At 40.6% G+C, this 72,089-nt stretch overlaps 1 protein-coding gene and 1 long non-coding RNA gene across 2 annotated transcripts; both read right to left on the bottom strand.

Annotated features, from left to right (window-relative positions):
• Positions 1 to 47,627: 47,627 nt before the first annotated feature.
• On the bottom strand, positions 47,628 to 49,627 carry LOC109896464 (uncharacterized). The gene is made up of 2 exons (XR_004211068.1): positions 49,300 to 49,627; positions 47,628 to 49,070 (listed from the first exon to the last, which is right to left on the bottom strand). It is a non-coding gene; the product is annotated as an uncharacterized LOC109896464 (long non-coding RNA).
• A 1,203-nt stretch (positions 49,628 to 50,830) lies between these two features.
• LOC109896463 (homeobox protein HMX1-like) lies at positions 50,831 to 53,111 on the bottom strand. The gene is made up of 2 exons (XM_020490726.2): positions 52,484 to 53,111; positions 50,831 to 51,754 (listed from the first exon to the last, which is right to left on the bottom strand). Exons 1-2 carry the CDS (start codon positions 52,782 to 52,784, stop codon positions 51,144 to 51,146), a joined length of 912 nt encoding a protein of 303 aa, XP_020346315.1. The 5' UTR covers positions 52,785 to 53,111; the 3' UTR covers positions 50,831 to 51,143.
• Positions 53,112 to 72,089: the final 18,978 nt, after the last annotated feature.

Raw genomic sequence — 72,089 nt, 5'->3', positions numbered from 1 at the left:
AGAAAACGTGCACATGCACTTACAATAAACAATTCTGCACAAAGACATGAGGGGCAACAGAGGGTTAAATACACAACATGTAATGAGGGAATTGAGACCAGGTGTGTGGGAAGACAAGACAAAACAAAAGGAAAATTAAAGTGGATTGATGATGGCTAGAAGACCAGCGACCGCCGCCCGAACAAGGAGAGGAACCGACTTCGGCGGAAGTCGTGACATGGCGACCTGTCATTCAGGGCAGGTGGGGCAGAACCCCACATTTTTGCGGGGCTTGCCTGTTTTGCATGTTATTTTGACATTAATACATTTCACATATCAGTTTGAAAACATTGTAAATATATATATATATATATATATATCATTGAGTTATAAAGCCGCGTACAAACATGGTCTCTTTTTTGTTTTCTTGCGTAATGCAGCTCCAAAATGCAGGTGTTTCAGCCTAGCTCAGTACTTTCTGTGGCGGTGGGACAAGCCAGCAGAAAATACGGAGTTTTGCGCCATGATTGGCTCAGTGTTTTGTCACTTATAGGGACACTACGTCACCGCCAAGTCTAAGGGTAGAGCTCTACAATTCTAGCCCCTTGAGTGCTGCCATAGAGTTACATTAGAAGTGCCCATCCAAGAAGGCTCAAGGTCATTGGCCACAGATAAAATTACATCAAATCACGTTATATCTACAGTAGCTTTGATTGGATTGATTATGTCAACATCATACTTTCAAACTCTTAGCTAGCAGTCATCAATATGAATCAAATCCTATTTAATCATTGTCATATGAAAAGAAATAATGAAGAGAAGTTATAGATTAAACGTACGGAGCTCATCAGCCATTGGACAGAAACATTACACAACAATTTGGAAATTGCAAATTCAACAATGAGTGGTTTGGAAGGAATCAGTGGCTAACTGCAAGCATTGCAAATCATTCATTAGCCTGCTATTCAGTGGAATGGCTGTGTGGTCCCAAGTCTAAGATTAAGGGTCTCTTTTCCTATTTTAAAATGATAAACATTCAACATTGGCCATGCTGTCAATGAAGCATGACTTGTGACGCGCTGAAAACAACTGTTAACATGGAACTGCAAAATCTGACTTTAGTGAGTTCAAGACAACTGGGAACTTGGGAAAATACGTTTTGAACTTTCCTCCAACTAGGGCAAATCGGGTAAATAGGGCATCTTTTAAGAGCTACGGCCTAAATATCACTGATGTCATCATGATTCAACCTTTTTTTTCTCTGAGTTCCCAGTTGTCTTGAAAGCACCATAAATCCAGAGAATGCCAGACATTGATGACAAAATTAGATGACAAAATGGTGGTGCACATGGTGGTGGTACACATGTAGCCTATAACCTGTTTTTGAGAAATGTAATTATTTAATATTGTAAGAGCTTTCATTGTGTGCATATATGACCCCTTTATTTATACTATGGTTCTGACTTGATGTACAAGGAGAACACTGTAAGAACGGCCCTGTCGCTGTACATTTCAAAAGTGCTGAACAAATAGTTATATTGACTACGTCCGTCCTAGTTCGCTCATTAATGTCTTAATCGAAATTACGGATTGCCTCTTATCCGCTTGTCGTCCACTTATGCCATAGTTTGTACATCTCAATTGTCAGTAGAAAACACATTTGTTTAAGCAAGTCAGCCATATCAGCTATGTTTTGAGTAAATTAGGCAGTAAATGAGGCTGAATGAACTGTTTTAAATCGCCACTGGTTGGTGCGAATATAGTATGACATTGGATGAAGCGCAATGTTAAATTAATATCTCCCTACCATCGTATCTAAGCCAATATGACACTAATATTGATGAAAATTCGCAAATCAACTTGGAGGTACACAACACACTCCCCACCTCTCGTCATGAGAACCGAGAACCACATACCAGATTTTAACAGGGTCATTAGCATTAGCGGGAAAAAAGTATAATATGGGCCGACCTAACTCAATATCTAGGTGTCGGAATAAAAACAAGACTACAGCATCCATAAAGTGACCATTAGACTTATCACCTTTCAGAAAGAATTAGTTTGTAGGGGTAACAGTTTTGATTAAATATATAATTTATCGCTCTCACATGCTCATTCTGTCCGACGATGTGCTTCCTTTTGTACCATTCCTGACAACACTGAGATATAGGTACAGTCGTGGCCAGAAATATTGTCACCCTTTTTTCAAATAATGCACCAGAAAACGGTTGAAATGAAAACATATTTTGGTATCCACACATGTATGTCTTCGATGTGCAGTTGAAATAAAAAAAATAAAAATCTGAATAATTTACTAAATCTTAGCTAATTCCACAAAGAAATCCTAAAATGGCCCAGACAATATTATTGGCACCTTCTAGAAGTAGTTAGAAACAATTAGATTTCAAGCAGGTGATTCTCATTTACTTTGGAATTGAACTCACCTGTGGTAAGTTGAAGGTGCGTGCAGTATAACAATCATGTATTCAACCAGTTTGAATAGAGAAAAGGACTCGTTCTATTTTGTGTCACAGTGTGTACTGCAATGAGCATGGACAAAATAAAGAAACCCAGAGAACTATCTGAGGAGGCCAGACACAAGATTGTAGCCAAGCATGGACAATCTCAAGGCTACAAGTTCATCTCCCGAGATCTTGATGTCCTTGTTTCCACCGTACATAATGTTATCAAGAAGTTTAAGGCCCATGCTGTAGTCAACTTCAATGGACATGACCGCAAGAGAAAACCTGATGGAAGATTGCAGCGAAGGATTGTTCGAATGATGAAGAAAGCACCTCGGTCAACTGCCACACAGATTCATGCTGACCTTCAGACCCAAGGTATGACAGTTTCAACTCCACCATCCATCGCCAACTCAATGAAAGGGGGTTATACGATAGGAGATCCAGGAGGACCCCACTGCAGAGTCAGAGACATAAAAAAAACAGACTGCAATTTGCCAAAACACACCTGAGCATGCCAAAATCCTTCTGGGAGAATGTCCTGTGGACAGATGAGCTTTTTGGTAAAGCACACCATCTCTATGTTTACAGAAAACAAAATGAAGCTTTCAACGAAAAGGACACCTTCCCTACAGTCAAACATGGAGGGTTTAGTTTTGGGGTTGCTTTGCTGCCTCTGGCACCAGGTGCCTTGAACGTGTGCATTGCATCATGAAATCAGGTGAATACCAAGGTATTTTGGAGCGCAATGTCGGACCCAGTGTCAGAAATCTGGGTCTCCGTTGAAGATCATGGGTCTGGTTCAAGACAAAACGCTGGACTGTTCTGAAGTAGCCAGCAATGAGTCCAGATCTAAATCCCATTGAAAACTTGTGTTGAAATCTGAAAACTGAAATCTGAAAACGACTGTAGGTAGCTAGCTAACAGCCATGGAAGAGGGTGAAAGGATTAGCTAGCACTTCCAGCTGTCAGATAAGGAAAAGTAGGCCACTCTGGATTGGGCAGGTACCTTTCTGGATAAGGCAGGTACCTTTGTGAGAGGACATTATGACAACTATTCCCCAGTTCCAGTCCCTAGTGAGAAAAACTGAGGACAGAGAGATATAGAAACATAATATTCAGGGCTGTCTAACTTGATTATAATGCAGCCTGCTTCTTTGTGATGATTTTTCTGTCCTCAGAGAAACAAGGTCTGCAGATGAAGAGGTCCCAAAGAATGTCCCAAGAGAGTAAAATAACATTGTTGTATGCCGTGGATTATATGTGTACCTATGTTAAATTTTGCGAAAAAAAGACCATTTCAAATCAAATCTTATTTGTCACATACACATGGTTGGCAGATGTTAATGCGGGTGTAGCGAAATGCTTGTGCTTCTAGTTCCGACCATGCAGTAATATATAACAAGTATCTAACAAGTAAAAGTCACACAATGTATAAACCGATTACAACTGGAGCATGCCAACCCCACTGAGTGTGTACGCTTCTGTTCCAGCCCAGTACTAACACATCTGATTCAGTGTATCAAAACAAATGAGTTAGTAATCAAGTGTGCTATTGCTTGGCTGCAACAGAAGTCTGCCCACCAGTAGATCAGTGATCAGTGGAGCGAGATTGGACACCTCTGGTATTTTTTTGTTTGTTGTTCACCTGAAATGATGTTTTATTAATAATAGCCTACTTGTTACTAACATTTGGAACTTTTACATATGTGTTAACTTACTAGTACACTTTGAACTGTTATAAAAGTGTTGATTCTTTGAAGTGAAGTGTTTAAACTTAACTTAACTATTATTCAAGATGAACTAGTGTTGATGTTTATTATTCACAGATCACAATCCTGCAATAAAGAGGGTAAGGGAATCTGTGTCTAATTTGTCTGTGTTGTATTCTCAAATGAACATTACCTTTTTGTTCAGTCATAAGCTCTCCAATTAGTTTTATTTGATTGTCACTATTTTTATAGGATATCAGCCATGTAAACCCATTTTGCAGCTGATAATGGCATGCAACGCCAATGTAGCCATAGACCTACAGCAGTGGTTCCCAACTCCAGTACTCCAGTACCCCCAACAGCCCAACTCCAGTACCCCCAACAGCCCAACTCCAGTCCTCCAGTACCCCCAACAGCACACTTTTGTTGTAGCCCAGACAAACATACCTGATTCAACTCATTGAGGGCCTCATGATTAGTTGACCATTTGAATCAGGTGTGTTTTTTTGGGGCTACAGTACAATTGTACTGTTGGGGGAACTCGAGGAACGAAATTGGGAATCACTGGCCTACATACAGTATGATGGCATCAGCCATAGAAGACCAGCGATGCCGAACGTCTGAGCTGGACAGGTGGGGAAGCCAAAGCGAAGGCTGGTGTGACAGTGTTTAAATTGTAAAGAAAGAAAATAGTTGGTCATTTTTATTCAATGGAGCAAGGCAAAGCAGAGATGACAAAATACTTTTCATTTCACCCATAAAACATTATAGCCTATTATTAAAGTATAGTATGCTTACAATATCATAAACAATACTCTTTAACACGTTCCAAATGACATTTTATATATTCATATGGTTTAAGGGGGCACTTTCTTCATGACGACTAGGTGAAGGTGCTCTACTCAAATGGCACAACATAATCATTCATAATACAGTGCATTCTGAAAGTATTCAGATCCCTTGACTTTTTTTATGTTACAGCCTTATTCTAAAATGGATTAAATACATTTTAAAAACTCAATCACACAATACCCCATAATGACAAAGCGAAAACAGGTTTTTAGTAAGTTTTGCAAATTTATAAAAAATTTAAAATACCTTATTTCCGTAAGTATTTAGACCTTTTGCTATGAGACTCGAAATTGTGCTCAGGTGCATCCTGTTTCCATTAATAATCCTTGAGATTTTTCTACAACTTGATTGGAGTCCACCTATGGTAAATTCAATTATTTGGACATGATTTGGAAAGGCACACACCAGCATGTCAGAACAAAACCCAAGCCATGAGGTTGAAGGAATTGTCCGTAGCGCTCCAAGACAGGATTGTGTCGAGGCACAGATCTGAGGAAGGGTACCGAAACATTTCTGCAGCACTGAAGGTCCCCAAGAACACAGTTGCCTCCATCGTTCTTCAATTTAAGAAGTTTGGAACCATCAAGACTCTTTCTAGAGCTGGCCTTCCAGCCGAACTGAGAAATCGGGGGAGAAGAACCGTGGTCAGGGAGGTGACCAATAACCTGATGGTCATTCTGACAGAGCTCCAGAGTTCTAATATGGAGATGGGAGAAACTTCCAGAAGAACAACGTTCTCTGCAGCACTCCCCCAACCAGACCTTTATGGTAGAGTGGCCAGACGGAAGCCACTCCTCAGTAAAAGGCACATGACAGCCCGCTTGGAGTTTACCAAAAGGCACCTAAAGGATTCTCTGGTCTGATGAAACCAAGTTTGAACTCTTTGGCCTGAATGCTGAGCGTGAAGGGGAAAAGGTGAAGGGTTCTGAATACCTTCTGAATGCACTGTAAATATATAATTTTAATAGCAGGACACTGTCAAGTCCATTATTACACTCAAGAGTATGAATTAGGCTGTTTGAGAAGTTTTTAATCTTAAGCAACCTGTATACACATTGTTTGAAGTGCAATAGACCAACATAGTTACTCTAGTAGGTCAAAGCTGTGTGCTGGAAAACCTTGGTAGAGCATGGGTGGAGTAGAGGCATTGTGGTGCTGGAAAACCTTGGTAGAGCATGGGTGGAGTAGGCATTGTGGTGCTGGAAAACCTTGGTAGAGCATGGGTGGAGTAGGCATTGTGGTGCTGGAAAACCTTGGTAGAGCATGGGTGGAGTAGGCATTGTGGTGCTGGAAAACCTTGGTAGAGCATGGGTGGAGTAGAGGCATTGTGGTGCTGTAAAACCTTGGTAGAGCAGGGGTGGAGTAGAGGCATTGTGGTGCTGTAAAACCTTGGTAGAGCAGGGGTGGAGTAGAGGCATTGTGGTGCTGTAAAACCTTGGTAGAGCATGGGTGGAGTAGAGGCATTGTGGTGCTGGAAAACCTTGGTAGAGCAGGGGTGGAGTAGAGGCATTGTGGTGCTGGAAAACCTTGGTAGAGCAGGGGTGGAGTAGAGGCATTGTGGTGCTGGAAAACCTTGGTAGAGCATGGGTGGAGTAGAGGCATTGTGGTGCTCATGTGAGTTTCCTTTCTTTTTCTGGCTTCAGACCAATGCCTACTTCTCACTTAAAACATTGTTTTTAATTTATATGGTTTTTACACAGTGAGGTGAATATGCAACATTATTATACAACATAACACAGCAATATTTAAAAGTAAATGTACACAATAATGCAACAGTAATAATGTAGTTATTAGTATTTATTTCATGCTATAGCTGATTTCCAGAGGGAGGCGAAAAACCAGAAACCCATTTAATCCAGTATGGCATAAACTGGAAAATACTTCCCCGATTTATTTTAACAAGGCAATCGAGCAAGCTCCTGGAAAATACACAAATCTTCAACATATACCCATTAACTATTTACGTGAAAATGTACTTTAAAGTTAACTGAAGAAAGGCATAGTACTAAATGAACCCTAAACAAAAGTGAATTAACACAACATATAACATCTACAACCAAACTTACATTCTTCAGACAGCACATTCTGTACAAACTATTCAGGGATGGCCACAATTTCTCTTGAAGAGCTACAGGGTTATGCAGGTTTTTTGTTCATGCCCAGTTCTACCACACCTGATTCTACTACTCAAGATCTCGATGAACAGATGAGGTTTTGCTTAACAGCTGAGTAGTAGAATCAGATGGGGTATTGCTGGGCTTAAACAAAACAAAAAACCTGCATAACTCCTGATAACAAATGCCAAATGCCTGTAACAAATGCCAAACTGCTGAGAAACATCTGTAAAATACAAAGTCATTAGACAAGTACAAAACCCTTTAAAAAAATGATAAACATATTTACAAATCTGAAATTGGATAGGTGCTCTAAATCCCTGAAAACAAAACTTCAGCTACAAATGTTCTAAGTAATGCTGTACACAGCTGTCTAACTCCAGTAAAATAGCACACGTCCTCATTTACAAATGGCAGTATAAATATGAAAAAGGTGGGAGTACTGACATATTTGGAAAACAACATACATTTTCAGTATTGATAGTGTGCAATGTACCATGTGTACTGCGTGCATTTTAAATCGGCATAAGCTGTTTGTTAGCTCCACATGGGCCAGCCTGACAAATTTCCTAGCTTCTCAAATGCTGGAAAGTGGTGCCAGAAAATAAGAAACGTGAAACTGACAAGGAGAAACATTTGCAGGATGGTTTGCTGCAATCTAAGAGTCAGATTTTTTCCATTTAAAGTAAAACGGATCAAACATAATTTCTGACTGGATGACAGCTAACGTTGCCGTGATGTGTTACTAGCATAGACTAATGCTTTTGTCTTTTGCAATGCTCATTATCAGTCGCTCACCACTGGTCTGTTTGCGTATTAGTTGGCTGTCTGGGCGGGTGAAACTGACATACTAGCCTACTATGGACTGTATTTAACTTACCTGTAAAGGCTCAGCTAGGTCGTCGTATCTTCTTCAATAAGATGATTCTGGCCTGTAAAAAATTAATCTGATAGACGTACTAGGCCTACATATATGCCTAGACAGGTTAGCTGCTAGCTAGTAGCCTACACCAAATCAATTTAGATCTGCTAATTATTTCAACTGAACTATATCAGACAAATCTGAGTAATCTGAAAATACAATGTTAAAAAAGTGTAAATATAACCAAAATGTTCTTGTATGGTGGAAATGAGAGATAAGAAGGGAGTGAGTGAAAGTCTGACAGGAGATCCTCTCAGAGCAAAGATAACACCGCACAACCAAGCACATAGAAATACAACAGGTAGAACAGATTAGACTTGGTTCTTCAATGGGAATGTTGTCTAGATTTTTTTTAAACATACAGAAACTTGTTTATTGTCCTTGCAAAAGTCTAAATTGTACATTTAAAGCTGCCCTGGAACGGGAGGAAGAAAGTAATCTGTGTATGATATTTTTCAATTGGAATGCAGTTCTATTTATTCCACATCTATACTAACGTCAGCATGAAAACTGTGTGGCTTTTGGGGAATTCGTGGATCCAATGGTTGGAGAAGCATGCCAGGGCGGTCGGAAAGCATCACAACCTCTCCCTTGACTACTGTCACATTAGGTGGCTTGGAGAGCGAGGAATGAAGTGGGGCAAACTGCTCCATGTTCTGCGCCAGCAGAGTGCCTGTGCTGCTACTCCCCCTGACATCATAGTCCTCCACCTCGGTCAAAACGACTTGGCACACACAAAGGGGACAGCCCTGGTGAGTCAGATGCACACTGATTTGGAGTTAGTCATCCAAATGTTCCCCGGGACAACGGTGGTCTACTCTGACATTGTGCAGCAGAGGAGTTGGATGTTCCAGTGGGATGAGAACATCAACAAGCGCATAGAGATACCAGCTGGTTGACAGAGCGCCAGGCTGTTTGCATTTCTCCTTGACAGGCGCATGCCCACAATCCGCCACCCTGCAGTGTGTCCCTGGGCAGTACCGTACAGATGGCGTGCATCTCACGGATGAGTGAAATGACCTCTTCCTTGAGTCTGAGAGCTGGTCTCTCCACCATCCTAGCAAGATGCAAGCAGTAGTACACAACACCACACTCACTGTCACTTGCCTGCCTCTCCACAAACCCAAAGGCTCTTCTAATAAATGTAAATAAATGTGTGTGTGACGGGAGGGAGGGAGGGAGGGGGCTGTCAAAACTATGAATTAAAGAATGGTCCAAATGTCTCCATTACATTATGAAACCTGTTCTTAACACATTGACTTTGACAGACCATTTAAATGGACAGTCTGGAAGCGTTCGTTCCAAAATGATTTTTAAAAATTCACTCAGTACTGATTACACATTTATTCCTCTTGCTTGGTAAAAATACAATGGTCTAAAACACTTGATTTGTTGAGAACAGACTAATTTCATCATGTAGCTAACCAAGTTAGCAAGCATAAAACATTTTTTGATTGCACATAGCAGGTCAAGCCAACAATAAATGATTATAATATTGTAAAATACTTGAAAGTACTACTTAAATACTTTTTGGGGGTATCTGTACTTTACTTTACTATTTATATTTTAGATAGCTATTACTTATACATTCCTAAAGAAAATGATGTACTTTTTACTCCATACATTTCCCGGACACCCAAAACTAGTCATTACACTTTGAATGCTTAGCAGGACAGGAAAATGGTCTAATACACAAACTCATGGGAACATCCCTGATCATCCCTGTAGTATCTGGGATCTACATCTGTTTATATTACTTACTGTGCTATTACTAAGCAGTAATGCATTACGGCAGTGTTACGTTACTACACCTAATAGGAAATGCACATGCGCACTGGGGTGCCGCGAACTGTAGAGCACGAGGGGTTTTGACTAAACGAAAACTAACTGTACTCCCGTCTCCGGCCTGGTAATTTCTGCACAACACAAATATTACAATCACTACTGCCTGTGATCTGGTGGCCTCACTAAACACATGCTTCGTTTGTAAATTATGTCTGAGTGTTGGAGCGTGCCCCTGGCTATCCGTTAAAAAAAGAAAAGGAATTAGAAATTATTTATACTTTTACTTTTGATACTTAAGTATATTTTAGTAATTACATTTACTTTTGATATTTAAGTATATTTAAAACCAAATACTTTCAGACATTTACTGTAGTAGGATTTACTGGGTGACTCACTTTTACTTGAGTAATTTTCTATTAAGGTATATTTTACTCAAGTATGACAATTGGGTACTTTTTCCACAATTGGTTTTACCTGGATGCACCATGTGCAGCATCTGCACCCCCTGACTATTTTTTATGTGTGGATGGCGACCTCAGATTTTCTGGAACACACTGAAAAGTAACTCGACACTGTATTGATCAGTCAGCACAAATGTGGATTAAAAATAACGACAAGGCAGGAGAGGGAGCCGGAAATTAATTTAAACATGTTTGAAAATGCAATGCTGTCAGTCGAGTCTGGTAAATTGTCTGATGTTAGCATGCAACAACTGATGTTCTGTTTACATGTGTGTTTGGGGTTCAACATAGCTAGTTTATTGTTTCTTAACAAAGTAATTTGTTTTCCCGGCTATAGTTTGTCTTGGGGCCTTGCTTGTTCTTAGTCGAGGAAATGTAGCATAGCTAACTGCTGTATTTGTCCTGCCGGAAATATGTCTACCTCGTCTTACTTTAGCTTGGTCTGTGCAATACAAATGCAATACAAATGAATGTGAACAGTGTGGCAGTTTCCCAAAGTTTAGTCATTTTAAACTTAGCGTAAATAACATTAGCACGCTGTGTTTTGTGTAAGAAAGTATGATATATTGTGGTGCATGAACTGGCCATACGCGTTAGCTAACGTTACAGTCTTACGCTGGCTAATGTCATCTAGCTAGCTAACGTTAACTGGCTATCATAGCAGCCAAGGAGGTTCGCTAGCTTATTCATGCATATTTGTTTGTTCTCTGATTACATGCAAGTGTCTGTCAGCAGTTTAAACATGACCTATCAAAATATAGCTAGCAAGCTTTCCTCGCTTGTTGGTTAGCAAACTAGTCAACGTTAGCACTCATCTGACTGATATAACCTTATATTAGCTAGCTAGCTAATCAAAACAAAACCACATTCATTGGCTAGCTACCTATATTTGCTTGTTCGTTAGCTAGCTTACTTTCAGCTTACTGGTCTTAGCTAACTACAGAGGCTAGCTGCTGAACTTTGGACAAGCAAGCTAATGTTAGCTAGATAACGTTAGCTAGCTACCTAGCTAATCAAAATATATGTTTTTATTAATTGATTAACCTTAGCTTGAATACCACCATATAAAGGGCTTGCAGTTGATGTACGATGCCTTCTGGTGGCTATGTTGGAAGACCACCGCATTCATTCTTCCGACAACAACAGCCAAGTAGCTACCCCAAACGGCATGATAACAGTGCCAAGGTCATCTTCTGTCGAGTATTTGGCTGTTCTAACAAGACAGGAAAGACAACTGGAAAAAATATGTGCTTGCAGATTCCCTGCAATCATGAAACCCCATTTGTGACACCAATGAGATGACTCAAGAACTGTCAGGAAAGCGAAGTAACCTTTTTGCCCGTTAAGACCTGAACCCAGAAAGCTGTCAGTAACGGGTCTGCTACGATCATTTCATCACTGGTAAGTCAAGTCGGTTCAATTTTGAGTTTAGTTTAGCTGTTATGCTAACCAGGTGTTAACAACAACACTAAGTTAGCCTAAATTAGCTAGCTAGATACCAGAGGTGGGACCAAGTCATTGTTTTACAAGTCACAAGTAAGTCTCAAGTCCTAAACTTTGAGATTTGAGTCCTTAACAAGTCATAATGTGCTCTTCACCAAATGTAATACCATTTCATATTTTTAACAAGAGTAATGGTATTACATTAACGCAAATCATGAATGCTTTTAAAAATATCTATATATTTATTACTTTCCAAATAAACGTTATATTTCCATGTAAATACATGGGTAGCCATGAGAAAGACCCCCCCCCCCCCCCCCCCCCCCCGAATAGTGATCGACTATCGAGGATGGCGATGTAGGCTTGTACGCAATCGCCCAACCTTAACACACACACACACACTCTGTGTGGTTACAGTAGGCTAACGTATGTCAATGGTTTTAGGAACAGCAGTAACATCAGGCAGGATTTAGGCTACCAACTGCCTAGCCAGTTGTAGCTCAATCTTGGGTGCAATGAGCACGTTCCCGCACTGACTGACTGTGTGGAGGCTCTTTGATTTAATGTTACGTTAGCCTACATGTTACACCAGTAAAGTAATAAAATACACTGCTCAAAAAAATAAAGGGAACACTTAAACAACACAATGTAACTCCAAGTCAATCACACTTCTGTGAAATCAAACTGTCCACTTAGGAAGCAACACTGATTGACAATATATTTCACATGCTGTTGTGCAAATGGAATAGACAACAGGTGGAAATGATAAAGGAGTGGTTCTGCAGGTGGTGACCACAGACCACTTCTCAGTTCCTATGCTTCCTGGCTGATGTTTTGGTCACTTTTGAATGCTGGCGGTGCTTTCACTCTAGTGGTAGCATGAGACGGAGTCTACAACCCACACAAGTGGCTCAGGTAGTGCAGCTCATCCAGGATGACACATCAATGCGAGCTGTGGCAAGAAGGTTTGCTGTGTCTGTCAGCGTAGTGTCCAGAGCATGGAGGCGCTACCAGGAAACAGGCCAGTACATCAGGAGACGTGGAGGAGGGCAACAACCCAGCAGCAGGACCGCTACCTCCGCCTTTGTGCAAGGAGGAGCACTGCCAGAGCCCTGCAAAATGACCTCCAGCAGGCCACGAATGTGCATGTGTCTGCTCAAACGGTCAGAAAAAGACTCCATGAGGCTGGTATGAGGGACCGACGTCCACAGGTGCGGTTGGTGCCAGAGAACACCAAGATTGGCAAATTCGCCATTGGCGCCCTGTGCTCTTCACAGATGGAAGCAGGTTCACACTGAGCACATGTGACAGACGTGACAGAGTCTGGAGACGCCGTGGAGAACATTCTGCTGCCTGCAACATCCTCCAGCATGACCGGTTTGGCGGTGGATCAGTCATGGTGTGGGGTGGCATTTCTTTGGGGGGCCGCACAGCGCTCCATGTGCTCGCCAGAGGGTAGCCTGACTGCCATTAGGTACCGAGATGAGATCCTCAGACCCCTTGTGAGACCATATGCTGGTGCGGTTGGCCCTGGGTTCCTCCTAATGCAAGACAATGCTAGACCTCGTGGCTGGAGTGTGTCAGCAGTTCCTGCAAGAGGAAGGCATTAATGCTATGGACTGGGCCGCCCGTTCCCCAGACCTGAATCCAATTGAGCACATCTGGGACATCATGTCTCGCTCCATCCACCAACACCACGTTGCACCACAGACTGTCCAGGAGTTGGCGGATGCTTTAGTCCAGGTCTGGGAGGAGATCCCTCAGGAGACCATCCGCCACTTCATCAGGAGCATGCCCAGGTGTTGTAGGGAGGTCATACAGGCACGTGGAGGCCACACACACTACTGAGCCTCATTTTGACTTGTTTTAAGGACATTACATCAAAGTTGGATCCGCCTGTAGTGTGGTTTTCCACTTTAATTTTGAGTGTGACTCCAAATCCAGACCTCCACGGGTTGATAAATTTGATTTCCATTGATCATTTTTGTGTGATTTTGTTGTCGGCACATTCAACTATGTAAAGAAAAAAGTATTTAATAAGAATATTTCATTCATTCAGATCTAGGATGTGTTATTTTAGTGTTCCCTTTATTTTTTTGAGCAGTGTATATAACTGTCGGCTATATTAGCCACAACTTACCGTTCTTTGCAGCTTCAAATGTCGAACAAAGTTGGAAATTGTTGCGCCTCCTTCTGTAATTTTCATCCCACATATTTTGCAAGTTGCAATCCGTTTTTTGTTGATACAGCGTCGCCTTTATAGCCCTAAATAATAATTTGGGGTGTAATCTTTCCAAGTGCTCCATCTGAATTCTCCCATCTATGTTCATCTGCACTGCCACGCACAACTTTTAATCAGCTGGCACAATTTTATTGGCTGCTGCCCGATTCAAACTGTAATCCGTTAAATGAAGAGTTGATGCGCTGCACACTTTTTTTTAATAGCATAATTTTTTATATTTGGGCTGGGGGGGGGGTATCGAAGCAGGTCGAGTCACAAGGCTCAAGTCAAGTCACGAGTCATTGGTGTTAAAGTCAAAGGTGAGTTGCAAATCATCATATTTGTGATTCGAGTCTGACTCAAGTCCAAGTCATGTGACTTGGACTTGAGATGAGAGATGCCTGTAATTTTCATCATAGGTACACTTCAACTATGACATACAAAATGAGAAGAAAAAAATCCCATTGTAGGATTTTTTATGAATTTATTTGCAAATTATGATGGAAAATAAGTATTTGGTCAATAACAAAAGTTTATCTCACAAGGTTTTCTGTACGTCTTCACAAGGTTTTCACACACTGTTGCTGGTATTTTGGCCCATTCCTCCATGCAGATCTCCTCTAGAGCAGTGATGTTTTGGGGCTGTTGCTGGGCAACACAGACTTTCAACTCCCTCCAAAGATTTTCTATGGGGTTGAGATCTGGGGACTGGCTAGGCCACTCCAGGACCTTGAAATGCTTCTTACGAAGCCACTCCTTCGTTGCCCGGACGCTGTGTTTGGGATCAATGTCATGCTGAAAGACCCAGCCACGTTTCATCTTCAATGCCCTTGCTGATGGAAGGAGGTTTTCACTCAAAATCTCACGATACATGGCCCCATTCATTCTTTCCTTTACACGGATCAGTCATCCTGGTCCCTTTGCAGAAAAACAGCCCAAAAGCATGATGTTTCCACCCCCATGCTTCACAGTACTCAGCATTCTTTGTCCTCCAAACACGACGAGTTGAGTTTTTACCAAAAAGTTATATTTTGGTTTCATCTGACCATATGACATTCTCCCTATCTTCTTCTGGATCATCCAAATGCTCTCTAGTAAACTTCAGACGGGCCTGGACATGTACTGGCTTAAGCAGAGGGACACGTCTGGCATTGCAGGATTTGAGTCCCTGGCGGCGTAGTGTGTTACTGATGGTAGGCTTTGTTACTTTGGTCCCAGCTCTCTGCAGGTCATTCACTAGGTCCCCCCGTGTGGTTCTGGGATTTTTGCTCACCGTTCTTGTGATCATTTTGACTCCACGGCGTGAGATCTTGCGTGGAGCCCCAGATCTAGGGAGATTATCTGTGGTCTTGTATGTATTCCATTTCCTAATAATTGCTCCCACAGTTGATTTCTTCAAACCAAGCTGCTTACCTATTGCAGATTCAGTCTTCCCAGCCTGGTGCAGGTCTACAATGTTGTTTCTGGTGTCCTTTGACAGCTCTTTGGTCTTGGCCAGAGTGGAGTTTGGAGTGTGACTGTTTGAGGTTGTGGACAGGTGTCTTTTATACTGATAACAAGTTCAAACAGGTGCCATTAATACAGGTAACGAGTGGAGGACAGAGGAGCCTCTTAAAGAAGAAGTTACAGGTCTGTGAGAGCCAGAAATCTTGTTTGTTTGTAGGTGACCAAATACTTATTTTCCACCATAATTTGCAAATAAATTCATTAAAAATCCTACAATGTGATTTTCTGGATTTTTTTTCTCTCATTTTGTCTGTCATAGTTGAAGTGATGATGAAAATTACAGGCCTCTCTCATCTTTTTAAGTGGGAGAACTTGCACAATTGGTGTCTGACTAAATACTTTTTTGCCCCACTATATATATTTATCATTAAGCTGTATATATTTTTAGATATAAGCGTATTGTAAATGTGTATTATTGTAGCGTCACCATCGTTATTACAAAGGAAATACAAACATAACTTTAAGCTACATATTAATCGACAGAGGATCAATGGGAAGTTTATTACATCACACAGCATCTGATAGAACGACCATTTTCGCAAAACAAGTGTTTCTGAGCTTATGTCAATATTACACAGGTAAGCTAACATTTACAGAAATCAGGAATGCAGCCAGGCTCTATAGACCTCTATATATGAGTGGCTGTGTCCAACACACCACAACCTGGTGTTATGTTGGGTACCTAGTGAGTGACCAAAGAAATGTTACCATCAATGATATGTATTGCTAAATAAAAATGTTTAAGGAAATATAGGCAGGCATCACATTATTACAAGACTAAATAGCTTGTTCAATCAAGCATGATGGTGTTGTAAGTATAAAAGCAAAGCTTGCTTTCATATAATAAAAAAAGAAGCTTGGAACAGTAGTGGAAGGGGATTAGCGTGGTGTGTGAAGAATCCAATACTTTAACTTGTATTCTGTACAAATCACATTATTGTGGGAGCACCTCATCTAAGGGTATAAATTAGGCTGTTTGAGAATGTTTGAATCCTAAGCAACCTGCATACTGTACACATTGAAGTACAATAGACCAACATACTGTAGCTACTGTAGTAGGTCAAAGCTGTGTGCTGGAAAACCTTGATAGAGCATGGGTGGAGTAGAGGCATTGTGGTGCTGGAAAACCTTGATAGAGCATGGGTGGAGTAGAGGCATTGTGGTGCTGGAAAACCTTGATAGAGCATGGGTGGAGTAGGCATTCTGGTGCTCGTGAACTTCCTTTATTTTTCGGCTTCAGACCAAAGCCTACTTCTCACTTAAAATATAGTTAAAAATAATAATATATGAGGTCTGAGGAACCACTTTGAAATGTTATGATTCCTTGTAGCTATTTGATGTTCTCTATGAATAGAAAAATAAAATGCTAGTTTTGTTGGTTTGTTCTACTGTGCTACTTAGTGTGAGGAAGGACTTAAAAAAGTAAGGACTTAAAAAAAAAGTCATGACATTACTAATCATGTTTATAATTGACTCCTGAACACACCGGAGGTGAGGTGAACGTGGTCATTGTTGGGCGCCAGCCTGCTTGGCCACATGGTTTTGTTTTGCCTGCAGTTGTGGGATCTCTAGATGACTTGATTAATTATTCATGTATTCAAGTGCAATATTTATTTGTATCACACTAGTGTTACACTATACTGAACTGTAATGAATTTATATCCCAGCAGTCGTGTGTCATTATACTTACATTTCCATTTCAAAATGAAGTTAAAACACTTTTTAGATGACTGTACTATGCTACTTACTTGTTTTACGTAACATATCATAATACATCATTATAATTCATTACATTCCAAAACAGATTATATGCTTTAAGGTTTCAAAATAAGAATACTTACTCACTGGGAATGTAATGGAACGAATCATTTCCCCTCTTGTCATCATCAATCATAATTACTTAATAATTTCATCACCTTGGATCAATTTGTGCTATTGAGATCAAACAGTAGTGTTAATGGGGTCCCAGGTCTCCCCAAAGGTAATGTATTTCATGTGGGGTGACCTGTTTCAGTAGCTGTGCAAACCTCTACCATTGCCTTCATCGTGCAAGCTAACTAGTTATTTCCCCTTTGGTTTGACACTGAAATACCAACAAATTGTTTATGAAGTATTGTGTAAATACATAATTAAATCCTATACTGGACATTATTAGTCAGTCCTTTAGATGACAATGGCCATTGGCAATTTGCCTACAAGTCCACTTTATGTACATTAGCATTAATTATCTAAATCCATTTTTTACCACTACAAATAAGCCTTGGGGGTGTTTTCTAAAAACCCTAGTTAGCTATTTACCCTTTGTACTTAATGGAGGGATCTGCTTTCTAAGTAGGAATGTTATTCTTTATTGCTAATGACAAGTGAAAGGGGTCCTTAAAGTAATCAGTGCCAGAGAGTCTTAAAGGGCAATTCCACCACTTTTCAATGCCATTGTTTGCATATGTGAACAAGGGGCATTTCGAAATTTTGTAGAAAATAAACTAAGTAAAACAAGTTCTACCCGATGACATCATCAAATGTTAAAACATTGTAAAAACAGAGATTTTTTTAAACAGTACAAGATTCGCTGTGACGTGGGGAGCCATAAAATAACCTACCTCTGGCTAGAAACTCTTCACAGGCTTTGAAAATCACTGTTTTTCTTGATGTTGTTTTTTATACACTGTAATGTCAAAGAGAAGCATCTGTTCTTCTTATCTTTTTAAACACAGATCATAGAAATTCGCTGTTTTCACATATTGTATGTAGACACTGGTATGGTGCTGGAGATAATCAGTATGAGGTTGAAAAGTGGCGGAATTGCCCTTTAAGATAAACTAGGTCTTCAAAGCTTTCCCCCACACTGTAATTATTACTAATTGTCACTGCAGGCAGAGTTCTGGGAAAGAGTGTCTTGCTGCTCTCTTAAAGGCTTGCAGAATAGCACTGATGGTGGTCAGTTCCCACAATCCAACAGCTCACATCAAAGAGAACACAAAAGGAAGTTGGTTCTTTGAGGACAGGAAATGGAAAAGTGGTGTAGGTATAGCCAGCGGGGCTGATGATCAGTTTGAATTAAACACGAACTTGAGGCCTGTAACAATTCTTTATCTACACTGAACAAAAATATAAACGCAACATGTAAAGTGTTGGTCCCATGTTTCATGAGCTGAAATAAAAGATCCTAGAAATGTTCCATACACACAAAAAGCTTATTTCTCTAAAATGTTGAGCACAAATTTGTTTACATCCCAGTTAGTGGGCATTTATCCTTTGCCAAGATAATCCATCCACCTGATAGGTGTGGCATATCAAGAAGCTGATTAAATGGCATGATCATTACACAGGGGCACCTTGTGCTGGGGCACAATAAAAGGCCACTCTAAAATATGCAGTTTTGTCACACAACACCAGGCCACAGATGTCTCCAGTTTTGAGTGAGCATGCAATTGGCATGCTGACTGCAGCAATGTCCACCAGAGCTGTTTCCAGATAATTGTATGTTCATTTCTCTACCATAAGCTGCCTCCAATGTCATTTACATTTATTTAAAAAAAATTGACCCCTTTTTCTCCCCAATTTTGTGGTATCCAATTGTTAGTAGCTACTATCTTGTCGCTACAACTCCCGTACGGGCTCGGGAGAGACGAAGGTTGAAAGACACACATCCTCCGATACACAACCCAACCAAGCCGCACTGCTTCTTAACACAGCGCGCATCCAACCCGGAAGCCAACCACACCAATGTGTCGGAGGAAACACTGTGCACCTGGCAACCTTGGTTAGCGTGCACTGCGCCCGGCCCACCACAGGAGTCGCTGGTGTGCGATGAGACAAGGATATCCCTACTGGCCAAACCCTCCCTAACCCGGACGACGCGAGGCAAATTGTGCGTCGCCCCACAGACCTCCCGGTCACGGCCGGTTATGACAGAGCGCGAACCCAGAGTCTCTGGTGGCTGCAGTACAGCGCCCTTAACCACTGCGCCACCCGGGAGGCCCTGAATGTCGTTTAAGAGAATTTGGCAGTACGTCCAACCAGCCTCACAAGCGCAGAACCTTCTTCATCTGCGAGATCGTCTGAGGATGGGGGTGATGCTGAGGAATATTTCTGTCTGTAATAAAGCCCTTTTATGGGGAAAAAACGAATTCTGTTGTCTGGACCTGGCTCCCTAGTGGGTGGGCCTGGCTGCCAAGTGGGTGGGCCTATGCCTTTCCAGGCTCACCCATGGCTACACCTATGCCCAGTCATGTGAAATCCATAGATTAGGGCCAAATTAATTTTTGTTCAATTGACTGATTGTCTTATATGAACTGTAACTCATTAAAATCTTTGAAATTGTTGCATGTTGAGGTTATGTTTTTGTTTAGTATAGATTGCAAGCGATAACAACATTTGGAGGTACTGTACAATTACTTGTGTTTGAATAGGGGTATTCCGGGCATTGAGTTTAAATTTGAGGATATTCAGCCAATCATTACACATTCAACTTCTTGTAAACTAACAAAAGTGGGAGTATTAGAAAAGGATCAAATGGAATTACCATGTTCATGCCTAAGAGACGTAATGTTATAGTGTTGAGGAATATGAAAGAGATGAAAAGGGCATTGGCGCCCATTCACTACGTCACATAATATGTTTGTGGTTAGCCTAGCGAGAGATGCTTGTTTCAGACCCTATATACTATAGTTTAAGCAGCATGTCAGTTTAAACTAATGTGAGTTGAAATTTTGCTGGGACTGCTGGGAAAGCTAATGCCTTTGGGAGTCGTATCCTGTGGCTATGTGGCTAAAATCAAACCCAGATAGCCATGAGGAAGACCAGAGCTGCAACAATGCCAGTAGAGGAAGAAGGGTGCCTCATAATGAAATCCTTTTGAAAGTCCAGCTTTGATCATAAGGCTTGGTAATTCGCCATTACGTTACCTACACATCGTTTGTTGTTGATATCGGTGCCCATGAGGATGTCTACCATAAATAATTGATCATATATCTTCTTCTGTAGGTGCTTTGTTAGGTTTATTATTACCGTACTCCTTTGAGTGTACTCCTCCTATGCCCCAAACCAAATCTTAATTGTGACAGTAATATTTAATAATTTATAATATATTTTTTTTCTTTCACTCAAATAGAGTGAGAATCAAACACCTATGGGCCATTTGAAGTGAAATGTCAGCACCAAATCAGTGTTAACTAATGTTAACTTGCGATTGACATTTTTGAAGACAGTTACACATAGTGCCTCCGGCATGTCTTATGACAAAGGAGGTGTTGCTGTGGAAACTATACGTTTCCAGCTGACCAGTCAGACTCTGAATTTATAGGATTCTTTAACTGGGAAATGTGTTTTGAAATGAAGTGAGATCAGGTAACTGATGCTTTTGACAGTATCGGTCTTAGTCTGCTGCTGGAAAAACATATGTGTTATGACTTTACACCCCCTGCTATATTGTGGATAAAGAGTTACTTGTCTAACAGAACACAGAGGGTGTTCTTTAATGGAATCCTCTCCAACATAATCCAGGTAGAATCAGGAATTCCCCAGGGTAGCTGTTTAGGCCCCTTACTTATTTCAATCTGTGTATGTATGCGGATGACTCACCACTATACACGTCAGCTACTACAGCAACTGAAATGACTGCAACACTTAACAAAGAGCTGCAGTTAGTTTCAGAATGGGTGGAAAGGATTAAGTTAGTCCTAAATATTTCCAAAACTAAAAGCATTGTATTTGGGGCAAATCATTCACTAAACCCTAACCCTCAACTACATCTCGTAATGAATAATGTGGAAATTGAGCAAGTTGAGGTGACCTAAACTGCTTGGAGTAACTCTATATTGTTAACTGTCATGGTCTAAACATATTTATACAACAGTAGCTAAGATAGTGAGAACTCTGTCCATAATAAAGCACTGCTCTGCCTTCTTAACAACTCTATCAACAAGGCAGGGCCTACAGGCCCTAGTTTTGTCGCACCTAGACTACTGTTCAGTAGTGTGGTCAGGTGCCACAAACAGGGAAAATTGCAGTTGGCTCAGAACAAGGCAGCACAGCTGGCCCTTAAAAGTACACAGAGAGCTAACATCAATTATATGCATGTCAATCTCTCATGGCTCAAAGTGAAAAAGAGATTGATGTCATCACTTTCTTTTTGTAAGAAGTGTTGACAATCTGAATGTACCGAGCTGTCTGTTTTAAACTACTAGCACACAGCTCGGACACCCATGCATACCCCATAAGACATGCCACCAGAGGTCTCTTCAGAATTCCCAAGTCCAGAACAGACTATGGGAGGCGCACAGTACTACATAGAGCCATGACTATATAGAACTCTATTTCACATCAGGTAACTGATGCAAGCAGTAGAATCATGTTTAAAAACAGGTAAAAATACACCTTGTGAAACAGCAGGGACTATGAAGAGACACACACAGGTGCAGACACACGCATATGTATACATTGTAATATTGTTGTATGGTGGTATTATACATTTTGTATTGTAGATACACTACCGTTCAAAGGTTTGGGTTCACTTAGAAATGTCCTTGTTTTTGAAAAAAATAAATACACATTTTCCATAAAAATAACATCATATTGATCAGAAATACAGTGTAGACATTGTTAATGTTGTAAAGTACTATTGTAACTGGAAATAGTTGATTTTCTTATGGAATATCTACATAGGCGTACAGAGGCCCATTATCAGAAACTGTGTTCCAATGGCACGTGTTAGCTGCTCCAAGTTAAAACATTTAAAAGGCTAATTGATCATTAGAAAACCCTTTTGCAATTATGTTAGCACAGCTGAAAACTGTTGTCCTGATTAAAGAAGCAATACAACTGGCCTTCTTTAGACTAATTGAGTATCTGGAGCATCAGCATTTGTAGGTTCGATTACAGGATCAAAATGGCCAGAAACAAAGAACTTTCTTCTGAAACTCGTTCTGAGAAGTGAAGGCTAATCCATGCGAGAAATTGCCACGAAACTGAAGATCTTGTACAACACTGTGTACTACTCCCTTCACAGAACAGTGCAAACTGGCTCTAAACAGAATAGAAAGAGGAGTGTGAGGCCCCGTTGCACTACTGAGCAAGAGGACAAGTACATTAGAGTGTCTAGTTTGAGAAACAGATACCTCACAAGTCCTCAACTGTCAGCTTCATTAAATAGTACCCGCAAAACACCAGTCTCAACGTCAACAGTGAAGAGGCGACTCAGGGATGCTGGCCTTCTAGGCAGAGTTCCTCTCTCCAGTGTCTGTGTTCTTTTGCCCATCTTAATATTATCTTTTTATTGGCCAGTCTGAGATATTGCTTTTCCTTTGCAACTCTGCCTAGAAGGCCACAATCTCGGAGTCACCTCTTCACTGTTGACGTTGAGATTGATGTTTTGCGGGTACTATTTAATGAAGCTGCCAGTTGAGGACTTGTGAGGCTTCTGTTTCTCAAACTAGACACTAATGTACTTGTCCTCTTGCTCAGTTGTGCTTTTGAACGGTAGTGTATGTAGTGGTGTAATAATGTTATATGAAGTACTGTTTTATATTTGGTTTTATATATAATGTAAGTGCTTTAATGTGTTGGACCCCAGGAAGAGTAGCTCCTGCCTTGGCAGCAGCTAATGGGGATCCCTAATAAATACTAATACAAATGACACTTCAGTTATGTCTGTTAATACAGACATAACTGAATTAGTATTCTATATTCATTATGCAACAGGTAATGTTTGTTGTTTTACTATAGGCTAACTAAACCATTTTTGGGATATTTCGCTGTAAAGGGATTGCCGTTAATTTGATAGTAGCCAGGCAGCTTGTTGGCAAGTAAAGTTCTGTATTTCATAGTACAGTACACTTACACTGTAATATATATAAGGTATCAAAGCAAGTACTGTGTAAAGACACAAAGTACAATACTAAAATGTACTGTATATACAGTAAAAAAGTTAATGCTACAACAATCAATGAATTAATGGATTCATTAAATTCATTGAGGAGAGGGGTTTGTGTTTCACAGTATTTTACTGCAATTAAAAAATGCAAAATGTAAATGTATGTTATATTGATGGGGCACTATAACGAAATACGAGTTAAATTGGGACAGTGTTCTCACTCACGGATGCAACAAATATAGCCTTGTGCAAAGCATGACTCAAAATATGTTAATTCAAAATACAGCAATTCTTTCCCCGCCCACAACATTTTCCACAATGCACCATATTTTACAGTATGCTGCAAAAAAACATTTCTGAGTATTTTACTGTTGATAATCCAAAACATTTGCATATAAATTACTGTTTTCCGTTACAGTGTTTGATATACCAGTTTAGGCGACATGTTGACAATAAACATGAGTAGTCTTTCTGTGATATCTACTGTATGTGTTGACTATTATACAGGAGGAGACAAAAAAAGATGTACGACATTCCTCTGAAATCCTTAATAATGTTACATCACTCTGTTTTTACACCCATTTTCTTCCACTCCCATACCCGAATAACTGGTGCAAATAACCAGTGTGTAGGCAACTAATGAGGCCTGAGACATTTTATTTTCCTGCTACTGCTGTCTACAAAATATTTCTGTTGAGCGTAATCGTGCTACGCTATCTGGCACAGACACTCTCTGGCGGCAGCGAGGCAAAACCTGCAGCACAGAACTGCTCCACTTAATGCAGCGTGATGTGAGAGGAGCAGACAGGCGAGAGTGGAGGGCCCTCTAGTCATGCAAAATGCAAAAGAAATACGACTTTATTACAGCCCCCTAATGGTGACACAGCAATCTGTTAAAGCACTTCGGCAAATCTCAAAACATTCAATATGAAGAAACAAATTGTGTCTTGAGGGTGGCATTGGGTGCGTTACGATTTGATGTGACCTTGAGTAACTACTGGTTTGATTGCCTGATTGAGGACAATTGCTCTTAGACAGCTACAGTATATTATGTGTTTGTTGTGCACAGTATGTATGTGTAAAAAATGACAGGGATAACCTACATAATGTGAAAAACTCATATTCTCAACCTTACAATTTGAGGCAAATATTTGTGTATTTAACCTCTACTACTGACATCTGTATTATTCAAAATCCACAATGATGGAAATGGTAGTGTGTCTGACTTTTTAAAGCTTTTTACTAACCAAGGGGAAAAGTTATTGCTCGTGATACTTTAACACACGTCCCCCAAAAGTAGGCAACCTACTTTCAAAGACTTCTTTGTGCATTTATTAACATCTTACACTAAGTAATACATGTCAACCTGCCAAAATCAAGTGCAGTATAAATGGATAATGGAGCGAAAAGATGAGAAACCACTCAACTTCAAAGATTTGTACTAAATGTACTCATTTGTAATGTACTTTGGGGAACGCTTGAAATATACATTAGACTCTCCATCTTGGGATTTACGTTAGTTCAGAGCTCCTCGTTTTAGCCCTGAAAGTACAAACATGAACTCATCAAACTGCTTGTGATCTCTTTTTTACTGACCCTGTTTCTCAAAGCTAAAGTTCTGGAAAGGCCGAGGATTGGTTTAATAAGTTATTATCAACTGTTCAGGGGCACCATACAAATCGTACAAATATGGTCAACGGTCCAATACATATTTAATGGAGAAAGTTTCATAGGGTTCTATTCATGGAATTAAGAGATAAATAAAATAAACACAAATGTCATGTTCTCTTTTATAGGCCCCTGAAATTATTGTGGGAAATAATGGATGGTTGAAAGCATCCTATGGTCCAGTTGCATCTGTGATTGGATACAAGAGGAGCTACTGACACACCGAGTGAACACTAAAAGTTGTGTTGTATATCATTGGAACAAAATTATATTCTATCACTTAACCCTAGCCTTTGTAGAGAATAAACAATTGCCAAAACTAAAGGGAAGTTTCCTTTGTCCCTGGTGGCCCTTTGTTTCACCCAGAAAATGTTTTTTCTCCAGTCTTATGATTCACAGAGCATAGAACAGAATGACATTTTGTAATTGACTGTTGGAATGAGAAAATTATATTGTAATATAGGCAGAAAGGGTGTATTAAACACACACATTGAGAGGTAAAAATATATATATTTAAGGCAGTATATCAGAATACTGTGACATACATCAATTGAATTATGTAATATGTGAACTAAACAAGAGATATCAGTTGGTTGGCATTTTCATTTGGTCTATTATATCTATACTGAACAGAAATATAAACACAACATGTCATTTTTTTGCAGTTCATTTTTAGGAAATCTGTCAATTGAAATAAATTCATTAGGCCCTAATCTATGATTTCACAAGACTGGGCAGAGGCGCAGCCATGGGTGGGCCAAAGGAGGACATAGGCCCACCCACTTGGGAGCCAGGTCCACAAACTGGGGAGTTGGAGGTGGCTTATGGTAGAGAATTGAAGATTCAATTCTCTGCAACAGCTCTGGTGGACATTCCTGCAGTCAGCATGCCAATTGCACACTCTCTCAAAACATCTGTAGCATTGTGTTGAGTGACAAAACTGCACATTTCTGAGTGGCCTTTTATTGTCCCCCAGCACAAGGTGCACCTGAGTAATGATTATGCTGTTTAATCAGCTTATTTTCTGCCAACACCTGTCAGGTGGATGGATTATCTTGGCAAAAGAGAAATGCTCACTAACAGGGATGTAAACAAAACATTTGTACAAAACATTTGAGAAAAATAAGCTTTTTGTGAATACGGAACATTTCTGGGATCTTTTATTTCAGCTCATGAAACATGGGACCAACACTTTACATGTTGCGTTTATATTTTTGTTCAGTATATATTTCTATATATCTATGGAGAAATAGTGTGCTACTTTGTCTATATGACATACTACAGTGTTTGCCCCTGGCTGTGCAGGGAGTACAGAGAATCTTCAAGGCAAGCTCTTGTGAACAACCTATATTTAGCGTTCTGGTAAATTTTCTGTATCGTTAAAATAATTATGTTCCTTTACATTTCTAAAATGGCTACTGGCCCAAAGCCTAATGTTCATGAACATTATGTTATTCCAACTCCTGTTTCTGGGTACTACTCTGAAAGTCTGGCCTCATTTCATGTCTCATTTATTGATAAAGCTGGGTCAAATTGAAAAGTTTCACCGAAAATATTAAATCATTCTATATATCTGTTGCTATCGTTATCCTGTGTTTTAACATGTACAAATGACTATCATTTGTTGATGGCCCATGTAACGGTGAACTTTGAGCTTTTTGGAACATCATTCAGCCCCGTGTGTCGATGACTAATGTTGATAGTCATGTTAATAGTGGCATGACTAGGTGACGACAGATTGGATGATCGTCTCCCGAGCTTCTCTCCCCAGTGTTGATTATGATGATAGCCCAACCTCAGACTGCTGTCATGCTGTGTTTACTTCCGAGATTAAATGTAGTGTGAGGAGGTTCTTGGTGCCTTCCTGCAGTGACTGACTACAGTTCTTTGGTAAGTTTGCCCCGAGCCAGAGATTTAAGTACGTTTGGGAATAGGAAGCGACAAGTGACATTATCACACTCAACCCTTACAAAAGGTGTACATAACATATCAATTATAATGCATAATACATTCCAAATTTAGCCGATACATTAATGTTCACATTATATAATATAATGCCTGCATAGTGTGTAAAACGATAAAGTAATTGTGGGCACAGTAAGTCAATTAATTGAGTAATATCTAAGCCAGGGGTGTCAAACATACGGTCTCCGAGCAGGAACCAATATGGCCCACGAACCCAATATACTTTAGAATGACTAAAACCAAATGGAAACTGTGTAGTTATGATAATGGACCTACTGTACATTCATACCGTTTCTTGACTACTCAGCTTGCTAATAATCCATTAAATTAAAGCTAGACAGTCAGGGAGCATCAAAAATTCCCAAAGCGATGGATAGAGGACTATTTTTAGCAAATAACCAATTTCAGTACCGCCCTCCAGACCCTTGGGGCAAAATTAGTTTGACAACCCTGATCTAAGCATAGGTTACGGCCAGCTCATAGGACCCTTGTACAATGTGGCGTCTAGTTCTGTCGCACCATCTGCATGTGTGTATTAGTCGAAGCCATTGGATTTGTTTCAGATGAGTGGTTCCAACCGGAATAGCTGAAGTGTTACAAATTCTGTTTCCCTTGGATTCCAGCGAGGGCCAAAGGACTGGTGAACGGTTCACAGCCCTGGCACAGAGGCACCATTACGTTGACGGCGATTTGAGGAGGAGCACAGCTTTGTGAACGGTTATCGGTGGGCAGAGTGGAATGGCACATTGTTCATTAGTTAATTCATCATTGATGCAGATTCATACACAAAGGGTTCCAAAGGGTTCTTTGGCTGTCCCTATAGGAAAACCCTTTTTGGTTCCAGGTAGTTATCCTATGGGGACAGCCGAATAAGTCTTTTAGGTTCTAGATAGTACCTTTTTTTCTACGAGTGTAGGGACAAGAGGTGCATATAGTGCCTTCGGGAAGTATTCAGACCCCTTGACTTTTTCCACATTGTTACGTTACAGCCTTATTCTAAAATTGATTTAACAGTGCTTTTTTCTTCATCAAGCTACACACAATACCCCCGTAATGACTAGGCAAAAACGGTTTTTTAGAAATGTTTGCAAATAACTTAAATATAATTTATACATAAGTATTCAGACCTTTTACTTTGTTGCAGCACCTTTGGCAGCGATTACAGCCTTGATTCTTCTTGGGTATGACGCTACAAGCTTGGCACACCTGTATTTGGGGAGTTTCTCCCATTTTTCTATGCAGATCCTCTCAAGCTCTGTCAGGTTGTATGGGGAGTGAAGCTGCACAGCTATTTTCAGGTCTCTCCAGAGATGTTCGATTGGGTTCAAGTCCAGACTCTGGCGGGGCCTCTCAAAAACTTTTCAAATTCAACAAAAAATTATAATAATTGTACCAAACGGACCAATTTGTAGCTGGATTCTTCACCGATCTTTTATACCTATGTTGTTCGGACATCAAGTTCTGTGAGGTGGAAGAAATTCCTTTGTTCTCTATCAGGAGGTGTCAATCAATTCACTTATCACCAAAAGCACTCACAAACTTTTACAGATGCACAATCAAGAGCATCCTGTCGGGCTGTATCACTGCCTGGTACGGCAACTGCTCCGCCCACAACCCTAAGGCTCTCCAGAGGGTAGTGAGGTCTGCACAACGCATCACCGGGGGCAAACTACCTGCCCTCCAGGACACCTACACTACCCGATGACACAGGAAGGCCATAAAGACCATCAAGGACAACAACCACCTGAGCCACTGCCTGTTCACCCCGCTATCATCCAGAAGGTGAGGTCAGTACAGGTGCATCAAAGCAGGGACCAAGAGACTGAGAAACAGCTTCTATCTCAAGGCCATCAGACTTAAACAGCCACCACTAACATTGAGTGGCTGCTGCCATACATGTAAAAAATGTATCACTAGCCACATTAAACAATGGCACTTAATATAATGTTTACATACCCTACATTACTCATCTCATATGTATATACTGTGCTCGATACCATCTACTGCATCTTGCCTGTGCCGTTCTGTACCATCACTCATTCATATATCTTTATGTACATATTCTTCATCCCTTTACAGTTGTGTGTATAAGGTAGCTGTTGTGAAATTGTTAGGTTAGATTACTCGTTGGTTATTACTGCATTGTCGGAACTAGAAGCACAATCATTTCGCTACACTCACATTAACATCTTCTAACCATGTGTATGTGACAAATAAAATGTGATTTTTGATTTGATTTGATTTATTTTAAATTCACGCTGTCTCTATACTTTGGACATGAGGAGATAATCTCCTCCAGTAATTTACGATCTCTCTCTGACCACAGCAGGCTATGTGTAGGAGACAGGGAGAGGGGGATGGGGCTTGCTGTACCCAAAGAGGGCAACGTCATGACACCTGTGACTGACGATGTACACTGAGTGTACAAAACATTAAGAACCCATCCCCTTTAGACTGACCAAGTAAAGGCTATGACCCTTTATTGATGTCGCTAGTTAAATTCACTTCAATCAGATGAAGGGGAGGAGACAGGTTAAAGAAGGATTTGTAATCCTTGAGATAATTGAGACATGGCTTGTGTATGTGTGCCATTCAGAGGGTGAATGGGTAAGACAAAATATTTAAGTGCCTTTGAATGGGGTATGGGAGTAGGTACCAGGCGCACCAGTTTGTGTCAAGAACTGCTGCTGGGTTTTTCACGCTGAACAGTTTCCCGTGTGTATCAAGAATGGTCCACTGCCCAAAGGACATCCAGCCAGCTTAACACAACTATAGGAAACATTGGAGTCAACATGGGCCAGCATCCCTGTGGAACACTTTCGACACCTTGTAGAGTCCATGCCCTGACGAATTGAGGCTGTTTTGAGGGCAAGGGGGGGTGCCACTCAATGTTAGGATGAGTTGCACCCAATGTTTTGTACACTTAGTGTATATTCCTCAATGTTGATGGATGAGTCCTGTGTGGATGAATCTTTGAACATATTCCAATCAGTATTCTCAAAACAATCCTGCAGCATTGAGTCTGCCTCCTCTGTCCAGTGCCTCACTATTCTCTGTGTTGGTGGCTTCCTCTTGAGTTGCTGCTTGTTGGCGGGGAGTAGGAACAGAGATTCATGATCTGATTGGACGAAGTGGGGCGGGGGTGGCTTTGTACATGTCATGGATGTTTGTGTATACATGGTCAAGCACGGTGGGTCCTCTTGTAGGGCAGGATACATGTTGGTGATATTTTGGTAAAATCGGCTTGGTTAGTCACAATAGAGACTGTTTTCAGGTGAGAGGAATCTTGCTGGCTAATAATCTTGTACAGTTCGCTGAGTGCCACCATGGTGTTTGCTTGTTGCAGTATGTACACAGCTGGGATAATAACACTTGTGAACTCCCTCTGTATATAGTGGGGTGGGTCATTTTGGAGCAGGAGCTCCAAGTACTAAAATAAAAGGGTTTTAAAGTAAGAAATGATCATTGATGTTCATTCATGCAGACAATAACAGTGTTGTACAGTATCACAATGTCATGGCATGTTATTCTAGTCTCATAGACGGTTGTGTTTGATGCTCAGATGTGTAGGTGGGATGCCAAGTGAATCCAATTAAGAGTTTAATTTGGCCAGTATTTGTGTTCACTGTGGCACCAAACAGCACCAGGGAATGCAGGGGAGGAGGCCAGTCCTATCCCCTAATTACTGTATTTTACTCAATACAGTATGTAGCTCGCAGGGCACAACTGCAGTCCCACTAAGATCACGTCAAACCCTCTATGTCAGCTAGCTAGCAGAGCTGAACCATACTTCAACTATGAACACATCACACCGCTGGCAACATTGTCCAGCTCCATCAAACTCAGTGAGCCAAGTAACTGTAATCTTCCAATAGACGAGACGCAGCAATTAATCTAAAAAGGAGTTTAGTATGATGCATTTTCTTTAATGAAAGTGTTCTTATTTAATGAACCACAGTCCCCTTTTGATCAGAGAGAAAAGAGAGGGGCTCACAAGAAAGATAAGAAACAGATATGTCTACAAACACACACATGTACACACATGTACACACACACACACACACACTCACACACACCCACAGTGCACACACACACACACACACAAACAGTGCACACACACAGATACACAGACACACACACACGTGCGCGCACACACACCCACACACACACACACACACACACAGTGCACACACACAAACACAGAGACATGAGCGTGCGCACGAGCCCACACACACACACTGCACACGCACAGTGCACACACGCAGACTTGGTGCCTCCTGGTGACATGCTATAGTCATAGTAGCCTCCTAGCAGCTCCAGTCGATAGACTTCCATTAGGAGGGGATAAGCTGTCAAAGCAACCCATGACCTCCTCTCGCCCCCTTGGAGGCCGCTGGCCTCTGCTGTCCGTATCAATATGAATTTTAGCCCTGCGCCTGTCACCCACAATTCCTTGTGGCCATTAGTCTCCAGTATCTGTTTCCCTCAACTTGTATTATGGATTTCTGTTGGTCTTTTGTCCAAAGTATGAACGATGATCTTAAAACAGGGACAATTTGATGTGTTGAATGGATTTATTTATTTTGTATATTCTACTCTTTTAATCATTTTTAGGGCTTTGTAACTCTGCATATTTGCATTATATTATCGCCTTTTTGTAATTGCCTTAATAACAGCTATATATTAAAGCATGCTAAACAGATGTGTCCAATAGTTTGATGAGATGTGACAGACATGGCCAGATGACAGGGCTTTTTGGAAGTTGGTGTGAAGGGACCCTAAAGGTCAAGGTATTTCATCGCAGTGGACTAGATGAAGAGAGATGTTGTCATCGACATGGCAGAATGTCACTGCAAATCACAATGTGGTTATTATCTCATGAGATGCTGGGAAATCCCCACATGGTATGGTATATATCTTTGTATTGAATAACAAAATAGTCTAAAAGCGTTGTGACAATGGACATATTGTAAAACAGTGTTTTTGTAAAACAGCGGGAACTGCTATATTCACTCTTTTCCAGTTCTATTTAAAAAAATAATAATAATTTGAGGATGCTAGAAAAAATTATGGTGAGCGATATCTCATTACTTATGCATCTTTGAATCAAATATGGTGTTTTGCTGGCGCTCCTTGTCTGTCATTGACATAGTGGACCAGTGCCAGAGACAGGACGGTTGAATGACCTTTGACTTTATTTTCATGTCCCAGGCACTCTGCAAGGCATTTTTTTCCTCAGATAGGGACACTAATCCCTTAGCCCCCATTCAATTTACAGAGGCACTGTGTCAACAGGCCACTAAAGTTGACTGAATGAATGGATCAATAAGCCATCTGAAAGCCTATGGGAGGACAAAGATTCCCCTAGTCGCTATTGGCTTACTGGTCATAATGAATGGGCTGTTGTTTATGTTGTAAAGTGCAGTGTCATTAACTCCTTTGAAAAATAGCCCCTCTTCCGACCTTACCACTATGGAGACGCTCCTTGGGCCTTGAATATAGAAACATCGGCTAAAACAAATTGCCACCTTGAACACATACTGTATATATACCGTAATAGCCTTGGTTTCATGCATGTTAACATTAGAAGCCTCCTCCCTAAGTTTGTTCTATTCACTGCTTTAGCACACTCTGCCAACCCGGATGTTCTAGCTGTGTCTGTATCCTGGCTTAGGAAGACCACCAAAAATTCAGACATTTTAATCCCAAACTACAACATTTTCAGACCAGATAGAACTGCCAAAGGGGGCGGTGTTGCAATCTACTGCAAAGATAGCCTGCAGAGTTCTGTCCTACTATCCAGGTCTGTACCCAAACAATTTTAACTTCTACTTTTAAAAATCCACCTCTCTAAAAACAAGTCTCTCACCGTTGCCGCCTGCTATAGACCACCCTCTGCCCCCAGCTGTGCTCTGGACACCATATGTGAACTGATTGCCCCCCATCTATCTTCAGAGTTCGTGCTGCTAGGCGACCTAAACTGGAACATGCTTAACACCCCAGCCATCCTACAATCTAAACTTGATGCCCTCAATCTCACACAAATTATCAATGAACCTACCAGGTACCTCCCCAAAGCCTTAAACACGGGCACCCTCATAGATATCATCCTAACCAACTTCCCCTCTAAATACACCTCTGCTGTCTTCAACCAAGATCTCAGCGATCACTGCCTCATTGCCTGCATCCGTAATGGGTCAGCGGTCAAACGACCTCCACTCATCACTGTAAAACGCTCCCTGAAACACTTCTGCGAGCAGGCCTTTCTAATCGACCTGGCCGGGGTATCGTGGAAGGATATTGATCTCATCCCGTCAGTAGAAGATGCCTGGATATTTTTTTTAAATGCCTTCCTAACCATCTTAAATAAACATGCCACATTCAAGAAATTTAGAACCAGGAACAGATATAGCCCTTGGTTCTCCCCAGACCTGACTGCCCTTAACCAACACAAAAACATCCTATGGCGTTCTGCATTAGCATCGAACAGCCCCCGTGATATGCAGCTGTTCAGGGAAGCTAGAAACCATTATACACAGGCAGTTAGAAAAGCCAAGGCTAGCTTTTTCAAGCAGAAATTTGCTTCCTGCAACACTAACTCAAAAAAGTTCTGGGACACTGTAAAGTCCATGGAGAATAAGAACACCTCCTCCCAGCTGCCCACTGCACTGAAGATAGGAAACACTGTCACCACTGATAAATCCACCATAATTGAGAATTTCAATGAGCATTTTTCTACGGCTGGCCATGCTTTCCACCTGGCTACTCCTACCCCGGACAACAGCACTGCACCCCCAACAGCAACTCGCCAAAGCCTTCCCCATTTCTCCTTCTCCCAAATCCATTCAGCTGATGTTCTGAAAGAGCTGCAAAATCTGGACCCCTACAAATCAGCCGGGCTAGACAATCTGGACCCTTTCTTTCTAAAATTATCTGCCGAAATTTTTGCCACCCCTATTACTAGCCTGTTCAACCTCTCTTTCGTGTCGTCTGAGATTCCCAAAGATTGGAAAGCAGCTGCGGTCATCCCCCTCTTCAAGGTTAAGGTTAAGCATATCCCAGTTTAGGTCACCTAACAGAACAAACTCTGAAGCTAGATGGGGGGCGATCAATTCACAAATGGTGTCCAGGGCACAGCTGGGAGCTGAGGGGGGTCGATAGCAGATGGCAACAGTGAGAGACTTATTTCTGGAGAGATTCATTTTTAAAATTAGAAGTTCGAACTGTTTGGGTATGGACCTGGAAAGTATGATATTACTTTGCAGGCTATCTCTGCAGTAGATTGCAACTCCTCCCCCTTTGGCAGTTATATCTTGACGGAAAATGTTATAGTTGGGTATAGAAATCTCAGAATTTTTGGTGGCCTTCCTGAGCCAGGATTCAGACACGGCAAGGACATCAGGGTTGGCAGAGTGTGCTAAAGCAGTGAGTAAAACAAACTTAGGGAGGAGGCTTCTGATGTTGACATGCATGAAACCAAGGCTTTTTCGATCACAGAAATCAACAAATGAGGGTGCCTGAGGACATGCAGGGCCTGGGTTTACCTCCACATCACCCGAGGAACAGAGGAGGAGTAGGATGAGGGTGCGGCTAAAGGCTATCAAAACTGGTCGCCTAGAGCGTTGGGGACAAAGAATAAAAGGAGCAGATTTCTGGGGGTGGTAGAAAAGATTCTGGGCATAATGTGCAGACAGGGGTATGTATCTCTGGACATGCTGGTTATAATGGGTGAGGTCACCGCATGTGTGGGAGGTGGGACAAAGGAGGTATCAGAGGCATGAAGAGTGGAACTAGGGGCTCCATTGTAAACTAAAACAATGATAACTAACCTGAACAACAGTATACAAGGCATATTGACATTTGAGAGAGGCATACAGCAAGGCATAAAGTCATCTCAGGTGTTGATTGGGAGAGCTAGCTAAAACAACAGGTGAGACAACAACAGCTAATCAGCTAACACAACAACAGCAGGTAAAATGGTGATGACTGGGCAGAGAGGGTGGCATTAACTACACACAGAGCCTGAGTTCGCGGCTGGGGCCGGCATAAAAAATAAACAGAATGGAGTACCGTGATTAATGGACAGTCCAGCAGGCATCAGCTATGTAGCCAAGTGATCATAGTGTCCAGGGGGCAGCAGTAGATGGAACAGGGAAGCCGCCACTACGCTAGCACGCGGGCGACACAGCGTTTAAAGTTAGTAGCCCGGGGCTAGTAGGAGCATCTGCTCCGACGGAGGCCGGTTGAAGGCACAGTGGATGGAGTATTCGTCGGCAGACCAGTCGTGGTGGTGCGGCGGTGCAGAGGATCCAAGCAAGATGGCGAAAAAGGTATTGTAGAATTAGTTTGCTAGCCGGGAGGTGCGCCAGGCTCACAGTTAACTGGTGCTAGCTTCGTGGCAGGGGCGTTAGCCACTCGGTAGCAGCGGTGATCCGGTGCCAAGATCCAGAGCTTACAGCAAGGATCCGGTGGAGCCGTGTATGATTGGGGTCCGGATGAACAGCTGAGTAGGCCGGGAGGTGGGCCTCAGGGATAGCTTCGGTACTAGGTGCCACGGTGGGTGCTAGCTAGCTGTGAAGATCAGAAGTAGTGGTCCAGGGATTACGGCATGAATCAGGCGTTTTAGTAGACAGTCCGATACTGGTAGACTAGCGAGTATTATCCAGGCTTAAAACGGCTGGTATCTGTGCAGAAGATAAAAGCCGCTAGCAGTGGCTAACAATGACTAAATAGCTTGTAGCTAATTAGCTGGTTAGCTTCTGGTGGTTCATGAATGTGTTCTAAAATTAAAAATAATAGCGATTCCGTATCACATTGGGTGAGGCAGCTTACCGGAAGGTATAATCGAATTAAAAAGGGAAAAGAGATTGAAAATAAAATTGAAATATATACAAAAAATACAAAAGTACACGAGAGGACGAACAAAAACACGTCTTCACTGCTACGCCATCTTGGAGCTTTAATTCAGTATTCCATAGTAGCATCTGACAAAAATAAAGACACTGAAGCAGCAAACTTTGTGGAAATTAATGTTTGTATCATTCTCAAAACTTTTGGCCACGACTGTACACTTAGAGACTTGTGTGTCTTTGTTTGTTGTGGTAACACTTTACCGCATAGTGTTCCTCTACGTACAATGTAACAACCACTGTAAATACTCATTGTAACGTTGTACTTACAGCTTTAGCCCTAACAGTGTAATACTTCATAATAATTGTTGCACTGTACTTACAGGACTAAATATACAATCATAAGAATACTGTCAACTGTGACCTCACCACATTGGATACACAAGGTGTAATTTCTCAATTTGGCTGTGCATAAGCAGTTTTCTCTTGTTTTGTCAGTCAATGACAGTCACTCGATTAGCCATGTCAGCGAACAATTTTTATATTGGTAAATTCGTCTAGCCAGTTATCTAAACTTGTAGTAATCCAGGGGCCCTGACCTCCAGGGGCACCCTTTGATATTGTTAGTCACTCTCACTCAGATATCATTAACATGGCATAAGTTATTGCAAAATGTGTAGAATTACAGGAAATTATCTTTAAAACTGAAATATTGTAATGGATATCGTCCTCTTCGTCTGAGGAGGAGTAAGGATCGGACCAAAGCGTGGTAAGTGTTCATGATGATTTTTAATTCAAACTCAGAACACTAAACAATAAATGACAACGTGAATTTACAAAACCGAAACAGTACCGTGTGGCTCAAACACTCACACGGAAACAAACACCCACAAACCAAAAGTGAAACCCAGGCTACCTAAGTATGATTCTCAATCAGGGACAACAATTGACAGCTGCCTCTGATTGAGAACCATACTAGGCCGAACTCAAAAACCAACACAGAAAAACAAACATAGACTGCCCACCTCAACTCATGCTCTGACCATACTAAAACAAAGAAAAAAACAAAGGAACTAAGGTCAGAACGTGACAGATATTAAATTAACTTTAAAATGTACACTAATGTACACTACCGTTCAAAAGTTTGGGGTCACTTAGAAATATCCTTGTTTTTGAAAGAAAGGTTTTAAAAATGTGTTGATCAGAAATACAGTGTAGACATTGTACATGTTGTAAACTATTGTAGCTGAAATGTTTTTATGGAATAGCTACAGTGGGGCAAAAAGGTATTTAGTCAGCCACCAATTGTGCAAGTTCTCCCACTTAAAAATATGAGAGGCCTGTAATTTTCATCATAGGTACTTCAACTATGACAGACAAAATGAGAAGAAAAAAATCCAGAAAATCACATTGTAGGATTTTTTATTAATTTATTTGCAAATGATGGTGGAAAATAAGTATTTGGTCACCTACAAACAAGCAAGATTTCTGGCTCTCACAGACCTGTAACTTATTCTTTACCTGTATTAATGGCACCTGTTTGAACTTGTTATCAGTATAAAAGACACCTGTCCACAACCTCAAACAGTCACACTCCAAACTCCACTATGGCCAAGACCAAAGAGCTATCAAAGGACACCAGCAACAAAATTGTAGACCTGCACCAGGCTGGGAAGACTGAATCTGCAATAGGTAAGCAGCTTGGTTTGAAGAAATCAACTGTGGGAGCAATTATTAGGAAATGGAAGACATACAAGACCACTGATAATCTCCCTCGATCTGGGGCTCCATGCAAGATCTCACCCCGTGGGGTCAAAATGATCACAAGAACGGTGAGCAAAAATCCCAGAACCACACAGGGGGACCTAGTGATTGACCTGCAGAGAGCTGGGACCAAAGTAACAAAGCCTACCATCAGCAAGGGCATTGAAGATGAAATGTGGCTGGTTCTGTCAGCATGACAATGATCCCAAACACACCGCCCAGGCAATGAAGGAGTGGCTTCGTAAGAAGCATTTCAAGGTCCTGGAGTGGCCTAGCCAGTCTCCAGATCTCAACCCCATAGAAACTCTTTGGAGGGAGTTGAAAGTCCGTGTTGCACAGCAACCGCCCCAAAACATCACTGCTCTAGAGAAGATCTGCATGGAGGAATGGGCCAAAATACCAGAAACAGTGTGTGAAATCCTTGTGAAGACTTACAGAAAACATTTGACCTCTGTCATTGCCAACAAAGGGTATATAACAAAGTATTGAGATAAACTTTTGTTATTGACCAAATAGTTATTTTCCACCATAATTTGCAAATATATTCATTAAAAATCCTACAATGTGATTTTCTGGATTTTCTTTTCTCATTTTGTCTGTCATAGTTGAAGTGTATCTATGATGAAAATTAAAGGCCTCTCTCATCTTTTTAAGTGGGAGAACTTGCACAATTGGTGGCTGACTAAATACTTTTTTGTCCCACTGTATATAGTCGTACAGAGGCCCATTATCAGAAACCATCACTCCTGTGTTCCAATGGCATGTTGTGTTAGCTAATCCAAATGTATCATTTTAAAAGGCACATTTATCATTAGAAAACTCTTGCAATTATGTTTGCACAGCTGAAAACTGTTGTCCTAATTAAAGAAGCAATACAACTGGCCTTCTTTAGACTAGTTGAGTATCTGGAGCATCAGCATTTGTGGGTTCGATTACAGGCTCAAAATGGCCAGAAACAAAGAACTTTCTTAAGAAACTCATCAGTCTATTCTTGTTCTGAGAAATGAAGGCTAATCCATTCGAGAAATTGCCACAAATCTGAAGATCTCGTACAACGTTGTGAACTACTCCCTTCACAGAACAGCGCAAACTGGCCCTAACCAGAATTGAAATAGGAGTGGGAGGCCCCAGTGCACAACTGAGCAAGAGTTGGACAACAACTGGACAACAAATCCTCAACTGGCAGCTTCATTAAATAGTACCCGTAAAACACCAGTCTCAACGCCAACAGTGAATATGCGACTCCATTTTGCTGGCCTTCTAGTCGGAGTTGCAAAGAAAAAGCCATATCTCAGACTGGCCAATATAAAGAAAAGATTAAGATGGGCAAAAGAACGCAGACACTGGGCAGAGATATGGCTTTTTCTTTGCAACTCTGCCTAGAAGGCAAGCATCCCAGAGTCACCTCTTCACTGTTGAAGTTGAGACATGTGTTTTGCGGGTACTATTTAATGAAGCTGCCAGTTGAGGACTTGTGAGGCGTCATGGCTCTATGTAGTACTGTGCGCCTCCCATAGTCTGTTCTGGACTTGGGAATTGTGAAGAGACCTCTGGTGGCATGTCTTATGGAGTATGCATGGGTGTCCGAGCAGTGTCTACACTGTATTTCTGATAAATTTTATGTGGTTTTAATGGACAAAAAAAGGTGTTTTCTTTCAAAAACAAGGACATTTCTAAGTGACCCCAAACTTTTGATCTGTAGTGTAAATTTCTCTCTCTGCCGTCAAGAGGGGGGCCAGTAAAAAAAGGTTGCTGGCTTGATGGGGGCCCCCAACCAAATCACTTAGGGCCCCGGAAATACAAGAGCTTAACCCTTAATGGAACGGAGTAAAGCACATTGTTTTCATGTATCTGATGTGTTTGGTATCAGTCCATCTATTCCATTCCAGCCATTACAATGAGCCATTCCTCCTATATCTCTTTATACCTGACTCCTCTGCTGATCAGTTTGCAGTTACAGTAGACATGGCTTATCGGTGAGGATTTGCCTTTTGAGTATAGGCCTATTGCTAAAGAAACTGATTGACAATATCTCAGTTCCAATGCACTTATAAACGTGACAAGCACAACTAGCCCTAATTGCTACTGGTTGATTTATCAATTTCACTATACCCAAAGGCTGCTCTGTGCATTACTAATTAGTGGCAATTATAGATCCCATAGTAGAATACACTGGTATGGCTTGAGAGTAGTGCATTCATCACTGAAGTGTGATTTTTTTTTTATTGACACATTATTAGGGTAATTGAGTGTATGTTAATAACTTGTTGTTGCCAGGCAGTGAGCATTTTAACAAAAAGCTCACTGCCTGTTGAACGAAATGGTACTGGAATGGACAGCTGACGTTTTACGGGCTCTTGACCAATTCTGCTATTTTGTCTGTTTTTTGATGCTGATATTTAAAAAATGTGTAATGTTTCCGAAAAGAGATTCTGGACATTAGAACAGCGATCACTAACCTTGATTTGGATGACAATTTGTACTTCAACAAGTCTGCCACGCAGGGCACACTGTTCACCCCGGACCAGGCTCTTATCCCTGAGACTCGAAAGAGAAAGGGAGAGAGGCTGACGTGTGGGAACCCTGACGAAACTACATCGGCGAGTAAATAAACTGCCTCCACCCTCCATTCTATTGGTGAACGTACAATCACTGGAGAACAAAATGGACGAGCTCCGGTTGAGACTATTCTATATTATGTTATGGCAAACAATCCTGTGTGGCTCAGTTGGTAAACCATGGTGCTTCAACACCAGAGTTGTTAGTTCAATTCCCATGGCAGTATGAAGACCATATGATACATGTAAAATGTGAATGTTTCTTTCAGTCGTGTCTGAACAAGGACAATATACATCTAACTGTTTTTCTATGCAGGACAGAACGGCAGCTTCGCGTAAACTCAAGAGGGGAGGTATGTATCTCTTTGTTAACAACAGCTGTTGCGCAATCTCTAATATTAACTTCTTAAGGAAAACTCGAGATTCTGCTCGCCTGAGTTAGAATACCTCTTGATAAGCTGTAGACCATACTATTTACCAAAATAGTTTTCAGCTATATTTTTAGTTGCTGCCTATTTATCACCACAAACTGATGCTGGCACTAAGACTGCACTCAATGAGCTGCATAGGGCCATAAGCAAACAAGAAAATGCTCATCCAGTAGCGGTGCTCCTAGTGGCCAGTGATTTTAATGCAGGGAAACTGAAATCCGTTTTACCAAATTTCTACCAGCATGTCACCTGTGCAACTAGAGGGGGAAAAAACTCTAGATCACCTTTATTCCACACACAGAAACGCATACAAAGCTCTCCCCTGCCCTCTTGGCAAATTGATCATAACTGTATCCTTCTGATTCCTGCTTAAAAGCACAAACACAAAAAGTTAGTGGTCCAATGAAGAGGCTGCTAAGCTGCAGGACTGTTTCGCTAGCACAGACTGGTATATGTTCCGGGATTCATTGAGGAGTTTATCACATCAGTCATTGTAAGTGCATCGACGACAGTGACCGTACGTACGTACATATCCCAAACAGAAGCCATGGATCTACTAAGATAAAATATAAAGTTGTTTTAAGACGGTCATACCATGGATTATTTAGCTATTTGATTTAGAGTTTTAGGACCCCTGTAGGTATCATTATTTATTATTTGATAAAATACTGAATTTGGCTTTTACTACTATAGCCCATAGAAATGCATTGAATAATACATTCATAAATGCCAAAACAGACCGTCCAAAAATGTATCATAACCAATAAATTTTTTAAGTGAACTTGCCTAAATCTATGGATTTATTTTGGGGGGACACATATTTAACCCCTTTTTTTTGTTGGCACAAAACTACCTCCATACTTCCATACATTTTTTTTAAAAATTCAGACGAGTCCCGTGACACATGTTGTGGTCTGTAGCCCAAACGGTTTGGACAATACAGACAGAAGTTGGCAGATGGGCGGTACCTACCAGACAAGCAAAATGCCCTACTTCGAGGCAACACTGAACCATGCATGAGAGCACCAGTCTTTTCCACAACTGTGTGATCATGCTCTCCGTTGCCGATGTGAGTAAGATCTTTAAACAGGTTAACATTCACAAGGTCACAGGGCCAGATGTATTACCAGGAAGCGTACTCAGAGCATGCGCTGACCAGCTAGCAATTGTCTTCACTGACATTTTCAATCTGTCCCTGACCCGGTCTGTAATACCTAGGTTTTAAGGAGACCCCATAGTCCCTGTGCCCAAGAATGACAAGGCAACCCGTCTAAATGACTATCGCCCCATAGCACTCACATCTGTATCCATTAAATGCTTAGAAAGGCTGGTCATGGCTCACATCAACAACACCCAGACACCCTGGACCTACTCCAATTTGCATACCACACCAAATGATCCACAGATGATGCAGTCTCTATTGCACTCCACACTGCCCTTTCACACCTCAACTAAAGGGACTGTAGTGGAGCGGGTCGAGAGCTTCAAGTTCCTTGGTGTCCACATCACTAAGGATCTATCATGGTCCACACACACCAACACAGTCATGAAGAGGGCATGACAACTCCTCGTCCCCCTCAGGAGGCTGAAAAGATTTGGCACGGGCCCTCAGATACTCAAAGTTATACAGCTGCACCGCTGAGAGCATCTTGACTGACTGCATCACCGCTTGGTATGGCAAGTGCTTGGCATTCAACAGCAAGGCGCTACAGGTAGTGTGTACGTTCCAGTACATCACCGGGGCCGAGCTCCCTGCCAGCCAGGACCTCTATACCAAGCATGTCAGAGGAAGGCCCTAAAAATTGTCAAAGCCTTCAGCAACCCAAGTCATAGACTGTTCTCTCTTTTACCGCACAGCAAGCGGTACCGATGCACCAAGTCTGGAACCAACAGGACCCTGAACAGCTTCTACCGTCAAGCCATAAGACCGCTAAATAGTAAGTCCGGGTAGCTAGCTATTTGGTTCACTATCTACACTGACCCTTTTTGCACTAACCTTTTTATTTTTTTACTCATCACATATGCTGCTGCTACTGTTTATTATCTATCCTGTTGCCTAGTCCCTTATTCCTAGTCATATGTACATGTACCCCTTCACATCGACTCAGCACTGGAACCCTGTGTATATATCGTCACTCATTGTGTATTTATTATTACTTATTTATTACGCGTTATTACTTTTCTATTATTTCTCTATTTTCTTTCTCTCTGCATTGTTGGGAAGAGCCCATAAGCACTTCACTGTTGGTCTACACCTGGTGTTTACGATGCATGTGGCAAAAACTATTTTAATTTATTTGAAGGCAATTGACAAGGCTTGACATGGACCCCTCGATCCATGTTGTCCCTCTTAGCTAATACAAATATGATTTAGCATGACAACATTGGCTCAGGACCTCTGATATAGAAATGAGACATTATGACACATTGGTTTCTGTAGAAACAAGAAGCAATCTCAATGTCTATAATGTAGAGATGCATGCACGCATGCACACACACACATACATACACACACACACACAGAGTTCTCCTGTGTTTTAGATCAGTATAGTCATGTACACCCCTTGGCTACCCTGGCATTCATTGCCCTCTCAGTGTTTTCGACGTGATTCAACCTGACTTTTCCAATCTTCACAGGAATATGGGAGCATTGCAATGAGAAGCTGTGATACGACCAAAGCAGTTGAACGCTGCTGTGTGTTTCTATTTAAGCTATAACAGGGAAGCATTTTCATTTGAGTGGCATGAGAAAGACTCACGCCACAATGGTTCAACGTGACCGCATGATCACTCGCGATTCGGGATCAATGATCTCAGACAATGCAGTAAAAAAAGTTATATTTGAACACGGAATCAGAAACATGTGCTCTGTGGAGTACTCATGGTCAGATCTGAGAGAAGTACTGACAGTTCTGGACAGCCTAGAGCTGTAGTACAGCCCAGAATAACTCTAAACCAAACTCACTGTGTTATTTCTCGATAGAAAACCCCTCCTTTGTAAGCCACGTCTGGCAGGAAGTCAATAGCATGTATTAAACTACCCATAATGCACCCCAGTTATCGATAGCCCTAAATGAGTGCATATGGTGTCTTGGCATTGGATTCTTTTGATCAGGTTAAGATTTTATTGGATTTTTTGTCACCTCTCACTGACAAGTCCCAGCTCAAGCAGACTAGAGGGTCATCTGAACCTTGTGGTTTGGGCGCAGAGTGCTTAGATACAGAGAGTGAACACTGAGTTGGCAACCGTCAGACACTGGGAAAGTCAGGAAGTCTGGCGACTGTAAACCCCACCCCTTAAACACACAAACCCTCTCAGACACACACATGCATGCACAGGCACGCATACACACACACACACGCACACACGCACATACACAGAGACACACACACACACACACACACACACTTTACACATAGTGGCTCACACACCCCCACCCCAAACGTGCGTGTGCTTCATTTCATCAATAGGGATCATATTACTATGTTTGTGCCCAAAACCTGAACTTTTTTTTGAGAATACATGTGCTGTGTCAATCTGTCATTGATTGATAGCATTTATCATATATATCCTGATTCATTGACCAAGAGATTAAAAAGCTGTCTACTGTATTTTTTCTTAGATTAAATTACAATATATTTCTGTAATCCACATGTAAAAACAATTGTCCATTACAGCACAACTACTCTGAGTGGAATTTAACTAAGTGAAGTACTACTAGTCAGAGTTTTACTAATACTTTTCTGAGTTGGATTAGTAGAATTAAACCATCACCTGCTGCCTGTTGGGTAAAGAGAGAGTATAATCTAATCGACCAGATTGGCTCCAACTGGATCAAGGAGATACAGTGGGGCAAAAAAGTATTTAGTCAGCCACCAATTGTGCAAGTTCTCCCACTTAAAAAGATGAGAGAGGCCTGTAATTTTCATCATAGGTACACTTCAACTATGACAGACAAAAAATCCAGAAAATCACATTGTAGGATTTTTAATGAATTTATTTGCAAATTATGGTGGAAAATAAGTATTTGGTCACCTACAAACAAGCAAGATTTCTGGCTCTCACAGACCTGTAACTTCTTCTTTAGGAGGCTCCTTTAAGAGAGCAATTATTAGGAAATGGAAGACATACAAGACCACAGATAATCTCCCTCGATCTGGGGCTCCACGCAAGATCTCACCCCGTGGAGTCAAAATGATCACAAGAACAGTGAGCAAAAATCCCAGAACCACACGGGGGGACCTAGTGAATGACCTGTAGAGAGCTGGGACCAAAGTAACAAAGCCTACCATCAGTAACACACTACGCCGCCAGGGACTCAAATCCTGCAGTGCCAGACGTGTCCCCCTGCTTAAGCCAGTACATGTCCAGGCCCGTCTGAAGTTTGCTAGAGAGCATTTGGATGATCCAGAAGAAGATTGGGAGAATGTCATATGGTCAGATGAAACCAAAATATAACTTTTTGGTAAAAACTCTAATCGTCGTGTTTGGAGGACAAAGAATGCTGAGTTGCATCCAAAGAACACCATACCTACTGTGAAGCATGGGGGTGGAAATATCATGCATTTGGGGCTGTTTTTCTGCAAAGGGACCAGGACGACTGATCCGTGTAAAGGAAAGAATGAATGGGGCCATGTATCGTGAGATTTTGAGTGAAAACCTCCTTCCATCAGCAAGGGCTTTGAAGATGAAACGTGGCTGGGTCTTTCAGCATGACAATGATCCCAAACACACCGCCCGGGCAATGAAGGAGTGGCTTCGTAAGAAGCATTTCAAGGTCCTGGAGTGGCCTAGCCAGTCTCCAGATCTCAACCCCATAGAAAATCTTTGGAGGGAGTTGAAAGTCCACGTTGCCCAGCAACAGCCCCAAAACATCACTGCTCTAGAAGAGATCTGCATGGAGGAATGGGCCAAAATACCAGCAACAGTGTGAAAACCTTGTGAAGACTTACAGAAAACGTTTGACCTCTGTCATTGCCAACAAAGGGTATATAACAAAGTATTGAGATAAACTTTTGTTATTGACCAAATAGTTATTTTCCACCAAAATTTGCAAATAAATTCATAAAAAATCCTACAATGTGATTTTCTGGATTTTTTTCCTCATTTTGTGTGTCATAGGTGAAGTGTACCTATGATGAAAATTACAGGCCTCTCTCATCTTTTGAAGTGGGAGAACTTTCACAATTGATGGCTGACTAAATACTTTTTTGCCCCACTGTATATGAAATGACTGACATGATATTTTGTTTGGATGAGAGACTGAATGTGGATGTGTCTCGGTCTGGATAGAGGACCTCTGACAGAATATTGAGCCTTACGTATTTACATAGGGACTGTTAACTTACGCATATAGAGGGTTCAACAGAGAGAGAGAGCCAGCTGGTGGATGAGATTAAGGGACAGTAGACTATTTACATGGGGAACTCTGCACTCATAAGGAGATGTAATATATATATATATATGGGTGTGTGTGTGTGTGTGTAAGAGAGAAATATATATAAATAAATATATATATATGTATATATAACTTGACCCGTGCAGTGATAACGCTTTCCAATTTCAAGGGTTGCAAATGTTGTATCATTTACTAATTAGGATTTACTTATTTGCTTATTATTTATACATCTTTTCCAACTGCTTATAGACTGTTTATAACACTGTGAAAGTGGTATATTTAAATATGGTTAATTCTGTTGTGTTTGTGTTAGTATTTAATTTATAAATGTCACTCATGTCAAAAATATTTAGCAGTTATTGCCATTTTTCTCGGTCATAGGTCTGCATACACAACCTTCATTCACAGTATTCCTTCGCTATTAATTAAAAGGCACCAGTGAGTACTGGAGGTTCACCATGTGTATCCCACTGATAATCCCCCTTTCCAAAAAAGATTGGACAAATTCTACTACATGTCTGTTCCATCTTTACACAATGGTAATAAACACCCTTGTCACGTTTTTATTTTCACTTCCCATTTCACTTGTTATTTCTTCATGTTTTGAAAGGGCCAATGTGCTGTTGGATTTTATATGTACAGTGTTCAGTCTTTAACAAGGGATGAGAGGCTGGAATTAGGTAGAGAAAACAACTGATTTGAGTGCAGACTAAGTGGTTGAGTGAACAGGTTAACAGTGGCAGGCCTTTGAGCGGCTGTGACAGGGAGAAAGCAGCGCGAGGCTCTGCCACTGAAGGGGTAGGTGACCCGGAAACACTGTGGAAGTGCAGCCAGCGTGGCCCTTTAGGAAAAATCTCTCCACAAGCCGCTATTTCCCTTCTCTATGCAAATACCCATGAAGCACCATATCTCTTCTTCTTTCTCTTCTTCATTGTTTTCTTTCTTTCTCTGTTGCAAACACATAATGCACCATTACACACACACACACACACACGCACGAATGCAAACACACACACACACGAACACAAACACACAAAAGCAGAAAATAAGGAACATAGATCATCATAAAAGCACACACACACACACACACACACACACACACACACAGAATAAACAGCAAACACACAAGGTTACACATGAATTAACCATCATTTGACTCTCCGATTATGTCCTATATTGAAACAAGCAACCCCTGCACGGTTTTTGGGTAGTGCACAGAACTGAACGTCTGTCACTTCTCTTACATTTAAGTCCTACAAGTCCTACTTGCTTATAGTAGTAGTTATATAAAATAATTTAGACCCTCAATTGAGGTTCAACTCTATTTACATGATAATTACATTGCAAGTAAAGTACAACTTCAATGTAGATACAGTGTTCCTCTTACAACTGTTACTGATGATATCTGTGTAACCTTAAGTGGTAATGGTTGAGTAAAGGTGAACCGAATTAATTCCAGTTTGCTTGAAAATGTAATAAAGGTTTAAATGTGTAACTACACAAACTGCAGACAGGCATCCATATGTAACTTCAGAGAAAATACTTGAGAGGAAAAAACATAAAGCAATAACAGTTTGTCATATGAATGTTGAATATCTGAAGTAATATACTGTATAACACTATTCTCTAGTCCAAATGGAATTCAACAAGCTCAGAAATTGCAAACGTTACAACATTTTTATTGCATATTATCATCTTCATGATATAAGTCAACAGCTTTATAATCTGTCATTTTGAAATGCTTTTAGATAATAAGATGAAATAGTTTTAGACAAATGCTGTATTTCAAATGAACATGGAACTGCAAAGGTAAGGCCATATAAATTAAACGCTAATTCGACTTCACAGAAAAAGATATGTCAACAATTCAAGACAGAGTATAGCTATAATAGTAAGAAAATCTTATATGGAACTATAGGAAGCAAGTAACTACTAACGGTGCTGATAATAACGTTGGTCTAATCAAGTGAAGCAATGGTTCAAACATCAAATACCAAGCAAAACATAAACACACATTCATTCAAATGCCATTACTGTACAAAATAAAATGGATCAAAGTCCAATAATTCATGCATAGATCCTACTTTGGTATGGTGTGTATTCATAGACGAAATAACTGTGTGAAGAATATGAAAAATAATGATAATGCTTTATAATAATATAAAATAATACTAACGTGTAGGCTATCTCGACAATATAGGCTCTCCTTGTGCCAAATTCTTTAATTCAACTCGAAACCATATAACGTTGTACTAACTAAATGTTTCGCAAGTGAAGGACTGAACTTGGCACATGCACGTCTTGCTTTGGTCAATGACGCAAATGTCACGAGAGCTACCATAAACTGAATGGCCTATTAATATGTGTGTACACTGAAGAAAGTGGGCATATTCAGTGATGCTTAATTTATATTAACATCCTTGAAAATGAAGTTTAAAAAATAAAAACATTACTAACGCGTGTCAGTTGGCGCTCTAATTCCAAACGTTTTTGACTGGAATGGATGTCGACTGGGTAGCGCTTTCCAGAGTTGGCTACGTCCCTAAAAGTCAACCGTCTGCATCGAAAATGCTAAAATATTTACCAGCGTTTGAGAAATAAATGTAAGGCGCACTGTTTCCTGGATACATAACAGGGAAAGGCATTGGTAGTAAACATCCACCCAATATGTTGTGATCTTTGTAAATAGTTGGTAATTGCACATTTTTCCCGGAATCTGAAAAGTGGTCGACTGGAACTGGTCCTTCGATGTCGGTGGATAGCTGTCGCTTCAATTTATTCCGGCGATTCTGGAACCAAATTTTCACTTGAGTCTCGGTAAGTTGTAAGGAATTCGCCAGACATGCCCGTTCTGCACTGCTCAGGTATCTTTTCATGTCAAAGGTAGATTCCAGCTGAAAAATCTGTCTCTTGGAGAATATCGTGCGTGTTTTCTTCTTTGCCATTGCTTTGGTTTTCGAGTTTCCTTCATGTTGCTCAGATACATCGTCGCAGCTGCTCGTACTCTCTGTCCTTGGACAAGTGTCAATCATCTTCGTTGCGTCGACGTCCTCCGCACAGACTGAACGCACACAAGCTGCATCGTGGTGGGCGCTGTTTGTTTGCGCTGTGAAATGAAGCGATAAAACTTGTTTTGATGCAATGCTGACACCAACTCGTATATAATCTGTGAAACCCACTGGATCACAGTAAGTGGAATATGAAAAATGACATAACTCAGACTTTGAAGTTGCCTGGGCTAGATAGTGTTTTAATTGCTCAGCTGTTACTGTTTACCATGAATGAACAAATGCAAAACATTAAAGGGCTATTTAAACAACCAAATATGGGCTCACCTGTTTCGTGGGTTGTGTAGTCTGACTCATGACTTCTCTGAACATCGTAGTCCTCATATCGGGGCGTAAAATAATTTGTACACCTGGTGTCGCTCTGCCCTTTTGCATCATATGCGTCTAAATTGCTCTTGTTGTTTTGCTTCAGATTAAGAATATTGTCAATTGTGAATTTCAATGAAGCAGTCCGACAGGGAATAGCCTCCTTGTTCATATTCCCCGAAATGTATAATTTTCCTTGTGTTCTAAATGGTGAATTGAGTTCCCCAAAACATCGAAGCCTAGATATACTCCAAGCACCATTGCTCCTCGATTGCAACTACACCAGGGCGTAGGATAGCGTTATTCAATGAACCAGAAGACTGTGGTTTAGCAGTTTTTGATTGGTGAGATTGCGAGGCAGCGTGACGCCAAATATCAGATGATGGCGGGAAGCATCCTTAGGCAAGACTAGAGTTAACCTGAATTGTTTCCTTGTGATTTCGGGGGAATATTCACAGTTAAATTGTGTCCAAACGATTTTTCTTTAGATGTTTACCAATGGTTTTCAGAATTACATGATGAGTTGGCATATAGGCTAGCTAAAATATATATTCTAGGCCTATATGTAGTGGAAAACAATATTTGTTTTTGTATTGTTAGGTATTACTGCACGGTTGGAGCTAGAAACAAAACATTTCGCTGCATCTGCGATAACATCTGCAAAATATGTGTAAGTTTTATTTTATTTATTTATTTTGTGACCAATAACCAATAAGTGACCAATAACATTTGATTTGATTTGAAGTGGTCACATTCATACAATTGAGACTGTTATGAACCAGTCAGCTATGTAGGCCTATACTTTATCACGTTTTGCTCCCATTAATCATATGCATTGAAACGTTAATGCGTTATGCGGGCACTGATATTAACTCTCCAAAAGATTGAATCATAATTACGTCTTGTAGTTTCATTTTATTTTGAGCATACACATCAGAAAGCTATAGGGAGATTGAGGTTTGAGAAATGTAATAGGTTAATTTATTATGTTAGGATATGAGGCCTATTAGCCTATATTCTAAATGTTTTATTACAATTTCCTAATTTTCCATTATCTCTACTGTGGTTAATTTAATCTATTTGATTTAATGAATCATTTGATGATCAGTACCCTATACATTCAATTGGAAGTGTCAAAAACTGTGAAACGTTCCATTACACTGATAAACTATATGAAAGGTATTTTCAGTCGTCACTTTAGAAATCTGTGTCTACTCAACATTGGTGTGGAATTTCGTAAATTAGGCCTAAATGCAGGGGCATAGACAATTTGGCCTTGAAAAGATCCTGGTGAATGTTTATGTATTATGAAAGGGAAAATGCGTATTACTGCGGTTGGATTAGTTTTCAGTGTATTTTCAATGGACATAGGCCTAGTCACTGGTTAGACAGAATCTTAATGAGACTAATTATCAACTTAATATACCCTCGTGCTAATTATGAGAATACAAAGCAGGCCTTTCCGTCAACACAATAGACATGAAACATGGTGTGCACTTCATCTATTTTATTTACATTGGTCAGACAAACTCTTGTGTACAAAATGTCAACTGAAACCCAGTTTAAATAAGACATAATAATACAGTTCCAGTAACCCCATGCGCATAACTTGCATATTTAAATAAAGTAGTTGAGGCTATATGCTACACAGGTTGCTCAATGAGTGTCATCCCCTTATGAATGTGGCTGTGATCTTGGTGATTTGCAATAAAGTCACCCTCAGCAATAAACTCTTGAAGGGATTATCTCTACTGTGTCCAATACTTAAATTGTTAGTTTAATATAATACACCAATAATGTGTGCCTCACACTAGGCCTGTCATTTGTGATCTTATAAAAGACATGGGGTGTGTGAACTGGGAGATGGGAAAATTCACAGTACTCGAAAAACCCACTAAGGGTGGCGACACCTGTGCCAGGTTTGCGTTCAGTGTCCCAGGTGAAGCGTCCTCGTGGTAAATAATAGGAACCCTGACAATCCTTTGGGCCGAAAAGGAGATGCTCGTGGACGCCATGTCGGCAGCTAGCTGTCTCTTCCACTTGTTCCTGCGGTTCTGGAACCAAATCTTAACCTGAGTCTCGGTAAGGTGTAGAGAAGCGGCCAGCCCCGCCCGCTCAGTGCTGCTCAGGTAGCGTTTCATGTCGAAGGTGGACTCCAGCTGGAACACCTGACTCCGGCTGAACACGGTGCGGGTCTTCTTCTTGCGAGCTGCTTTCGTATCAGGTGTGTCACTGTCGTCTCGCGCGAAGCAGGAGGATCCTGTTTCGTCATCCTTGTCGTCTGTCTGACTGCCCTCTGTCCTCTCGTTCCGTTCGTCGTGGTCTTCCACCGGCTCCGGTAGAGCCGGGGAATCCCGGTCGCTGGTTGGTAGGGAGTTTCCGGGGTCATCTGAGTTGCTGGAGTGGCACTGCGGACCTGAAATAAACGGGGAGTATCATGAAGAATGCCATTGGTAAACTGTTTCTGCCACATTTTATTGGCACCGGTCAATAGAGATCAATAAGTGCATGATCATCTCTCAATCATGATATCAACCCTGATACGTTATTGCATTTTTGGTAGTCCAGGCCACATATCGACTTGAAAAACGATGACCTCTAGCTTGTAATGAAACTTGTAATGAAACACAGTAGCCTTGCAAATGTATAAGCACAATAATTCTGGTTCTAATCTCAATTTCCAAATCAGTGTTACGTTTGAAATGTATTTGAGTGGCGTGCTATACCCCGCGTAAAGAGGAACCGCATGGAGATGTTTTACGCACCGGGTAAGAGCGAATACACTAGTGCTGTTATGGTTTGTTGCATGATATATGGGCTATGCATGACAAAAAAAATGCTATGTAATGTTGTCTATTTTTACTACCATGTCACCATTTACTGTGTATTGCCATTGAAAATGATGGCTAACATTACGCACAGAAACCTCCAAGCATTGTAGATCACAGCTCGTTCACGTTGTTTTTACCATCATTATTTGAGGAAATGCGTAGGCTATCCTCACATGCTCCTTGTTGAGCGGATCAGCCTGAACAGTGTAGGCTATTAGCTAGCAGTAAGCAAGCTACAGTTTGGTGTGGGTTTAGGCTATGTCGCTTTCATACAGGCATAAACATAAGGGCCAATTAACAAAAGTGACACTTACTCTGTAAATCGCTGCAAGCTTTATTGGGCGATGTCCCACACCAGTCCGAAATGCAACCGGCTTCAGCAAGGCGTTGGGCGTTTAACCCAAAGTAGGACACTTGACGCTCCACTTTGCCCCAGCGGCTCTCAAGGACAGCGACTTGGTTGAAAGACAGTCCCGTTTCTTTAAAAAAAAACTCATCTTCGGTCGTAGACCGCCTGTCTGTAGTCCTAGTGGAGCGAAGTAAATTCTCAATTGAAAATGATGAGCTTCTTGACGTTGGACCATGATGTTGAGACTCGGTTTCCTTATCAAGCATATTTCGACGTTTTCAAACCACCTAATCACCGATAAATAAATTACTTTTAAATACTTACGTGCTGTTTAGACATTACTGGATGTATCTTTTGCTTTTTTCAGTTATGCCTACTATTTCTATCGAAGTCTGTCGAGCTATCCATGAGAGCTCGAGTGAAGAGTGTGAGACCGTGAGAGAATCCGCAGATAAACTACTGTAAATTCAACCGCGCGAGATCCAAGCGTAGCAAAGAAATTGCGTCTTGCGATTGGACAGTGGGGGAAGCGAGCAAGAATACTATAGAAAATAAGATAATTACTCGCATTGAGCTACTACACTGTGTTCTACTCTGCCTTGAGGGGTTGGAGGGACCCTGTCTCTCAGATACTTTATTTAGGTCAATTAGGGAGCAAATCAAAGCAGAGATACGGCTGTGTCCCCGGGCTGGGATGCATGGTAGAAGAAGAGCCCACTTCTTGGAGAATGACACAGTACCTCCTATTGGCTATTTCTGTCTATGCAAGCTCTAGCTTTATTGTCCATCCATATTTGCATGCATGCATTCGTTCTCGTGCAATAATTATTCAATTGATAGGAGGGTGGACACGTGCATTTCATTGAATATCAATAGAATATCAACAGCATTTCGCAATCAATTCAGTTTGGCTAAGCATTTTTTAAACCCATTCTCTAAAAGGTAATAGGAAATACAGGTATATGATTTCGATATTGCAGGAATTAATTTAGCATTATTTGTCATTATGGCCAATGATAACTTGGCATTATTTAGCAGGAAATGGAAGCAATTGATCTGGGACTAGTTTTCCTCTATTTGAAAAGGCTTATTATGTTTTTAATGTTTAGTCAACATGTTTTATTTTTTTAACAGTTAGGCCTACTTTGGTTTCCAATATGTGTCCCAAGTTATCTCAGTCAAATAATGATATCGCAGTTATTGTAGGGCTATCAACTTTCAAGTTGTGCAGTTATTGTAGGGCTATCAACTTTCAAGTTGTTTAGCCAAACGAATAGTAAATGCAGGGTTATTATGACAGGGTAGCCTACATTCAAGTGGTTTCCTGCGTAGTCGTATTTTAATATAATAAACGAAAAGAAATAATGCAAATCTGCATGTGAAGTATCATTTCTTATTGGGCCTAAAATTCGAAAAAGTTGTGTATTGTATAGTATGTTTTATTCTATGTTGTATTAATATCGGGGCGGCAGGTAACCTAGGAGTTAGACCGTTGGTGCCAGTAACCGAAAGGTTGCTAGATCGAATCCCCGAGCTGACAAGGTAAAAATCTGTCGTTCTTCCCCTGAACAAGGCACTGTTTCTAGGCCGTCATTGTAAATAAGAATTTGTTCTTAACTGACTTGCATAGTTAAATAAAAAGTATGTGTTAATTTTGAATTGAAGTCTTTAGGAAAGCAATGAAATTCAGTTTAGGAAAGTTGTATTATTATTATCATAAAAATTGTATAAACTCTGCTATTGCTTATAACTTTTAATGTTATTTACAATTCCACATTATGCTCTAAACTTGGCCAGTAAAACACCAAACGATGTTGCAAACACAATTTAGTAAAACTAAATTAATGTTCGAAATGTTTATTGAATGTTATAACCTTTAATGAAGTGCATTACTAATCAATATTTTGTTTTAAATCATCTCTTTATTATGGAAAAAATGCAGGTTAACATCATATTTGCCTCGTAGAGAATGGGGTGTTATCATATGGCCAGATATGTGTTTAAAAATAATAATAATTAAGCAATAAGTCAGGAGGGTGTGTGGTATATGGCCAATATACCACCGCTAAGGACTGTTCTTTTCAAACGCAAGGCTAGATACATCCCTTAGCCCTGGTATATTGGTCATATACCACAAAACCCCGAGGTGCCTTATTGCTATTATAAACTGGTTACAAACATAATTAGAACAGTACAAATACATGTTTTGTCATACCCCTGGTATATGGTCTGATATACCACGACTTTCAGCCAATCAGCATTCAGGGCTTGAACAACTCCGGTTATAATTTCATTTTGGACACCATACAATGCATAGATTAAATATTTTCCCAATTTGTTATTTTAGATTGACTTCATATGTATTTTTGTTTTATTGGGTACTTTCTTACTAAGTCTCAGTCATTTCTTTGGTTGAATTTAGGATTGTTGATGGTCCACCAAGTTCTGTCTGCCTAATTCTGAAAACAGAATTTCCTTTATATCCTGTGCTTTGTAGGATTAACATCTATTAGGTCAGTTGACACATTCTTTTTGTTTTGTTTTTAAGTGTGATATGATCTGTGATAACCCTACAGGCGTCACGCATCACCAATTTTTCATAATTGTCTCAAGATAAACATATGATGTGACTAATTGTGCAATTCACCCGTGCTGGACTTGAGAACATATGACTCATTTCTAAGAGGGGCTCTTATGGCATATATAATATTTCAGGGTCTGCAGCTCTTTGCATGACGTCTTGTGTTGGTCATCCTAGAGACTGTGCCTTTCAGTGGAATCTATCATCATACAGCGTGAAAATACCTCAACTATAACTTTATACAGTGTCTTCACTCTATATATTACTGAGAGAAAAACACAGGTGAAAAATACATTGGCACTTTACATTAAAGTAACTATCCAGTGAAAATCTCACTTTTAAAAGTGAATATTCTGTTAACTCATCCCAAAATAATGTTGTTGACTTATCCTACACTGGTATTTGTGGTTAAAGCATACATTGGTGAAAAAAAAAACACTTAAAAACCCCCACCTCAGACCGTTTAAGAAATACTTGCTATTTCCTCATAGAACATGATGTCATGTTAGCTCATTGGCTGAGCTGACCAATCAGCGGTCTACTCTCATAAATATTTTTAATGACCGGTATACACCATTCTGTTGTTAGGGTACGCAGTTGTCTCCCATTCCAAAACAGAAAAGCTGCATTTAAACTTCATTAAAACCTATTTTTGGAAGGAAAACTATTGAACTCATTATTGTAATTAATTATAGGTCATATTTAAACGAAATCTGGAAACACTGGACAGTTACTTTAACTGAGTTTAAAACCTAGTAGGCAGGCATGTAAGCACACTTTTCTTCTTAGAACAGTGATGCTCATTTGCAGTTTGTGCAATTACACATTGTACAATTTATATGCATTAGGTTTGTAGTCTAATAATTGTGGTTAAATCTAACCTCACTCTATAATAATAACTTTATTTGTATAGTGCTTTTCATTACAGCTAACAAAGTGCTTCACTTAAAAAAGAAAAGGAGAGCCGCACACTCTAGGAGCTCAGATGCAATAATTTAATAACAATGTTTCAACAGCCAATAAAATCAAATAAAAAGTAAAAACATGTAATAAAATGAAAGTACTATCAAATAAACAAAGACAGGAGGATACATTGAAATCATACATTAAAAGCATCTTTATAAAAGTGTGTCTTCAGCAGGGATTTAAAAAGAGCCACTGAATCTTCAAGAGTGATCTCCTCTGGCAGACCATTCCAAAGTCTAGCTGCCCAAATGGCAAATGCCTAGTCTCCTTTCATTTTCAAACACTGAGAAGTAGCCAGTGTAGAGAAGCTAAAATAGTTGTAATATGGTTACATTTTATGGAGCCTGTTAAAAGCTGAGCTGCAGCATTTCGAACTGACTGTAGTTGATGTAGTGATTTCTGACTTAGACAGGTATACAAAGAGTTACAGTTATCTAGGCGTGAGGAAATAAAAGCATGTATAACTTTCTCCAGCTCAGTGACTGAAATAAAATGATTGATTTTAGCTATATTTCTTAGCTGATAAAGGCAGGTCTTTACAATCTTCTTTACATGCAGCTCAAGGTTTGGGTCAAGGTCAAAGTAGACACCAAGGTTTCTGGCCGTAGGCTTTACATTTGTGGACAAATGACCAAGGTTACCTACAATCTGGGTTCTAGCAAGGTGGGAGGCAAATAAAACAACCCCTGATTTCTTATCATTGGGTTGGAGAAAATAGTCAGACATCCAACATTTAATGTTAGCAAAGTACTTTTGAAGGGAAGCTATGCTAGCTTGGTCACTGGGTCTGATTAGTAAATAAAGCTTTGTCATTCACATAGCAATTGTCATGACTGTCCACGAGAATCCAAAAAGGTTAGATCAGGTTTGCAATTAATAACTTCACTCAGACCCCTTCTCACCCGCATAGGGGGGAGGAACGTACTAGATGGGATTAACAACTCACATCCTGTCATAAATCAAGAGGGAAGATACAAGTCCAATCTCCAATATTCAACAAAGGAATGTCCTTTGTTTCAAGATACGTTTTCCCGCCGTTAACTTTAATACATTCAAAAGCAACTACTGGAACAATATTTCTAACATAGAACGTGGAGAATGGTAAGATGCAATCTATAGAACACTAATGTAATTTTGTTTGTTATTTTGTGATGTCATTAAAAATGTTATGAAGGAAATATTGTAACTTGGAAAGTATACCCACTACATGTATGAAGTTTCCATACTTTGCATTGTGCATGTAATATGAAAAAGATGAACGTATTTTAGTTGAGGGATGTGATTTGAGAAACTATAAGAGATAATTGCTTTACATAACTTTGTACTAGTGACAAGTCACACCCCCGAGTGAGGTCAGTGAGCATGTCAGCCTGACAGAACTGCCCTTTTTGAACAAACTGTATAAATGATGTATTAAAAAATTAACATAGCAGACCAGAAAGACGTCAAGCTGCTGCTGCACGTTTAACTTCTTGGTGCACCCATCCCGTTAGTGGGATCATTTTCGTCAACATCCGCTGAATTGCAGAGCGCCAAATTCAAAATAAATTACTGAAAATATTTAATTTTCATGAAATCACAAGTGCAATATAGCAAAACACAGCGTAGCTTGCTGTTAATCCATCTGGCCTGTCAGATTTCAAAAAAGCTTTACAGCAAAAGCTATCCAAGCGTTTATGTTAGGACATCTCTTTCAGCAGACAAAACATTACAAACAGCTAGCAGCAAAGTAGATTGGTCACGAAAGTCAGAAAAGCAATAAAATTAATCACTTACCTTTGATGATCTTTGGATGTTTGCACTCACGAGACTCCCAGTTACACAATAAATGTTCCTTTTGATCGATAAAGATTATTTTTATATCCAAAAACCTCAATTTGGTTGGCACGTTTTGTTCAGAAATCCACAGGCTCGTGCAGGTCATGACGGGCAGACGAAAACTCCAAATAGATCCGTAAAGTTCGTAGAAACATGTCAAACGTTTTTTTATAATCAATCCTCAGGTTGTTTTTACAATAAATAATAAATAATATTTCAACCGGACCGTAGCTTTTTCAATAAGAGAGAGAGAGAAAATGTCTTCTCCAAGCTGTTGCGCATGCAAAACTCTGTTGGCACCCAGCCATCCACTGACGCGATGTGATCGTTCTCGCTCATTTTTCAGAATTAAAGCCTGAAACTATGTCTAAAGACTGTTCACACCATGTGGAAGCCATAGGGAAAGGAATCTGGTTGATATCCCTTTAAATGGAGGGAAGGCATGCAATGCAACAGGGAGATTTGTTTATCTTAGGCACTTTTTCCTCAGGTTTTCACTTGCAATATCAGTTCTGATATACTCACAGACAATATTTTGACAGTTTTGGAAACTTTAGAGTGTTTTCTATCCTAATCTGACAATTATATGCATATTCTAGATTCTGGGCCGGAGAAATAGGCAGTTTCATTTGGGTACGTTTTTCATCCACACATCAAAATACTGCCCCCTACACTCAACAGGTTAAAGTGGTCGTAAGTTTAAAAACTGTTTAAAAACTGTCCTAAGTAAAGTATCTTCGAAAGCGATTTTAAGTGTGACTATTTTACTACTCTGTTCAAACACACGTATTACGCTACTCTCATCACCCCACTGGGAACCATCTGTCACGTCCTAACCTTAGTTCCTTGTTTTTGTTTCTATTATAGGTTGGTCAGGGCGTGAGTTGGGGTGGGCATTCTATGTGTTGTTCTAATTTTGGTTTTCTATGTGTTTGGCCTGGTATGGTTCTCAATCAGAGGCAGCTGTCAATCGTTGTCTCTGATTGAGAACCATACTTAGGCAGCCTGTTTTTCCCACTTGAGTTGTGGGTGATTGTTTTCTGTGTCTGTGTTTCCTCCATACAGAATTTTTTGTTTTTTTTGTTTCTGTCTTTCACGTTGTTATTTTTTGTATTTTCGTGTTCAGTGACTTTTCATTATAAATGACGAACACTTACCACGCTACACATTGGTCCGATCTTTCATACTCCTCATCAGAGGAAGACGAATCTCGTTACACCATCGACCCGGCTGGCTGTCTTCAAAGAAGCATTTTCGAGAGCTAATGGAAGGAAAATAAACTCTGTAATTCTGTTCAGGACTACACAGCAAGTCACTGGATACCGGAGAACAACAGTAGAAGACTTGTTGGATCCCTTTTTGGACAATCTGAGCCTTACAAAGCGTGCAAACCCAGTATTTCACGTATATACATTCATGATTTCTTACTCAAAGAGAGCAGCGGTTCGTGTGCAAAGTATATGATTACAGTAAGTGAAAGTAGTTTCTAAATGTACCAATGTTTGGTGTCTCTGTCCCTCCTCTGCCCCCCCTCTACATCTCTTTTGTTACAAGCAGCTATGTTGTGACATTGGGACCTGTTTTTAATGTATTAAGTTTGTATGTTTATCCTGTGTTACCCTTTAATTAGCTTGTAAATAAATAATTAAACCAATTTGTGTAGTCCTGAATCATAAGTGAGGCTCAGGTTTCTGCAGATGCAAGGAGGTTATGACTGTTCAGAATTATGATATGATACGAGGTTGTGATTAATAAGTTGACTGTTTATCAATGTGATAGGTAAAGACCTTTTAGAGTTTAATTCAGGAGATGGTAACTCTTTAACTTCTTTGGGATAGGGGGCAGCATTTTCACTTTTGGATGAATAGCGTGCCCAGAGTAAACTGCCTCCTACTCTGTCCCAGATGCTAATATATGCATATTATTATTAGTATTGGATAGAAAACACTCTGAAGTTTCTAAAACTGTTTGAATGATGTATGTGAGTATAACAGAACTCATATGGCAGGCAAAAACCTGAGAAAAAATCCAAACAGGAAGTGGGAAATCTGAGGTTCTGCGTCAGAAATAGGAATGAGTTCTATGTTAGCCCTTGGCGTCGCAGACACTCGTTGGCGCGCGCAAGCTGTGTGGGTGCAATAATTGAATAACATGGATTTCTAAATGTATTTTGTGACGCTCGCGCATGCGACGTGTCCGGTCTGGTCAGCATGTTAGTGTGTGTGTGTTAGAGCAGTGTGTAAGTTAACCATGCAAACAATTTGGAATTTTCAACCTATTGTTTCTTATAAAAATAAGAAGTTATGCAGTCAGTCTCTCCTCAAATCTTAGCCAAGAGAGACTGGCATGCAATTACACTGAAGAGCAAGATGTGCCGGACTTGCTTTTTGTTGTGCGGTGTCATAAAAGCAGAGCATATTTTTATTACTGACAGACCTCTCTCCATCTTTACAACCATTAAATCTATATGTTTTGACCATGACAGTTTACAAGCTAAGGTAACGGCAAGTAATTTAGTCTCCTCAACTTGTTCAACAGCCACACCATTCATTACCAGATTCAGCTGAGGTCTAGAACTTAGGGAATGATTTGTACCAAATACAATGCTCTTAGATTTAGAGATGTTTAGAACCAGTTATATACTGGCCACCCACTCCAAAACAGACTTCAACTATTTGTTCATGGTCTCAGTGACTTCATTAGCTGTGGTTGTGTCACGTTCGTTGAAAGGATCGGACCAAGGCACAGCGTGGTATGCGTACATTCTCTTTATTAAAAGAATGAACACCGAACAAACTAACAAAATAACAAACTAAATGTGAAGCTATACAATATAGTGCTGACAGGCAACTACACATAGTCAAGATCCCACACCAGAAAGTGGGAAAAAGGCCTGCCTAAATATGATCCGATAAACAGCTGTCTCTGATTGGGAACCATATCAGGCCAACATAGCTATATAAAAAAAACTCTGACCTACAAAAACCCTAGACATACAAAAAACCCTAGACTACCCACCCTAGTAACACCCTGACCTAAACAAAATATTTTGAAAACAGATATCTAAGGTCAGGGCGTGACAGCACCCCCCCAAAGGTGCGGACTCCCGGCCGCAAACCTGAACCTATAGGGGAGGGTCCAGGTGGGCATCTACCCTCGGTGGCGGCTCCGGTTCTGGACACAGCCCCCCCTTCTTACTCTGATCCCTCCGCTTCTGTCGAACCGGACCGTGGATCATCGCCGGAGGCCCCGGACTGAGAACCGTCGCTGGAGGCCCCGGAGTGGGGACCGTCGCTGGGGGCCTCGGAGTGGGGACCGTCGCTGGAAACCCTGGACTGGGGACAGTCGTTGGAGGTTCCGGACCGTGGACCGTCTTTGGAGGTTCCGGACTGTGGACCGTCTTTGGAGGTTCCGGACTGTGGACCGTCGTTGGAGGTTGTGGACTGTGAAACGTCGCCGGAAGCTCTGGACTGGGCACTGTCGCTGGAAGCTCTGGACTGGGAACTGTCGCCGGAAGCTCTGGACTGGGAACTGTCGCCGGAAGCTCTGGACTGTGGAGGCGAACTGGAGGACTGATGCGTGGGACCGGTACAGGTGGCACCGGGCTGATGCCATGCACCTCAGGGTGAGTGCGGGGAAGAGGCACAGGATGTCCTGGACTGTGGATGCGCACTGGAGACCTCATGTGTGGGACCGGTACAGGTGGCACCGGGCTGATGACACACACCTCAGGGCGAGTGCAGAGAGGAGGCACAGGACTTACTGGACTGTGGAGGCGCACTGGAAACCTTATGCGTGGGACCGGTATAGGTGGCACCGGGCTGATGACACGCAACCCAGGGCGAGTGCGGGGAAGAGGCACAGGATGTACTGGACTGTGGAGGCGCACTGGAGACCTGGAGCGTAGAGCTGGCACATTGCGTCCTGGCTGGATGCTCACTTTAGCTCGATACGTACGGGGCACTGGCACAGGACGCACTGGGCTGTGAAGGCGTACTGGCGATACAATACGTAGAGCCGGCGCAGGATATCCTGGTCTGAAGAGGTGTACCGGAGACCAGGAGCGCAGAGCCGGCACAACACGTCCTGGCTGGATGCCCACTCTAGCGCTGCAAATGTGGGGAGATGGAATAGAGCGCATCACTGCATAACACGGTGCCTGACCAGTCACACGCTCCCCACGGTAAGCACAAGGAGTTGACTCAGGTCTAAACCCTACCTCCGCTAATCTCCCCGTGTGACCCCCCAAAAATATTTTGGACTGCCTCTCGTGCTTGCCTCATTGGTAATGCTCCTCGTAACATCGCCGTTCCGCTTTCGCTGCCTCAATTTGTCCAGGGTCCTGCGCTATCCAGGATCTCCTCCCAGGTTCATTCCTCCTGAACACGCTGCTTGGTCCATTTTTGGTGAGATCTTCTGTCACTTTCGTTGAAAGGATCGGACCAAGGCGCAGCGTGGTGTACGTACATTCTCTTTATTAAAAGAATGAACACCGAACAAACTAACAAAATACTAAACGAAATGTGAAGCTATACACTATAGTGCTGACAGGCAACTACACATAGTCAAGATCCCACACCAGAAAGTGGGAAAAATGATATGAGAGTGATTATGGGCCTCTTGGCTGCATCTCTGATCAGTCTTCTCCTTGTATGAGCTGAAAGTTTAGAGGGACGGCCAGGTCTTGGTAGATTTGCAGTTGTCTGATACTCCTTCCATTTCAATATTATCACTTGCACAGTGCTCCTTGAGATATTTCATACCTCACTGAGCTCGAGCTGTTTTGCAAGGAGGAATGGGAAAAAATGTCAGTCTCTCAATGTGCAAAACTGATAGAGACATACCCCAAGCGACTTACAGCTGTAAACGCAGCAAAAGGTGGCGCTACAAAGTATTAACTTAAGGGGGCTGAATAATTTTGCACGCCAAATTTTAAAATGAATGTTGTTAAAATAAATTGAAATATCCAATAAATGTCGTTCCACTTTATGATTGTGTCCCACTTGTTGTTGATTCTTCACAAAAAAATACAGTTTTATATCTTTATGTTTGAAGCCTGAAATGTGGCAAAAGGTCACAAAGTTCAAGGGGGCCGAATACTTTCGCAAGGCACTGTAGATAGCTCTGAATCCACGATATGGCAGAGGTTGAAAAGCCATAATGGTTAATGGTTAATAATGCCAAAGGCTGCACTGAAATCTAACAGTACGGCACCCACAATCATCTTATTATCAATATCTTTCAACCAGTCATCAGACATTTGTGTCAGTGCAGTACATGTTGAGAGCCCTTCTCTATAAGAATATGTTCTTAATTGACTTGCCTAGTTAAATAAAGGTTAAATAAAAAAATACAATAAAAATATAAAAATAAGCATGCTGAAAGTCTGGGTAGCTATTTGGTTAACTATTTAAATAACTATTTAACAGTCGTATTGTCACGTATTGTCAAGGTGGGTGGAATCAGGCGCAGAGAGCAGGTTTCAGTGATTTGACAGTTTATTCTCCGGCAATCAAAAAACACATTCAACCCAACATACAGGGTGAATAATCCAACACAGGATCAAAATAGACCGGAGAAATAACACACACGTACTACACCAAAATACATGAATACAAACAATCCCGCACAAAACAAGGACGGGACAACCTACTACATATAAGGACGTTAATTAAACTAAAATACACACAGGTGAAACTAATAAGACAAAACCAACAGACAAACGAAAAAGGGATCGGTGGTGGCTAGTAGGACGGCGACGACGACCGCCGAGCACCGCCCGAACAGGCAGGAGAGCCAACTTCGGCGGAAGTCATGACACGTATGGCTTAGGGTCCTGTTGGTTCCAGATGTGGCGCATCGGGTACTGCTTGGGTGACACTGGTATAGAGGCTGGTATATGGCCAATATATCACGGCACTTCTGGATGCACTCCTGGACTATGGCCTAATTAAGCAATAAGGCACGAGGAGGTTTGGTATATGGCCAATATATCACGGCGAAGAGCTGTTCTGGGGCACGACGCAACGCGATATATACGCAATATACCACAAACCTCTGAGGTACCTTATTGCTATTACAAACTGGTTACCAACATAATTAATAAAGCAGTAAAAATATACCCGTGGAATATGGTCTGATATACCACGGCTGTCAGCCAATCAGCATTCAGTGCTCGAACCACCCAGTTTATAATATGATATACAGTATGACCCCTGGTATACAAAACACACATTGGCACGCAAGTCAACACACAGCCACACACACACAAACCAGAAAAACCAGAGGTTTTTCTATTGCAATTTAGTGGTGGGGAGCAATAGTTTGAGACTGAAGGGGGTCCTACACAGGTAATTCCCTATACTCACGAAGTGAGAATTGCTCAAAGAATTTAGGCAAAATATCACTATGACACAGAGATATTTTCCAGCACTAATTGGCTTGAAGTACTGTACACATACCTGCTTCATGCTCTGATAAGAAGCTAAAGATATGTTTATTTGGTCCCCAGTCAATGAAGTTATCGTGCTCATACTGTTGGTCGACTTGTAAATTCGCTTTTTTTGGGCAATTTACACAAAATACCAATACAGCTGTGTAAATGATCAAATGTAAAGTTTCTATAAAAGTGTAAAGGGCTTCAACAGACATGCATGGCCCAAGATTATTTGAACTGAATCACTTCATAAAATCATAAAATTCTTTTTGACAAAGAAAATCTCTTGTTGTATCTAAATAGTGTTTTATAGGATATCAGCCCAAACATTAATTCAGGGAGACATATTTTTTGTTTTGATTCAAGGTATCCTTGAAATGATCTCATTCCACTCAGTGAGCAGCCAATTGAATGGGACGTTGTCTTTCTTGCTTTATTTTCAAGAATGGCAGCCATCTTTGAATTAACGTTATTCGAGGTGGCACCACTTTCAATAATGAAAAACTCTCCTCCTCCCTTGCAACACTGTGGGAAGAGAAAAGTGCAAACGGGGACACAGTCCTGTATCTTTGTAATACATTTTCTTCTTTCCTTACTTACAGTATATGCAAATACTGTACTGTCTTGCTTGTGAAACAACACCAAAAGAATGGCAATTGATTAACTCTTGCTCTTTTGTGAGTATGTACAATATTTCATTACATTTAGTTTCATCAGCTATAGTCCCACGGTCTGAGATTTATTTAGTCTATGTGCTTACTGACATTATTATTTACCCCCCCGGAAACAGATTGCTCAGTGTTAATCTTACATAAATACTTGTCAAAATAATCCCCCACAAATGCATACAGACTATAGAGATAGGAATATCGTACTATTGAGTCTACAAATATACAGGCTAGACAGGACTACAGCAAACACTAACTTCAACCCCCCTCAATTAGACTAGACGAGGGTTATCAATCCATAACTCGTTTGACGTTTACACTGATGATTATTCTGATTCCCAGGTTCAGTCTTGATATTGCTCATCCATATACTGAACCCATTAATAATCCCACGAATTCCAATCCCATATCTTTAGCAATTTATATGTTTTTCTTGTCTTCTCCCCATCTGCATTACGGATTCCAGAGGATTAGGAGGGCTGTGTTAGGGGCCTGCCTTTCGGGGGAAGCCTCATCTATCATTACCGCAGCAGAAGAGACAATAATAGGTCACTGTTATAGTGCACTCTGCTGAGGTTAAGGCCCAGAATGCAGCAGTGTATATGAGGTCACGGCCGTCCGGACATCTTGGATGTATCTGCCTTCAGAGGGGCAGTCATCCAGAACGCCCTGGCTTTTAGAAATGCTTGGCTCTTTTGACGAACTTGTCTTATGTAGAAATCTCCCTGAGCATACTGCTAAATATCTCTTTATCCCTCTCTGTGTCTCACTCTTATCATGGGCATAGTAAGTACATTTTTCCACAATAAAGTTGCTATCAGCAGAGTCAGAGGTAGAAAGGGGGTTGGGTCAAGTGCAAGTGTTGGGTAAGGACATCATTACATCATGGTTTATAGCTTTGTTCTGTGCCATCTCCATCTCTTTTTTTGACACATAGCTCTTTACACATTTGACCTCCAAGGCAGTTTATATCAAATGGAGAAATGTTATTTCATAAGTTGCACGACCTCACAGGGTAAAAGGGACCGAAGTTCCCTCTAATTTATCAAAGTGTTCCTTAGTCTGCATTTCATCCCCTCTTCAAGTACTCCAAAGACCACTCCAGATCAGCTCCATTGAAACTGACACATACTTTTCCCAGTCTAATCCCCATTACCTTTCACCTCATTGCAACTAGGACGCTATTCAGCAGGACAGGCCAAAAGGCATTCTGGGATTTGTTTGGTTTAGTCATTAATGAAGCACATTGCTAACGCCTAAACTGGACACAAAACCTTCTTGCCAAAAATAATATTACCACACAGTTGTTTCATGTTATTAGGTGAGAATTTGAGCTTCTAGTTTTTATGAAACCCGTTTCGCATCTACAAAGGGGGATTTTTTACAGAGGCGCAAACTACAAATGACTGTTTGTTTAACCCTTTAGTGGCAAATTAACCCCTGTTAGGGCCAGCTCAATAGAGGAAAGGGGTTGACATTTTAAGCACATCACAGCTTAGTGCCAAGAGCTGCTCTCTCCCACAGATCACGTGTGTGTGGAGTCTGTGGTTGGGGAGATGGCAAGACCAAATACCAAGTTCCGAGAAGTCAAATATGTATCAACGCCTTTAAATAAAAGGACACACAAATGCATGGTATTTTCCCAATTAGGGGCTGTGGCTACATCAGGGGGTCAGTTGTCATGAAAAAAGGAGGAATGAAGGGGAAAAAGATGGTCTCCTGATAATGATCATTGACCAAATAGAACTTAACTATTCACATAGATGACCCCTACAATTGAAGGCTTTATTTAGTTAGTTATTGGGCTCCTGCATTCCGTTTTAATCCTAACCTGTCCCTCCATGAACTCTCAGTGCATGGAAGGAAACAACATCAGCCTAATCTTTGAATTCCTTACCGTATAGGCCTGCATTACGTCCAAATGGTCAACTCAAAGCAAGGTTAATTACGCTGTATGAGATAAGTGCAGGTACACAGGAAGCATGTTTTATCCCCCAGGACTAGAAAAAAGGAGCACTTCTGATGGATTATGTATTCCACTAGAAATAAATAGGCTTATGGGACATTAGATCAATGTGCGTATGTATATAAGAGTTAGTTCCAAAGCATATTTGCCTCGCCATAATTCCACTAATGCCTTCAGCAGTGCCAGGAACTGGTCAAATGTTAATTAACACAGCTCTTCTCATGTGGTTGACATCACTTGCAAGTAGATAATTGCAGCACTAACGAATGTGGGTGGCTGCATTATTGTGTTCGATTAAGGTTTATATGTGTTGAAAACAAACCCTGTAGATTGTCAACACTAATCTAATGGACGATTTATAGGCCACAAAAGGAGCTTTTCATTTGGATTGGTAGCATCAAGCATCTTAACTCGGACAGCTTACCCAACATCCCATTCAAACTGAACCTGTAGGCATTGTGGTTCAGCTTATATTTGTGAGTAAACTAGAAATGACCCTGCTTGGTTGGGGAAAGCTACTCAACTACGTGCCGAACTCATCTGAAATGCAGGAATCGCGTGAGAAAGGAGGAGAGCACACTCTCAAGGTAGCATGGAAAAAAGGCAGTTGACGCGGAAGTACACTGCCCCCAAGGTCATAGCACTTCTGTCATATTAGCTTATACACAAGGTCCATATTTTTCAATAAATAGTGCCATGAAGCCATCGCTGAGAATGTAGGCTATTAGCCGGCATGTATGTTTCCTTCAATGGGATTTTAAGTCATAATACATACATTATTTGGGAGAGTGAAGCATATATGGTTGAGGCTTCCTTATAGTGATAGAGTTTTACATGTGATAAGCTATTACCACATTTGGCTTTCGATAAGGAGCAAGCCTACACCTTATTTTTTCCTAATAAATTTGAATAATGCAACTTTACACCTTGTGACATAATGTGATAAAACTGTTTTCTTAGATTCATTGAATAGGCCTAACAGTTATTGATAGGACTGCAATATAATATCCAAATTAGTGTACATCATTTGACCCCAAGAAATCTAATCTGAACTGAGAAGTATTTGTGCCGTGGGCAACACTGTCCCACTATCTTGGCACCCCCATGCTGACAGAAATTGATGCTGCAATATATTTTGGTCACATTAGCAGATTGATGGCAAAACACCCAGGTTAGAGAAAACAAGGATAAAATAAACACGTTCGATGTTCAGTTATGCAGTTATTTCTTCCTTAAACGTTTGTGAAAGAAAAACGTTTTAAAAAGCCTAAACGTTCGATTTTTTACTGGGTGCACCACTTTATTGTTTATGTTTGGGCGCTTCATTTAATCAATCTCACTCGACTAATAAAGGTCAATATTGATCGAGTATGGCGGGATAGTTTGTTGCAGCGTGGGCCTTACCTTGAAATTAACCAAGATCAGTCTATTTATATCAAGTTACATCACAAGATATTGGGTTGCATAAATATTCAAACAGCCTGATACTATTATATCTTTGAGGCAATCATAGTTTCCTCAAATAAGAATGAAAAAGTACCGGACTTGTTCTTGCACACGTGACTTGTGGTTTGGTTTAACTGAACATAAACATTTATCATGGTTTTAAAACAACTTTTAAATATTATATTAGGATACTAGTGGATTCTATTATCATCATCATAATAATAATAATAATCTAATAATAATAATACTCTTATTAGTAGTAGCATTAGTAGTTTTATTATCATTAGAAAAACATGAAACATCCCCATACTCCCCATCTCTCTCTCTCTCTCTCTCTCTCTCTCTCTCTCTCTCTGTCTCTCTCTCTGTCTCTCTCTCTCTCTCTCTCTGTCTCTCTGTCTCTCCCCCATCCAACAATCGAAATAAAGCAAGTCTTTAAAAAGCTGAAAGAAGATGCCCACATTGTGGCCTACCTTCTTCTTTCAATCAATTTGGGAGAATCTGTGGATTCTCCTCACGGAGGCTACACTCAATGGAGGAACATCTGATATGATTAAACATAGCCTACATGAGCAAAGGGCAGGCCAAGATAACCAGAAGCGACATGAAAGATGAAAGAGTCTACTTTTAATGTGTGCCTCGAGGATACCCGATTGCCAGAGAAAGCCTTGTTTTCCCTCTGCTTGTCACGCGAGTCCTTATTCCTCCTGCCTCAACCGTCCTCGGAATATTACGCACCTCTGACCCGAATCTACCTCTTTTGACAAGGTGAAAGTGTTTTTTTTTATCGCTCCCGAATCTATTCAAGGATAGCAATGAAAACTGCCCTAGATTTCATAACATTTAAGGTGCGTTTAAAAAATAATAATAATAGACTGCCAAGAGCAGAAGTGGCCTATAGGCTAAGAGAGAATGGTGGCCTAGATACTGAAACTATGACTGTAATTAACTTGAAATATTTCGGCCTCAAAAGCAAGGATATTATGAAATGCGCAAACTTGTAGCCTATAAAGAAAAACATATTTCGTGAATAAGTTAATAGCCTAGAGGTTAAGAGTCAACATATATTTAAAACGATCCCAAAGCTATGTGCTATTGCAGGCCTAAACATGTTTGCATTTGCAATCTCAGGTGACTTGGTATTGACTTTGATGGCCTAAACTTAAAAGAAAAATCGAGTAGATAAACAGAAGCCTAACAAAATTATGTCAGGAAAGAGGGGGAAACCTATTTTATTGTTTATCATTGGGCTACTTTCGAAAGTCATAAACCTACAGGCTGTCTAGGCTACGACCTATGCCTACAGTTAATTTGTATACAATATATTCACAGAATTTTAGATTAAATTGGAAAATAATAAAGTCAAATGTAATTGCATTTCTCTGTAACTTATTTTCTGTAACTTACTGTATTGCTGAAGAATTGGGAAGGTTTCGATCATTTTCCACAATTACCCCGAATTTCATTGCGACTTGTTCTGATATTGTTTTGCGTTTATGCCAGAAGCATAAGATACTAGTCTAGTTATAAACAGTGTTGGAGAAGCTACTCTGAAATCATAGTTTACCAAAATACCAATTATTTATCACTAGAAGAAGTTATGTTACACTAAAGCTACCGTTAAGAAAAATAGTTCACTGAACTGAAACTACTTTGAAAAAGTAGTTCACGACATACAAGTTACTTCGGGAAAAAAATATAACTAAATCTGAAAGGTCATGGACTACAAATTGCAAGACAGATCACTCCGGGGTCAGGTGTTAACAGAAAAAAACAATGTCTTAAGTGAGAATTGGGCAGGTCTAATCCCGAAAAAAAGAGGAAGTTATTGCCTATTTCCCCCATATTTTATATATTTTTGCAACAACAAAAAATGTGTGTATAGTTAGCTACACCGATACAAGGACAAAAAAGTTATTAACTACTGAAAACACTTCCAAGATTTTAAATTAGTTCAACCACCACCACGCTACTGCAAAATGTAGCCTACCAGTTGAACTACAAGTAGTTCACTACTCCCCAACACTAGTTATAAACTACTAATAGTCTAATGAAATGTAATTTAACGTTTTCAGCAAAGTTGGTATTAACTTTATTCAAGGATACTATTGTGTCCCGTTACAATCCAAAGTGCTTGTGCACAGACCTGTGCCACATAGCCCTATGTTGCTGTACCATAGACTAATATATTCATATAATTATACCTGAATTACATCGGAATGACTTGCAAAGTGGAACCCTGTAGCCTCCCAATCGAAAGACTAATTTCCTCGTAGACTAAACCCGTGTGGAATTAGTGTGTGAAATAGAGTATACACAACTTTGTGAATAATAACAATAATAACAAACACATGTATCATATATAATAATAACACTTCCTGAAATACCATTGTCTGGTTTGTCACGGTTATTTTACAATGCGAAAAGAGAAACATGTTTTCTGTACAATTTCAAAACAGGAAATAACCCTTGTGTGGCCGCAATAACTGGGTACAGAGGAGTGACTGATCCATGACGTTCTGGTTCAAAGATAATGTAGCTAAGACAGGACAAGAGAAAGATAGAGAAAATCTATTATGTGTCTTCCTATTTCTCGTTGTTATTGAACCAGTTTTAACAGTAACCATTGAAATGAAACTGTTTCTCTCTAACTCGTAATAAGAGCTAAATATATCTACAATTATGATAGACTAATGCATAACACCATTATTGAGTGTATACAAGAGAAAAATAAGCAAACTATTTTGGAGAACTCAGATTCAAACAAATATATTATTTCAGCTGTAAAGTTGGAAGCTTCCAAAGTTTTGAATAGCAAAGGCCATTCAAGATGGTCAGAAGCCTTTTCGGCAACAACAGCCATTATTATCTATATCTAGTTTTGTAGCGTATTGTATTCAACTGAAACATGTTCATGTATTTGTTTGTTAACTAAAACGGAGGCTATTCCATTAGTTCGATGTAATGTATTTTCTATTAGCCTACACGTCGGTTCATACAAGCAAATGAAGACAACATATTGCTGCTGCAGCTGTACATAGTCTATTGGTAAATAGCCCACCCTTTTCACCTACCTCATCCCCGTACTGTTTCTATTTATTTACTTTTCTGCTCTTCTGCACACCAATATCTCTACCTGTACATGACCATCTGATCTTTTATCACTCCAGTGTTAATCTGCAAAATTGTAATTATTTGCCTACCTCCTCATGCCTTTTGCACACATTGTATATAGACCCCCCCTTCGTTTTCTACTGTGTTATTGACTTGTTAATTGTTTACTCCATGTGTAACTCTTTGTTGTATGCTCACACTGCTATGCTTTATCTTGGCCAGGTCGCAGTTGCAAATGAGAACTTGTTCTCAACTAGCCTACCTGGTTAAATAAAGGTGAAATAAAAATAAAAAATAAAATATTCCATTCAAATCTCTTCTGAATTCAGGTAGTGTAATGAGACTTGTACTGAGTGGTTTCATCCAAGAAAAGGGCTGAACCGAAAGGCCTACATACACCCTGTCGTATAGGCCATTCTCACCGAACACCAATCAGTTAAAATTATTATTAACTTACCTCTTTATGTGTCAAATAATTTTAGCATAAACCTACACAATCTCAGTATAGCCAATTTTCTCCTACACGTAGGCTATATCTTAAAATGAGTGAGTCAGCAGAGAATAACGTAAAATGGT

The sequence above is a fragment of the Oncorhynchus kisutch genome, linkage group LG9 (assembly GCF_002021735.2).
Source record: "Oncorhynchus kisutch isolate 150728-3 linkage group LG9, Okis_V2, whole genome shotgun sequence".
In the NCBI taxonomy this organism is placed as follows: Eukaryota; Metazoa; Chordata; class Actinopteri; order Salmoniformes; family Salmonidae; genus Oncorhynchus; species Oncorhynchus kisutch.
The sequence above is the reverse complement of the archived record's forward strand: the minus strand, read 5'-3'. Positions and strand labels throughout refer to the sequence as shown.

Excerpts from the sequence above, each read along its gene's own strand:
- LOC109896463 (XM_020490726.2), bottom strand. The coding sequence starts at position 52,784 with ATGCTTGATAAGGAAACCGAGTCTCAACATCATGGTCCAACGTCAAGA. Across the intron at positions 51,755-52,483 it reads AGCTTGCAGCGATTTACAGA|GTCCGCAGTGCCACTCCAGC; the intron begins GTAAGTGTCACT and ends CGTTTATTTCAG.